Below are 72,089 nucleotides of genomic sequence, written 5' to 3'. Positions count from 1 at the left end.
ATAGCAGGTAGGTCTAAAATAGCGGTTATATTTAAAATAGTGGTTAAGTCTAAAATAGCGGTTAGGTCTAAAATAATGATTGGGTCTAAAATAATGGTTATGTCTAAAATAGCAGTTAAGTCTAAAATATCTGTTAGGTCTAAAATAGTGGTTATGTCTAAAAAAGCAGTTATGTCTAAAATAGCGGTTAGGTTCAAAATAGCGGTTAGGTCTGAAGTAGTGGTGAGGTCTAAAGTAGTGGTTAAGCCTAAAATAGCGCATAGGTCTAAATTAGCGTTTATGTGTAAAACAACTGTTATGTCTAAAATAGTGGTTAATTCTAAATTTGCAGTTAGGTCTAATATAGCGGGTAAGTCTAAAATAGTGCTTAGGTCTGAAATAGCGGTTATGTCTAAAATAACGGTTAGGTCTAAAATAGCAGTTGCATCGATAATAATGTTTATGTCTAAAATAGCGGTTTAGTCTAAAATAACGTTTAGTTTTTAGGTAGCGGTTAGGTCTAATATAGCAGGTAGGTCCAAAATAGCGGTTATATTTAAAATAGTGGTTAAGTCTAAAATAATGATTAGGTCTAAAATAATGGTTATGTCTAAAATAGCAGTTAAGTCTAAAATATCGGTTAGGTCTAAAATAGTGGTTATGTCTAAAATAGCAGTAATGTCTAAAATAGCGGTTAGGTTCAAAATAGCGGTTAGGTCTAAAGTAGTGGTGAGGTCTAAAGTAGTGGTTAAGGCTAAAATAGCGCATAGGTCTAAATTAGCGTTTATGTGTAAACAAATTTTTATGTCTAAAATATTGGTTAATTCTAAATTTGCAGTTAGGTCTAAAATAACGGTTATGTCTAAAATTGCAGTTAAGTCTACAATAGTGGTTATGTCTAAAATAACGGTTATGTCTGAAATAACGGTAAGGTCTAAAATAGTGGTTAGGTCTAAAATAGCAGTTGCATCCATAATAATGGTTATATCTAAAATAACGGTTAGGTCTAAAATAGCAGTTGCATCCATAATAATGGTTATGTCTAAAATAGCGGTTTAGTCTAAAATAACGTTTAGTTTTTAGGTAGCGGTTAGGTCTAATATAGCGGGTAAGTCTAAAATAGTGGTTAGGTCTAAAATAGCAGATATGTCTAAAATAGCAGTTATATTTAAAATAGTGGTTAAATCTAAAATAATGATTAGGTCTAAAATAATGGTTATGTCTAAAATAGCAGTTAAGTCTAAAATATTGGTTGGGTCTAAAATAGTGGTTATGTCTAAAATAATGATTAGGTCTAAAATAACAGTTATGTCTAAAATAGCATTTAAGTCTAAAATATCGGTTAGGTCTAAAATAGTGGTTATGTCTAAAATAATGATTAGGTCTAAAATAACGGTTATGTCTAAAATAGCATTTAAGTCTAAAATATCGGTTAGGTCTAAAATAGTGGTTATGTCTTAAATAGTAGTAATGTCTAAAATAGCAGTTAGGTCCAAAATAACGGTTTGGTCTAAAGTAGTGGTGAGGTCTAAAGTCGTGGTTAAGCCTAAAATAGCGCATATGTCTAGATTAGCGTTTATGTCTAAATCAACTGTTATGTCTAAAATATTGGTTAATTCTAAATTTGCAGTTAGGTCTAAAATAACGGTTTTGTCTAAAATAGCAGTTAAGTCTACAATATTGGTTAGGTCTAAAATAGGGGTTATTCCCAAAATAATGGTTAAGTTTTAAATAGCGATTAGGTCTAAAATAGTGGTTACGTCTAAAATAATGGTTACTTCTACAATAGCGGTTAAGTCTAAAATAGCATTTAAGTCTAAAATAACGGTTATGTCTACAATAGCGGTTAAGTCTAAAATAGGGGTTAGGTGTAAAATAAGAGTAAGAGTGTCTTGCCCTACACCAGCTCGCTCACTTCCAGTCCCCGCATCATGTGACCTGCTGGGTATGTCAGGCTGAGAAATAACAGAGCAGCCATGAGATAAGATATGATGAGATATGATATGATTAGTTATGATGAGATAAGCTATGATAAGATATGATATGACAAGATATGATATGATGAGAGAAGTTAGGATAAGACAATATTTGATATGATGAGATATGATGTGATTAGATAAGATATGATATGATGAGATATGATGAGATATGATATGATAAGTTATAAGATATGATTTGATGAGATATGATAAGGTAAGCTAAGATAAGATAAGATAAGCTAAAATATGATATGATTAACTATGATAAGATCAGTTATGATAAGATATGATAAGATAAGTTATGATATGATAAGATATAATATGATGAGATATGATGTGATTAGTTATGATAAGATAAGATAAGGTATGAATTGTTACTTGTATTATTATTACTGCATGGTCATTGTTACCATCCTATTTAGTAGTATTAGTCATTGTTACTACCAGAATTAGTACTATTAGTCCTTGTTACTAAAACATTTACTAGTATTAGTCATTGCTACTACAGCATTTACTAGTATTAGTCATTGTTACTACCACAATTAGTACTATTAGTCATTGTTACTACAGCATTTACTAGTATTAGTCATTGTCGCTACCACATTTACTAGTATTAGTCATTGTTGCTACCACATTTACTAGTATTAGTCATTGTTGCTTCCACATTTACTAGTATTAGTCATTGTTGCTACCACATTTACTAGTATTAGTCATTGTTACTACCACAATTTGTACTATTAGTCCTTGTTACTAAAACATGAAGTAATATTAGTCATTGCTACTACAGCATTTACTAGTATTAGTCATTGTTACTACCACAATTAGTACTATTAGTCATTGTTACTACAGCATTTACTAGTATTAGTCATTGTAACTACCTCATTTACTATTATTAGTCATTGTTACTACAGCATTTACCAATATTAGTCATTGTAACTACCACATTTACTAGTATTAGTCATTGTTACTACCACATTTACTAGTATTAGTCATTGTTACTACCACAATTAGTACTATATGTAGTAATATATAATATTTAAAATATGTTATAATATATACTATTCACAATATATAATGATATATAAAATAATAATATATGATATTCCAAATAAGTTATAATATATTTCAATTTTCCTGAGGGAACTCTGCTGAAGGAATCAATAAATAATAATATTTCTATCTATTTATATCATATTTACAATATGTAATAATAGATAATATTCAAAATATGTAATAACATATAATATTCACAATACATGATACTATATAATGTTCACAAAATTTAATAGTATATTATATTTACAATATGTAATAATACTCACAATATGTACAATCTATAATATTTACAACTAAGTCATTACTTTTGCATTATTTTCATTAGGGAGAATCATATCTTATCTTATAATATCTTATCTTACCTTATCTCATCATATCATATCTGATCATATCATATCTTATTTATCAAATCTCATCATATCTTATCATAGCTTATCTTATCATAACTACTCATATAATATCTCATCATATATATCATATATCTTATCTTATCATAACTTATCTTATCACATCTAATACTACTAAATGTGGTATTAACACTGACTAATAGTACTAAATGTGGTAGTAGCGATGACTACTACTACTAAATTTGGTAGTAACAAGGACTAATAGTACTAAATGTGGTAGTAGCGATGACTAATACTACTAAATTTGGTATTAACAACGACTAATAGTACTAAATGTGGTACAACCAATGACTAATAGTACAAAATGTGGCAGTACCAATGACTAATAGTACAATGTGTGGTATTACCAATGACTAATACTACTAAATGTGGTAGTACCAATGACTAATAGTACACAATGTGGTAGTACCAATGACTAATAGTACAACGTGTGGTATTACCAATGACTAATACTACTAAATGTGGTAGTACCAATGACTAATACTACTACATGTGGCAGTAGCGATGACTAATAGTACAACATTTGGTAGCAACAATGACTTATACTACTAAATGTGGTAGTACCAATGACTAATACTACTACATGTGGTAGTAGCAATGACTAATAGTACAACATGTGGGAGTACCAATGACTAATAGTACAAAACGTGGTAGCACCAATGACTAATATTATTAAATGTGGTTGTGACTATGACTAATAGTACAAAATGTGGTAGTAACAATGACTAATACTACTTAATGTGGTAGTTACAATGACTAATAGTACAACATGTGGTTGTACCAATGACTAATACTACTAAATGTGGTATTAACAATGACTAATAGTACTAAATGTGGTGGTACCAATGACTAATATTAGTAAATGTGGTAGTGACAATGACTAATAGTACAAAATGTGGTAGTAAAAATGACTTATATTACTAAATGTGGTAGTAACAATGACAAATAGTACAACATGTGGTAGTACCAATGACTAATACTACTACATGTAGTATTAACAATCACTAATAGTACTAAATGTGGTGGTACCAATGACTAATATTAGTAAATGTGGTAGTGACAATGACAAATAGTACAACATGTAGTAGTTACAATATATAATACTACTAAATGTGGTAGTACCAATGACTAATACTACTACATGTGGTGGTTCAAATCACTAACAGTACAACATGTGGTAGTACCAATGACTAATACTACTAAATGTGGTATTACCAATAACGTATAGTGCAAAATGTGGTACGAGCAATGACTAATATTACAAAATGTGGTAGTACCAATGACTAATACTGCTAAATATGGTAGTAACAATGACTAATAGTACAAAATGTGGTAGTACCAATAACTAATACTACTAAATGTGGTATTTACAATGACTAATAGTATCACATGTGGTGGTACCAATGACTAATATTAGTAAATGTGGTAGTAATAATTACTTATATTACTAAATGTGGTAGTAACTGACAAAAAGTACAAAATGTGGTAGTACCAATGACTAACACCAATGACTAACACTACGTAATGTGGTAGTAACACTGACTAATAGTACAAAACGTGGTAGTAGCGTTGACTAATATTACAAAATGTGGTAGTGACAATGACTAATACTACTAAATGTGGTAGTGACAATGACTAATAGTACAACATTTGGCAGTAACAATGACTAATAGTACAAAATGTGGCAATACCAATGACTAATAATACAACATGTGGTAGTACCAATGACTAATACAACTAAATGTGGTAGTGACAATGACTAATAGTACAACATTTGGTAGTAACAATGACTAATAGTACAAAATGTGGTATTACCAATGACTAATAGTACAACAAGTGGTAGTACCAATGACTAATACAACTAAATGTGGTAATGCCAATGACTAATAGTACAACATCTGGTAGTACCAATGACTAATACAACTAAATGTGGTAGTACCAATGACTAATAGTACATTATGTGGTAGTACCAATGACTATTACAACTAAATGTGGTAGTACGAATGACTAATAGTGCAAAATGTGTTAGTAGCGTTGACTAATACTACTAAACGTGGTAGTACTGATGACTAATAGTACAAAACGTGGTAGTAGCACTGATTAATAGTACAAAACGTGTTAGTAACAATGACTAATAGTACAAAAGGTCGTAGTAGCGATGACTAATAGTACAAAAGGTGGTAGTAGCGATGACTAATAGTACAAAAGGTGGTAGTAGCGATGACTAATAGTACAAAAGGTGGTAGTAGCGATGACTAATAGTACAAAAGGTGGTAGTAGCGATGACTAATAGTACAAAAGGTGGTAGTAGCGATGACTAATAGTACAAAATGTGGTAGTAGCGATGACTAATAGTACAAAAGGTGGTAGTAGCGTTGACTAATAGTACAAAAGGTGGTAGTAGCGATGACTAATAGTACAAGATGTGGTAGTAGCGATGACTAATAGTACAAGATGTGGTAGTAGCATTGACTAATAGTACAAGATGTGGTAATAGCGTTGACTAATAGTACAAAAGGTGATAGTAGCGATGACTAATAGTACAAAAGGTGGTAGTAGAGTTGACTAATAGTACAAAAGGTGGTAGCAGCGTTGACTAATAGTACAAAAGGTGGTAGTAGCGTTGACTAATACTACTAAATGTAGTAGTAGCGATGACTAATACTACTTAACGTGGTAGTAGAGTTGACTAATAGTACAAAAGGTGGTAGTAGCGTTGACTAATAGTACAAAAGGTGGTAGTAGCGATGACTAATAGTACAAAAGGTGGTAGCGGCGTTGACTAATAGTACAAAAGGTGGTAGTAGCGTTGACTAATAGTACAAAAGGTGGTAGCGGCGTTGACTAATAGTACAAAAGGTGGTAGTAGCGTTGACTAATAGTACAAAAGGTGGTAGTAGCGATGACTAATAGTACAAAAGGTGGTAGTAGCGATGACTAATAGTACAAAAGGTGGTAGTAGCGTTGAAGCGGCGTGCGAGAGAACAATAGCGTGTCATTGAGCTGTGTTTCCCGCACATGTGCAGAAGGCTCCCAGGAGCAGTTTGCATTATTCATGGTTGAGGTCCAGGCGGCGCTGAGAGGCTGCAGGGGTGAAGAATGAAAAGTGTAAAAAAGGAAAAGAAGAAGAAAAAGTAAAAGTGGTTGGCGGGGCAGAGACTCTGCTTTATGCAAAGTGTGCCAGGCCTTGGGAGCGTGCCAGTCGAGGGGCCCGTGCATGACGGGGGCCCCGCGTGGGGTGTCAGCCTGTCAGTTAGGCCTAACGCCGCTCTCGGGAGGCACCTGGGGCCGAGCCGTGCCGCACCCCCTCACCAACTCACCAACTCACCCACTCACCCCCTCACCCTCTCACCCACTCATCCCGCGCTGGCGGCCGAGTGGTGACAACGGCGCTCCGCAGAGAGAGGAAGTGTCATGGCGGGCGTGCGCGGCGCTGACAGATGACTGCCGACACGCCGCTTGAGAGCCAAACACTGCCCCCCCTGCCCACCCCACCCCCCTCTCTCTGCCGCCGCCACCACACACTCGGCGGCGGCGGCGTTGGCGTCTCTGACAAGAAGTCAGAGGCGTGAATAAGAAGAGGATGCAAATGCTCTGGCGGGAGGAAACACGCTCGCCTTTTTGTTTTTTTTGGAAGCCTGCCGGGGGGAGCAGAGGTCACGGGGGGGGTCAGTGTTTCCACTCGCTTCCACCCGGCCGTGGAAACTCAACACGCCGCGCACCCGGGTGGAGGAGTGGAGGAGTGGAGGGTGTGGTGAGGCGGAGGCGGAGCCGGGCTTACGGGGGCACGCTCAAGTCCAGCAGTGACAAGGTGTCCACTTGGAGCGCTGGTGTGGAACTCTGACACACCCTTGCTGATTCTGGGGGGGGGAAGGGGGGTGTTTACCTTGGCAAGGAGAAGGAGCGCCACCCTTTGTGGGGAATCACATCAGTGTGTGTGTGTGTGTGTGTTCTCACCTGATATGTGTGTGTTCTCACCTGATGTGTGTGTGTAAGTGTGTTATCATCTGATGTGTGTGTGTGTTCTCACCTGATGTGTGTGTGTGTTTTCACCTGATGTGTGTGTGTAAGTGTGTTATCATCTGATGTGTGTGTGTGTGTTCTCAACTGATGTGTGTGTGTGTTTTCACCTGATGTGTGTGTGTAAGTGTGTTATCATCTGATGTGTGTGTGTGTGTTCTCACCTGATGTGTGAGTGTGTGTTTTCACCTGATGTGTGTGTGAGTTCTCACCTGATGTGTGTGTGTGTGTTTTCACCTGATGTGTGTGTGTGTTCTCACCTGATGTGTGTGTGTTTGTGTGTGCGTGTGTTCTCACCTGATGTGTGTGTGTGTGTGTGTTCTCACCTGATGCGTGTGTGTGTGTGTTCTTTCCTGATTTGTTTGTGTTCTCACCTGATGTGTGTGTTCTTACCTGATGTGTTTGTGTGAGTGTGTTCTCACCTGATGTCTGTGTGTGTGTGTTCTCACCTGATGTGTGTGTTCTTACCTGATGTGTTTGTGTGAGTGTGTTCTCACCTGATGTCTGTGTGTGTGTGTTCTCACCTGATGTGTGTGTGTGTGCGTGTTCTCACCGGATGTGTGTGTGTTCTCAACTGATGTGTGTGTGTGTGTGTGTGTTCTCAACTGATGTGTGTGTTTGTTCTCACCTGATGTGTGTGTTCTCACCTGATGTCTGTGTGTGTGTTCTCACCGGATGTGTGTGTGTTCTCACCTGATGCGTGTGTGTGTGTTCTTTCCCGATGTGTGTGTGTGTGTTCTCACCTGATGCGTGTGTGTGTGTTCTTTCCCGATGTGTGTGTGTGTTCTCACCTGATGTGTGTGTTCTTACCTGGTGTGTTTGTGTGAGTGTATTCTCACCTGATGTCTGTGTGTGTGTGTTCTCACCTCGTGTGTGTGTGTGTTCTCACCTGATGCGTGTGTGTGTTCTCACCTGATGTGTGTGTTCTTACCTGATGTGTTTGTGTGAGTGTGTTCTCACCTGATGTCTGTGTGTGTGTGTGTTCTCACCTGATGTGTGTTTGTGTGTGTGTGTGTGTGTGTGTGTTCTCACCGGATGTGTGTGTGTGTTCTTTCCTGATGTGTGTGTGTGTTCTCTCCTGATGTGTGTGTGTGTGTTCTCACCTGATGTGTGTGTGTGTGTTCTCACCTGACGTGTTTGTGTGTGTGTTCTCACCTGACTTGTTTGTGTGTGTGTTTTCACCTGATGCATGTGTGTATGTGTTCTCACCTGATGTGTGTGTGTTCTCATCTGATGTGTGTGTCCTCTCAAGACGTGCGTGTTTGTTCTCACCTGATGTGTGTGTGTGTGTGTGTGTTTTCTCACCTGATGTGTGTGTGTGTTCTCTCAAGATGTGCGTGTGTGTGTGTTCTCACCTGATGCGTGTGTGTGTGTGTTCTTTCCTAATGTGTGTGTGTGTGTTCTCCTCTGATGTGTGTGTGTTCTCACCTGATGTGTGTGTGTGTTCTCACCTGACTTGTGTGTGTATGTGTTCTCACCTGACGTGTTTGTGTATGTGTGTGTGTTCTCATCTGATGTGTGTGTGTGTTCTCTCAAAATGTGCGTGTGTGTGTGTGTGTTCTCACCTGATGTGTGTGCGTGTGTGTGTGTTTTGTCACCTGATGTGTGTGTGTGTGTGCGTGTGTGTGTATTCTCACCTGATGTGTGTGTGGTCTCACCTGATGTTTGTTTGTGTGTGTGTGTGTGTGTGTGTTTTCAACTGACTTGTGTGTGTTCTCACCTCATGTGTGTGTGTGTGTGTTCTCACCTGATGTGTGTGTGTTCTCACCTGATGTGTGTGAGTGTCCGTGTGTGTGCGTGTGTGTTTATGTGTGTATTCTCACCTGATGTGCGTGTGTGTAACTGTATTCTCATCTGATGTTTGTGTGCGTGTGTGTTCTCACACTGTGTGTAAGATTGTGTGTTCTCACACTAATGTATGTGTGTGTGTGTGTGTTTGTGTTTGTGTGTGTGTGTGTGTGTGTGTGTGTGTGTGTGTGTGTGTGTGTGTGTGTGTGTGTGTGTGTGTGTGTGTGTGTGTGTAAGAATGTGTGTTACATCTGGCCAAGGAATCTTTTTCGCAACACAGAGGCATATATATATATTTTTAAACACACACAAATCGAAACAAAGACACACAAATCACAAAAAGGACGGATTCTTTTTTTTTACGACACACAAATTGTTTTAACAAAGAAACACATCAAATAACAGACACACATATTGCAACACAAACATATATATTTTTTTCAAACACACAAACAAATAGTTTTAACAAAGAAACACATCAAAAGCAGAGACACAGATTGCAACACAAACATACCGATTTTTTTTAAACACACATTGTTTTACAAAGAAACACATCGAAACACGGACACACAAATTGCAACACAGACAAGCAGATTTTTTAAACACACACAAATTGTTTTAACAAATTAACACATCGAACTCAGACACAGATCACAACACGCACAAACAGATATAGTTTTTAAACAAACACACACAAAAATTGTTTTAACAAAGAAACACATCGAATTACAGACACACAAATCGCAACACAGAGAGGCAGATGTTTAAAAAAATACACACATACAAATTATTTTGACAAAGAAACACACCAAAACATAGACACACAAATAACAACATGGACAGACATTTTTTTCAAATCACAGAAACACAGATCACACAAGCACAGTTTTTTTTCAAACACACACACACAAATTGTTTCAAGAAATAAACACACCAAAACACAGACACACAAATCGCAACACGGACAGACAGATTGTTTTTTTCAAACACACACACACACACACACAAATTGTTGTAACAAAGAAATGCATCAAATCACAGACACACAGATCGCAACACAAACATAAAGATTTACATCCACACAAACTATGTGTAATCAGATCTGTATGTTCTCACTTGATGTGTGTTTGTGTGTGTAAGAATGTGTATTAAATTTGACCAAGGAAAGCGGAAATTACACAAAATCTTTTTAAACACACACAATGAACACACCAAAACACAGACACACAAATTGCAAAACGGACAGACATATATATTTTTTTACAACACACACAAATTGTTTTGACAAAGAAACACATCAAATATCAGACGCACATATAGCAACACAAACATATAGATTTTGTTTTAAACAGACAAACATTGTTTTAACAAAAAAAACACATCAAAACACAGACACACAAAGCGCAACACAGACAGACAGATTTTTTAAACACACACAAAAATTGTTTTAAGAAAGAAACTCATCGAAACACAGACACACAGATCCCAACACAAACATATAGAGTTTTCTTTTAAACACACAAACTATTTTAACAAAGAAACACATCAAAACACACACACACACAGATCACAACACAAACATATCGATTTTTTTTTTCAAACACACACATTGTTTTTACAAAGAAACGAATCGTATCACAGACACACAAATCCACCACGGACAGACGGATTCAGTTTTTAAACAAAAAAACACACAAATTGTTTTAACAAAGAAACACATCGAAATATAGACACACAAATCACAACATGGAGGGACAGATTTTTTTTAATAAACACACAAATTGTTTAAACAAAGAAAAACATCAAAACACAGACACACAGATCACAACACAAACATATAAATTTTTCTTTTAAACACAAATTATTTTAACAAAGAAACACATCAAAACAAAGACACACAAATCACAACACAAACAGGCAGATTTTTTTAAACACAGACACAAATTGTTTTAACAAAGAAAGACATCAAAACACAGACACAGAACGCAACACAAACAAATAGATTTTTCTTTTTAACACAAATTATTTTAACAAAGTAACACATCAAAACAGACACACAAATCGCAACAAGGACACGTAGATTTTTTTAAACAGAAAAATTATTTTAACAAAGAAACACATCTTAACACAGACACACAGATTGCAGCACAAACATATAGATTTTATTGTTAAACACACATTATTTTGGCAAAGAAACACATCAAAACACAGACACACAAATCACAACACAGACAGGCAGATTTTTTAAAACACACACACAAATTGTTTTAACAAAGTAACACATCAAAACACAGACACAGATCACAACACAAACATAGATTTTTCTTTAAAAAACACACACATTATTTTAACAAAGAAACATATCGAATCACAGACACACAAATCACAACACGGATAGACATATATATTTTCTTTAAACACGCAAATTGTTTTAACAAATAAACAAATCGAAACACAGATATACAAATCACAAAAACGACAGATTATTTTTTTTATAACACACACACAAATTGTTTTAACAAATAAACACGTCAAATCACAGACACACAAATCACAACACAAACATATAGATTTTTCTTTTAAACACACATTATTTCAACAAAGAAAGACATCGTAACACAGACACACAGATTGCAGCACAAACATATAGCTTTTATTTTCAAACGCACAAATTGTTTAAAAAAATAAACAAATCGAAACAGACATACAAATCACAAAACGACAGACACACACAAATTGTTTTGACGAATAAACACGTCAAATCTCAGGCACACAAATCACAACACAGACAGACCGATTGTTTTAAACACACACACAAATTGTTTTAACAAAAAAACACATCAAAACACACACACACACATATCACAACACAAACTTTTTTTTCTTTTAAACACAAATTATTTTAACAAAGAAACACATCTTAACACAGACACACAGATCACAACACAAACATATAGATTTTTATTTTAAACACAAATTATTTTAACAAAGAAACACATCTTAACACAGACACACAGATTGCAGCTCAAACATATAGATTTTTCTTTTAAACACACAAATTATTTTAACAAAGAAACACATCGAATCACAGACACACAAATCACAACACGGACAGACATATATATATTTTTTTCAAACACACAAATTGTTTTAACAATTAAACAAATCAAAACACAGACATACAAATCACAAAAACGACAGACTATTTTTTTATAACACACAAATTATCTTAACAAATAAACACGTCAAATCACAGACACACAAATCACAACACGGACGGACCGATTTTTTTAAACACACACAAATTGTTTTAACAAAGAAACACGTCTTAACACAGACACACAGATCACAACACAAACATATAGATTTTTCTTTTAAACACACATTATTTCAACAAAGAAACACATTGTAACACAGACACACAGATTGCAGAACAAACATATAGATTTTATTTTCAAACGCACACATTTTTTAACAAACAAACAAATCGAAACACAGACATACAAATCACAAAGCGACATACACACACAAATTGTTTTGACAAATAAACACGTCAAATCTCAGACACACAAATCACAACACGGACAGACCGATTTTTTTAAACACACAAACAAATTGTTTTAACAAAGAAACACATCTTAACACAGACACACAGATCACAACACAAACATATAGATTTTTATTTTAAACACACAAATTATTTTAACAAAGAAACACATCTTAACACGGACACACAGATTGCAGCACAAACATATAGATTTTTCTTTTAAACACACAAATTATTTTAACAAAGAAACACATCGAATCACAGACACACAAATCACAACACGGACAGACATATATATATTTTTTTCAAACACACAAATTGTTTTAACAATTAAACAAATCAAAACACAGACATACAAATCACAAAAACGACAGACTATTTTTTTATAACACACAAATTATCTTAACAAATAAACACGTCAAATCACAGACACACAAATCACAACACGGACGGACCGATTTTTTTAAACACACACAAATTGTTTTAACAAAGAAACACGTCTTAACACAGACACACAGATCACAACACAAACATATAGATTTTTCTTTTAAACACACATTATTTCAACAAAGAAACACATTGTAACACAGACACACAGATTGCAGAACAAACATATAGATTTTATTTTCAAACGCACACATTTTTTAACAAACAAACAAATCGAAACACAGACATACAAATCACAAAGCGACAGACACACACAAATTGTTTTGACAAATAAACACGTCAAATCTCAGACACACAAATCACAACACGGACAGACCGATTTTTTTAAACACACAAACAAATTGTTTTAACAAAGAAACACATCTTAACACAGACACACAGATCACAACACAAACATATAGATTTTTATTTTAAACACACAAATTATTTTAACAAAGAAACACATCTTAACACGGACACACTGATTGCAGCACAAACATATAGATTTTTCTTTTAAACACACAAATTATTTTAACAAAGAAACACATCGAATCACAGACACACAAATCACAACACGGACAGACATATATATATTTTTTTCAAACACACAAATTGTTTTAACAATTAAACAAATCAAAACACAGACATACAAATCACAAAAACGACAGACTATTTTTTTATAACACACAAATTATTTTAACAAATAAACAGGTCAAATCACAGACACACAAATCACAACACGGACAGACAGATTTCTTTAAACACACACACAAATTGTTTTAACAAAGAAACACATCTTAACACAGAAACACATATCACAACACAAACATAGATTTTTCTTTTAGACACACAAATTATTTTAACAAAGAAACACATCTTAACACAGACACACATATCACAACACAAACATATAGATTTTTCTTTTAAACACACAAATTATTTTAACAAAGAAACACATTTTAACACAGACACACTGATTTTATTTTCAAACGCACATTATTTTAACAAAGCAACACATTGAATCACAGACACACAGATCACAACACACACACACACGGATCACATATTAATATACACACATTTCAATCGTTTTTCCACAACAATGTTCCGTAACATTTCACTTCCCAGACAGTGCTGGCATGCAGCCTGCAGGACGGGCAATTATTTCCTCAGAAAAGTCTTGGTGGGAAGATTCCCAAGGAGTTATTATCTCAGCACAGATCAGCGCTTAATTCCCGAGTAGAAGATCAATAGTTCGCCGTATGCAAATAGAAGAAACTATTGCAGGAATATTGGTATTTTTAACCTCCGTCACCTGTGCACGTTGGTGTGTTTGTGTTTTTATATTCTGCATCACACCCGATGTTCTATAATATATAATGCACATGATGTATAATATTATGTGTGGAGGCCATCATCTTGTTACACCTCTAGCATCAAAACTGATTTGACGCCATTATGATGTGCATATATTTGAAATGACCGTCAGTCTTGAAGTATAGAAAGTAATTCCAGGGTTGAAATCTGCACTTTTGAGTTTGTTACGAGTTATGCGGTAATCTAGGTCACAGCAGCTCGGACCAGGAACAACAGAAAGTGGGCGGGGCTTATTTTCAGAAAAGCCAGCCCCAAACTCATGTGTCGGAAAGAGATGCGGAAGAACATTCGTACAACAAATGTCTGCGTAAAAGTGATAATAGATCATATTGTAGATGTTTAATACACTTTGCATTCATGTTGGGCCGTTTGTTACATTTTTGTTGTGTTTTTCTCGATTGTAAAATATGTCGAGGAGCAGCTCTGATGTTCATATGTTGTTAATATTCACTGTTTCATTGTTCATAGTTAATATTGTAAATTCCACCTTTAAACAAAAACAATGTTTATAAATTGTTAATATTCACTGTTTTATTGTTCATAGTTAATATTGTAAATTCCACCTTTAAACAAAAACAATGTTTATAAATTGTTAATATTCACTGTTTTATTGTTCATAATTAATATTGTAAAGTCCACCTTTAAAAAAAAACATTGTTTACAAATTGTTGATATTCACTATTTTATTGTTCATAGTTAATATTGTAAATTTCACCTTTAAAACATTTTTTTATAAATTGTTAATATTCACTGTTTTATTGTTCATAGGTAATATTGTAAAATCCATCTAAAAAAAAACATTGTTTAAAAATTGTTAATATTCAGTGTTTTAATGTTCATAGTTAATATTGTAAATTCCATCTTTGAAAAAAAACAATGTTTATAAATTGTTAATATTCATTGTTTTATTGTTCAGAGTTAATATTGTAAATTCCACCTTAAAAAAAAACATTGTTTACAAATTGTTAATATTCAGTGTTTCAATGTTCATAGTTAATATTGTAAATTCCATATTTGAAAAAAAACAATGTTTATAAATTGTTAATATTCACTGTTTTATTGTTCATAGTTAATATTGTAAATTCCACCTAAAAAAAACATTGTTTACAAATTGTTAATATTCAGTGTTTTAATGTTCATAGTTAATATTGTAAATTCCATCTTTGAAAAAAAATAATGTTTATAAATTGTTAATATTCACAGTTTTATTGTTCATAGTTAATATTGTAAATTCTACCTTAAAAAAACATTGTTTACAAATTGTTAATATTCAGTGTTTTAATGTTCATAGTTAATATTGTAAATTCCACCTTTAAATTTTTTTTTTTATAAATTGTTAATATTCACTGTTTTATTGTTCATAGGTAATATTGTAAATTCCACCTAAAAAAAAACATTGTTTACAAATTGTTAATATTCAGTGTTTTAATGTTCATAGTTAATATTGTAAATTCCACCTTTATTTATTTTTTTTATAAATTGTTAATATTCAGTGTTTTAATGTTCATAGTTAATATTGTAAATTCCATCTTTGAAAAAAAACAATGTTTATAAATTTTTAATATTCACTGTTTTATTGTTCATATTTAATATTGTAAATTCCACCTAAAAAAAACATTATTTACAAATTGTTAATGTTCAGTGTTTTAATGTTCATAGTTAATATTGTAAATTCCACCTTTAAATTTTTTTTTTTATAAATTGCTAATATTCACTGTTTTATTGTTCATAGGTAATATTGTAAATTCCACCTAAAAAAAACATTGTTTACAAATTGTTAATATTCAGTGTCTTAATGTTCATAGTTAATATTGTAAATTCCACATTTAATTTTTTTTTTATAAATTGTTAATATTCAGTGTTTTAATGTTCATAGTTAATATTGTAAATTCCATCTTTGAAAAAAAACAATGTTTATAAATTGTTAATATTCACTGTTTTATTGTTCAAAGTTAATATTGTAAATTCCACCTTAAAAAAAGACATTGTTTACAAATTGTTAATATTCAGTGTTTTAATGTTCATAGTTAATATTGTAAATTGCACCTTTAAAAAAAAAAACAATGTTTATAAATTGTTAATATTCACTGTTTTATTTTTCATAGTTAATATTGTAAATTTAATCTTAAAAAAAATACATTGTTTACAAATTGTTAATATTCAGTGTTTTAATGTTTATAGTTAATATTGTAAATTCCACCTTAAAAAAAAACCAACAATGTTTATAAATTGTTAATATTCACTGTTTTATTGTTCATAGTGAATATTGTAAATTCCACCTTTAAAAAAACAAAACAATGGTGGTGACTTGTCCAGGGTGTACTCCGCCTTCTGCCCAATTGTAGCTGAGATAGACACCAGCGCCCTCCGGGACCCCAAAAGCTAATCAGCGGTAAAAAAATGGATGGATGGATGGGTTTATAAATTGTTAGCATTCACTGTTTTATTGTTTGTAGTTAATATTGTAAATTCCACCTTTAAAAAACAACAACAATGTTTATAAATTGGTAATATTCAATGTTTTATTGTTCATATTTAATATTGTAAATCCCACATAATATAGAAGCGATGTTACTATGTTGTTAATATTTGTTCATAATTAATTGTGTAAATACTATGTAAAAGTGGAACAATTTCCATATGTTGTTATTTTTAATGTTTTATTGTTCATAGTTAATAGTGAATTATATTTTATATTGTAAATCCCATGTAAAAGAAGAGCAATGTTCATATGTTGTTGGTATTCAGTGTTTTATTTTTCATAGTTAACATTGTAAATCACACGTAAAATAGGAGCGATGTTCATGTGTGGTTGATATTCAGTGTTTTACTGTTCGTAATTAATATTGTAAATCCCACGTAAAAGAGAAGCGATGTTCATATTTTAATAATATTCAGATTTTTATTGTTCATGATTAATTGTGTAAATACCATGTAAAAGAGGAACAATGTTCATATGTTGTTATTTTTAATGTTTTCTTGTTCATAGTTAATATTGTAAATCCCATGTAAAAGAAGAGCGAAATTCATATGTTGTTAATATTTACTGTTTTATTGTTTATAGTTAATATTGTAAACATCATGAAAAGAGGCGCAATGTTCATATGTTGTTAATATTCAGTGTTTTATTGTTCCTAGTTAATATTGTAAATCCCACTTAAAATAGGAACAATGTTCATATGTTTTTTAATATTCACTATTTTATTGTTCATAGTTAATATTGTAGAACCCATTTACTTTATTTTAATGTACATTTTGGGTGTCCTATTCAGTAAAAAAAACTGTAAAATTCCATTCTTTTTTTTTTTAGGTGGTCTGTTTTTAGATTATTTTTTTTTGCACATTGTGACTTTTGGTATTTAGTGTTTATTACCCTTTGCCTTTTTATATTTTGCTTTTATTTTTTATTTTTGTTGTGTTTTGCTTGATTGTATACAATGTCAAAGAGCTGTTCTGAGAAGTAAAATAGGAGCGATGTTTATATGCCGTTAATGTTCAGTGTTTTATTGTTCATAGTTAATATTGTAAATTCCACGTAAAAGAGGAGCCATGATCATTTGTTGTTGATATTCAGTGTTTTATTGTTCATAACTAATTGTGTAAATACCATGTAAATGAGACACAATTTTCATATGTTGTTAATAGTCACTGTTCTATGCCGTGTATAAACATTATTATTTTGTGTTTTATTGTTTATAGTTAATATTGTAAATCCCACCTAAAAGAGGAGTGATGTTCATATGTTGTTAATATCCAGTGTTTTATTGTTCGTAGTTAATATTGTAAATCCCACTTTCTTTATTGTAAATCCCACGTAAAAGAGGAGCGATGTTCATATGTTGTTAATATTCAGTGTTTTATTGTTCATAGTTAATATTGTTAATCCCACGTAAAAGAGGAGCCATATTCATTTGTTGTTAATATTCAGTGTTTTATTGGTCATAATTAATTGTGTAAATACCATGTAAATGAGACACAATTTTCATATGTTGTTAATATTCACTGTTGTATCGTTTATAATTAGTATTGTAAAATATGTCTATCGAGGAGCTGGTCTGAGCAGTACAAGAGGAGCGATGTTCATATGTTGTTAATATTCAGTGTTTTATTGTTCATAGTAAATATTGTGAATCCCACGTAAAAGAGGAGTGATGTTTATTTGTAAGTAATAATCAGTTTTTTATTGTTTATAGTTAATATTGTAAATCCCACGTAAAGGAGGAGCGATGTTCATATGTTGTTAATATTCAGTGTTTTATTGTTCATAGTTAATATTGTAAATCCCACATAAAGGAGGAAGCATGTATAAACATTATTATTTTGTGTTTTATTGTTTATAGTTAATATTGTAAATCCCACTTAAAAGAGGAGCTATATTCATTTGTTGTTGATATTTAGTTTTTTATTGGTCACAATTAATTGTGTAAATACCATGTAAATGAGACACAAGTTTCATATGTTGTTAATATTCAGTGTTCTATTGTTCATAATTAATATTGTAAAAGATGTCTATAGAGGAGCTGGTCTGAGCAGTAAAAGAGGAGCAATGTTCATATGTTGTTAATATTCAGTGTTTTATTGTTCATAGTAAATACTGTGAATCTCACATAAAAGAGGAGTGATGTTTATTTGTAAGTAATAATCAGTGTTTTATTGTTTATAGTTAATATTGTAAATCCCACATAAAAGAGGAGGCATGTATAAACATTATTATTTTGTGTTTTATTGTTTATAGTTAATATTGAAAATCCCACGTAAAAGAGGAGTGATGTTCATATGTTGTTAATATTCAGTGTTTTATTGTTCATAGTTGATATTGTAAATCCCACTTTCTTTATTTTCATGTACATTTCGGGTGTCCCATTCAGTAAAAAACTGTAAAAGTCCATTCCGTTTTTTTCAGGTGGTCTGTTTTTAGAACTCTATTGGACATTGTGACTTTTGGTATTGTTGTTCCTGAAAAAATGGTAGCCAATCAGATTTTAGATTCCCACATCTAAAAGTGTATACATCATTTAAATACACATACACATCGGCCCCCCCCAGACACATTCTTTCTCTCAAGTGGCTCCCAGTTCTACGTCAAGACTTTGGTGACTATCTCTATCTGCACCTAAAAGCCCGACTGAAACAAGCCACGGCATGTGAGGACTATTTCAGAGGAGCAAATGTATTCTATTGTTGGACACGAGTGAAGGCTTCCCTCTGTTCCGGCCTTTTAAGAAAACCCCGTTCAGTTTTTTTCCCGTTTGACTTCCGTCCCTTTGAAGGCGAGTCTCATTCTTCTCCAGATATTTCTAATTGATACTTTGAGAGCTCTCTCCAAGCCTTTCATGCAAACCAGCGCCAGGAACTATGGGGAGGGTCTCACTCCGCCGTTTGACTCTGATTGATTTCTTACTCCCGGAGCCACGGTGCCGGTAACTTGGACCAGCCCTTCATATCCCGGTCTGCCGGGGACCTTTTCGACTTCAGCGACTTTATTACAATGCGGCCGAGAGATTACGATCTCGCATTGACTGAAGATTGCTTCTCTTGTCTCATTTCACCTTCTGTTGGACAAGTGACCCTCCTTTCAGTCTCCGGGACAAAAATGATTCGGAAGGCTCGGGCGGGAAATCCGGTAAACATCCGTTCTTGCCTCCCAACTTTTTGCTTGTTTTCTCGACGCAGAAGTTTGGTATTACTTTCCGGAAATATACCACGGGGAGTTAAGCTCGGGAAGTTTGGAAAATTTGGAACATTTGTTTGACTATTCGAAGTTGGACACCGTCCATTTTATTCTGTAGATTAAGGTACTCCGGTCCCCCGACTTCTGCCCGAATTCAACAACCCCAAAAGGGACAAGCAATAGAAAATGAATGGTTGGAAGATGAAAAACTGGTAATAGACTACTGCAATGCCACACACAGATATATAAATAGTCAGCTAAACAATTGGAGTAGTCTTTAAACATATTTTACTGATTGAGGAATGCACCGTGCAGGGTTGAAATTCAACTGAATTTGCATGAAATCAGGTTGTTTTAGCTAATACCTACCCAGTGGCCTAGTGTGAGTTCAAACCCCGGCCGAGTCATACCAAAGACTATAAAGTCGGGAGCCATTACTTTCCTGCTTGGCACTCACCGTCCATTTTATTCTGAAGATTGAGGTACTCCGGTCCCCCGACTTCTGCCCGAATTCAGCAACCCCAAAAGGGACAAGCAATAGAAAATGAATGGATGGAAGATGAAAGACTGGTAATAGACTACTGCAAGGCCACACACAGATGTATAAATAGTCAGCTAAACAATTGGAGTAGTCTTTAAACATATTTTACTGATTGAGGAATGCACAGGGCAGGGTTGAAATTCAACTGAATTTGCATGAAATCAGGTTGTTTTAGCTAATACCTACCCAGTGGCCTAGTGTGAGTTCAAACCCCGGCCGAGTCATACCAAAGACTATAAAATCGGGAGCCATTACTTTCCTGCTTGGCACTCACCGTCCATTTTATTCTGTAGATTAAAATACTCCCGTCCCCCGACTTCTGCCCGAATTCAGCAACCCCAAAAGGGACAAGCAATAGAAAATGAATGGATGGAAGATGAAAAACTGGTAATAGACTACTGCAATGCCACACACAGATATATAAATAGTCAGCTAAACAATTGGAGTAGTCTTTAAACATATTTTACTGATCGAGGAATGCACAGGGCAGGGTTGAAATTCAACTGAATTTGCATTAAAATCAGGTTGTTTTAGCTAATACCTACCCCGTGGCCTAGTGTGAGTTCAAACCCCGGCCGAGTCATACCAAAGACTATAAAATCGGGAGCCATTACTTTCCTGCTTGGCACTCACCGTCCATTTTATTCTGTACTCCGGTTCCCCGACTTCTGCCCGAATTCAGCAACCCCAAAAGGGACAAGCAATAGAAAATGAATAGATGGAAGATGAAAAACTGGTAATAGACTACTGCAATGCCACACACAGATATATAAATAGTCAGCTAAACAATTGGAGTAGTCTTTAAACATATTTTACTGATTGAGGAATGCACCGTGCAGGGTTGAAATTCAACTGAATTTGCATGAAATCAGGTTGTTTTAGCTAATACCTACCCAGTGGCCTAGTGTGAGTTCAAACCCCGGCCGAGTCATACCAAAGACTATAAAGTCGGGAGCCATTACTTTCCTGCTTGGCACTCACCGTCCATTTTATTCTGGAGATTGAGGTACTCCGGTCCCCCGACTTCTGCCCGAATTCAGCAACCCCAAAAGGGACAAGCAATAGAAAATGAATGGATGGAAGATGAAAAACTGGTAATAGACTACTGCAATGCCACTCACAGATATATAAATAGTCAGCTAAACAATTGGAGTAGTCTTTAAACATATTTTACTGATTGAGGAATGCACAGGGCAGGGTTGAAATTCAACTGAATTTGCATTAAAATCAGGTTGTTTTAGCTAATACCTACCCAGTGGCCTGGTGTGAGTTCAAACCCCGGCCGAGTCATACTAAAGACTATAAAAACGGGAGCCATTACTTTCCTGCTTGGCACTCAGAATCAAAGGTTGGAATTGGGGGTTAAATCATCAAAAATGATTCCCGGGCGTAATTTAACTTACTCTTCACTAGGGTTGCAAAGTGGTGGAAAGTTTCCAGAAACTTTCCGCAAATTTACAACAGGAAGTTAAGCTTGGGAAGTTTGGAAATTTTGACAATTTTTATTGATTATTCAAAGTGTCCGTCTTATTCCGTAGAATAAAGTATTCCGGTCCCGTGCCTTCCGCCCGAATGCAGCTAAGATAGGCTCCAGCGACCCCAAAAGGGACAAGCGGTAGAAAAAGGATGGATGGAAGATGAAAAACTTTTAATAGACTACTGCAATGCCACACACAGATGTATAAATAGTCAGCTAAACAATTGGAGTAGTCTTTAAAGATATTTTACTGATTGAGGAATGCACAGGGCAGGGTTGAAATTCAACTGAATTTGCATGAAATCAGGTTGCTTTAGCTAATACCTACCCAGTGGCCTAGTGGTTAGAGTGTCCGCCCTGAGATGGGTAGGTTGTGAGTTCAAACCCCGGCCGAGTCATACCAAAGACTATAAAATCAGGAGCCATTACTTTCCTGCTTGGAATTCAGAATCAAAGGTTGGAATTGGGGGTTAAAACACCAAAAATGATTCCCGGGCGTAACTTAACTTACTCTTCACTAATGTTTCAAAAGGGTGGAATGTTTCCAGAAACTATGCGAAAATTTACAACGGGAAGTTAAGCTCGGGAAGTTTGGAAATTTCGACAATTTTTATTGATTATTCAAAGTCGGACACTGTCCATCTTATTCCGTAGAATAAGGTACTCCGGTCCCCCGTCTTCGGCCCGAATGCAGCTGAGATAGGGTCCAGCGACCCGATAAGGGACAAGTGGTAGAAAAAGGATGGATGGAAGATGAAAAACTTGTAATAGACTAATGCAATGCCACACACAGATATATAAATAGTCAGCTAAACAATTGGAGTAGTCTTTAAACATATTTTACTGATTGAGGAATGCACGGTGCAGGGTTGAAATTCAACTGAATATGCATGAAATCAGGTTGTTTTAGCTAATACCTACCCAGTGACCTAGTGGTTAGAGTGTCCGCCCTGAGATGGGTAGGTTGTGAGTTCAAACCCCGGCCGAGTCATACCAAAGACTATAAAATCGGGAGCCATTACTTTCCTGCTTGGAACTCAGAATCAATGGTTGAATTGGGGGTTAAAACACCAAAAATGATTCCCGGGCGTAACTTAACTTACTGTTCGCTAGGGTTGCAAAGTGGTGGAAAGTTTCCAGAAACTTTCTGGAAATTTACAAATGGAAGTTAAGCTCGGGAAGTTTGGAAATTATGACAATTTTTATTGATTAATTCTAATTAATTCCAATGAAATACTCCCGGAATTTTGCAACCCTACTGTCAGAATCAAACACTGATGACATCTATTAAACAGACAACGAAGCAAGGAATCAAACATAGAATTCAATTCAGCTCAATTGAGGAGAAACATCTGGGCTGTACTCTTGTACAGTCTCCCACCACGTTCTGATGAAAGATTGTACGCCAGCTCTTTTATTTGGACTTTCCCTGATTACATGACAACAGCTGTTTCTAAAGGGACGGGGGGTCATAAATAGACGTCGCATTTGGTTACAAAACAGGTCAGGTCCTGATTCCTCTCCGCTTTGTAGATCTCGGGTCAAGACTCAATCTTCCATCCTACTCAGTGGATATTTACAAGCCTATTGATTGGTAAGATATTGTGACACCTACTTTTTTGCACATTTCCAACATGGAGGCGGTCTGCGCTCAAAGTACTACCAAAACAATCCGTCGATGGCCGTAAAGTCCGCCTCGGAAACGCAAAGGTTTGCGGCAATAAGGGAGGCTGTGGAGAGACTTTGATCAGCCGTCCTGAAATCACACCCAGAAGGATAAGCTTCTTTTACAGAGCCAAGTCTACGTACTCTAACCAGGAACAGAGAACAAGGAAAAGAGAAAAAAGAAGAAAGCCAAAGAAAAACTCAAAATAAAGAACCTTATTATATATTAGGGCAGGGGTCGGCAACCTAAAATGTTGAAAAACCCATATCGGAACTTAAATACCAAAAATTAATCCATCTGGATCTGCAACAAATTAAAAACCGTATATAAGTCTTACAATGAAGACAACACATCATGTAAGTGTCCATATTAGTTATATTAGCCTACTATCAAAATTACTTTAAAAGTATATCCGGTTATAATGAAGGCAACACATGATGTTAGTGTAGATTAGCTAAAATTACTTAAAACAACTTATTTAAGTTTTATAATGAAGACAACACATGATGTAAGTGTCTATTTTATCTATAATAGCCTACTATTAAAATTACTTCAAAAGTCTCATATAAGGGTTATAATGAAGACAACACATGATGTAAGTGTCTATTTTATCTATAATAGCCTACTATTAAAATTACTTCAAAAGTCTCATATAAGGGTTATAATGAAGACAACACATGATGTAAGTGTCTATATTAGCTACGTTAGCTTACTATTAAAATTACTTCATAAGTCTCATAATGAAGACAATACATGATGGAAGTGTCTTTATTGGTTATATTAGCCTACTATCAAAATGACTTGAAAAGTCTTATATAAGTGTTATAATGAAGACAACACATGATGCAAGTGTCTATATTAGCCTACTATCAAAATCACTTTAAAAGTCTTATATAAGTGTTATAATGAAGACAACACATGACGTAAGTGTTTATATTAGCCTACTATCAAAATGACTTTAGAAGTCTTATATAAGTGTTATAATGAAGAAAACACATGATGTAAGTGTCTATTTTATCTATAATAGCCTACTATTAAAATTACTTCAAAAGTCTCATATAAGGGTTATAATGAAGACAACACATGATGTGTCTATATTAGCTATAATAGCCTACTATCAAAATGACTTAAAACGTCTTATGTAAGTGTTATAATGAAGACAACACGTGATGTAAGTGTCTATATTAGCTATATTAGCCTACTATCAAAATTAGTTTAAATGTCTTATATAAGTGTTATAATGAAGACAACACATGATGTAAGTGTCTGTATTAACTATAATAGCCAACCATCAAAATGACTTAAAACATCTTAGGTAAGTGTTATAATGATAACACATGACATAAGTGTCTATTAACTATATTAGCCTACTATCAAAATGACCTAAAATAGTGTTATAATGATGACACAAAATGTAAGTGTCTATATTAGCTATGCTAGCCTACTATCAAAATGACTTTATAAGTCTCTTAATGAAGACAACACATGATGTAAGTGTCTATATTAGCCTACTATCAAAATGACTTTAAAAGTCTTATATAAGTGTTATAATGAAGACAACATGTGATATAAGTGTCTATATTAGCCTACTATCAAAATGACTTTGAAAGTCTTATATAAGTGTTATAATGAAGACAACACATGATGTAAGTGTCTATTTTAGCTATAATAGCCTACTATCAAAATGACTTTAAAAGTCTTATATAAGTGTTATAATGAAGACAACACGTGATGTAAGTGTCTATAGTAGCTATAATAGCCCACTATCAAAATTACTTTAAAAGTCGTATATAAGTGTTATAATGAAGACAACATGTGATATAAGTGTCTATATTAGCCTACTATCAAAATGATTTTACAAGTCTTATATAAGTGTTATAATGAAGACAACATGTGATATAAGTGTCTATATTAGCCTACTATCAAAATGATTTTACAAGTCTTATATAAGTGTTATAATGAAGACAACACATGATGTAAGTGTCTATAATAGCCTACTATCAAAATGACTTTAAAAGTCTTATATAAGTGTTATAATGAAGACAACACATGATGTAAGTGTCTATAATAGCCTACTATCAAAATGACTTTAAAAGTCTTATATAAGTGTTATAATGAAGACAACACGTGATGTAAGTGTCTATAATAGCCTACTATCAAAATGACTTTAAAAGTCTTATATAAGTGTTATAATGAAGACAACACGTGATGTAAGTGTCTATAGTAGCTATAATAGCCTACTATCAAAATTACTTTAAAAGTCGTATATAAGTGTTATAATGAAGACAACATGTAATATGTGTCTATATTAGCCTACTATCAAAATGACTTTAAAAGTCGTATATAAGTCTCATCATGAAAGCAACACATTTAAGTGTCTATATTCGCTTAAATAGCCTACTATCAAAATGACTTTGTGTCTGATTTTTGTTGACAAACATGTCAATCACCCCCCTCCCACCCGCCACCTTCACCACAGCTTGATTCCCCTTAGGGCCGATGGAGGGCTGAGTAGCGTTTATACAGCAGCTCCCACTCCCCTCTGTTGCAAGTCTGGTTGGGTCTATGCAACTTGTTTATGGCTATGAGTTTTTTTTCCCTTTGCCTCAGTCTGGATCCCCTCCCTGGAGTCCAGCCTTTGATTTAGTATTTTTTTTTTTTATTAAGGGCCGCTGGAAGTTCCGTTTCCCAATAATGTTTGTCTGATCTTGACCGGGATTGTGCTGAAGATCTCAACTCCCCCCTCAGGGATTAATAAAGTACCTCTGATTAACCTTTTCCAGCAACCCCTTGATAGGCGGATTAACCACAAAGGTCTGCAAAAACCATCCAGACCACTTCCAGACCGGTCGTACCAGCATTTTGATGTGGACTTGGCCACGCCGAGGCTGGGACTGGGAGCCTCAGGGGCCTCTTGGCCTGCAGAGTCCTGCTTTAATGAGCATCAGTGAAAGTGAGAAATGACAGCTCACCTCCTGATTTACTGGATTAAAGGCGGAAATGGAGAAGTACACGTTCCCCTCCAGCCACTCCACTTAACTACTACCTCCACACTGGAACCCGCCAAGGTGTGGGGAAACATCCAGGGGCTTCTGCCAAGAACTCCCCTTCATACAATTTTTAGCACCCCTGGTCTTCTGCACATTAACAATCCCACAAGTTTATGACAGACTTTTAAGAAGTTCTAGTGTTGAGGAAAAGATTCATACACAACCAAAAACTGTGGAAACCCACAGTATTCCAATGGAGTTCAGGGTGCACATCGCCTGGGGGATGGGGGGTTGTTGAAAAAAAATAATACTTAATAGTGTGTATCATAGTACTTTGTCGTGTATATTTAAGATCATGTGTATTTAGGATCATAGTACTTTATAGTGTGTATTTAGGATCATAGTACTTGGTAGTGTGTATTTAGGATCATTGAATGTTGTCTGTCTATCTGTGTTGGCCCTGTGATGAGGTAGCCACTTGTCCAGTGTGTACTCTGCCTTCCGCCCGAATGCAGCTGAGATAGGCTCCAGCACCCCCAACAACCCCGAAAAAGACAAGCGGTAGAAAGTGGATGGATGTACTTGGTAGTTGTGTATTCAGACACACTTTAAAGATCCACAAAGGAAATTGTTCCTTTTTTAGGATTTAAAATCATTGTACATTATAGTGTGTATTTAGGAGCATAATACTTGGTAGTGTGTATTTAGTATGATAGTACATTGTAGTGTGTATTTAGAATCATTGTACTTGGTAGGGTGTATTTAGGATCATAGTAATTGTATGTGAATATTTAGGATTATAGTACTTTGTAGTGAATATTTAGGATTATAGTACTTTGTAGTGTATATTTAGGATCATAGTACTTGCTAGTGTGTATTTAGGATCATAGTACTTGGTATTGTGTATTTAGGATCATAGTACTTAGTAGTGTGTATTTAGGATTATAGTACTTTGCAAAGTATATTTAGGATCATAATACTTGGCAGTGTGTATTTAGGATCATAGTACTTTTTGGTGTATATTTAGGATCATAGTACTTGGTAGTGTGTATTTAGGATCATAGTATTTTGTGGTGTATATTTAGGATCATAGTACTTGGTAGTGTGTATTTATTATAATAGTACTTTGTGGTGTATATTTAGGATCATAGTACTTGGTAGTGTGTATGTAGGATCATAACACTTGGGTGTATTTAGGATCATGGTACTTGGTATTGTGTATTAAACATCACAGTACTTTATAGTGTGTATTTAGGGTAATACACTTGGTAGTGTGTATTTAGGATCATATTACTTGGTACTGTGTATTTAGGATCATAGTACTTTACAGTGTATATTTAGGATCATAGTGATTGGTATTTTGCATTTAGGATCATAGTACTTGGTAGTGTATATTTAGGATTATAGTACTTAGTAGTGTGTATTTAGGATCATAGTATTTGGTAGTGTGTATTTAGGATCATGACACTTGGTAGTGTGTATTTAGGATAATAGTACTTGGTACCCTGTATTTAGGATCATAGTACTTTATAATGTGTATTTAAGATCATAGTACTTGGTAGTGTATATTTAGGATCATAGTACTGGGTTGTGTGTATTTAGGACCATAGTACTTTATAGTGTGTATTTGGGATCATAGTACATGGAAGAGTGTATGTTGGATCATAATACGTGGAAGTGTGTATTTTGGATCATAGTACTTGGTAGTGTGTATTTAGGATCATAGTATTTGGTAGTGTGTATTTAGGATCATGACACTTGGTAGTGTGTATTTAGGATAATAGTACTTGGTACCCTGTATTTAGGATCATAGTACTTTATAATGTGTATTTAAGATCATAGTACTTGGCAGTGTGTATTTAGGTGCATAGTTCTTGGTAGTGTATATTTAGGATCATAGTACTTTATAGTGTGTATTTAGGATCATAGTACTTTATAGTGTGTATTTAGGATCATAGTACTTTACAGTGTGTATTTAGGATCATAGTACTTTATAGTGTGTATTTAGGATCAGAGTACTTTAAAGTGTGTATTTTGGATCATAGTACTTTATAGTGTGTATTTAGGATCATAGTACTTTATAGTGTGTATTTAGGGTCAGAGTACTTTAAAATGTGTATTCAGGATCATAGTACTTTGTAGTGTGTATTTAGGATCAGAGTACTTTAAAGTGTGTATTTTGGATCATAGTACTTTATAGTGTGTATTTGTGTTTGTAGTATTAGGTAGTGTGTATTTGCGATAGTAGTACTTAGTAGTGTGTATTTAAGGTCATAGTACTTTATAGTGTGTATTTACGATTGTAGTACTTGGTAGTGTGTATTTAGGATCATAGTACTTTATAGTGTGTATTTAGGATCATAGTTTATAGTGTGTATTTAGGATCATAGTACTTTATAGTGTGTATTTAGGATCATAGTACTTTATAGTGTGTATTCAGGATCATAGTTTATTGTGTGTATTTAGGATCATAGTACTTTATAGTGTGAATTTAGGATCATAGTACTTTATAGTGTGTATTTAGGATCATAGTACTTTATAGTGTGTATTTAGGATCATAGTTTATAGTGTGTATTTACGATTGTAGTACTTGGTAGTGTGTATTTAGGATCATAGTACTTTATAGTGTGTATTTAGGATCATAGTACTTTATAGTGTGTATTTAGGATCATAGTACTTTATAGTGTGTATTTAGGATCATAGTTTATAGTGTGTATTTAGGATCATAGTTTATAGTGTGTATTTAGGATCATAGTACTTGGTAGTCTGTATTTAAGGTCATCATACTTTATAGTGTGTATTTACGATTGTAGTACTTGGCAGTGTGTATTTTGTGTTGTTGTTTTTCTCCCATTGAGTGTTAAATGTTAGCCTGCTAGCTAAGGATTGAGCAACAAGTGGTGCCACACAAAGTGTTTATTGTGTAAGTGTGTGGCCAATATGTGCACTCGCTTATTCGTACTTTATCTTAATTTGTACTTTCTATTTGCGTGTACTTTATCTTTATGCGTACTTTATCTTAATTTGTACTTTATCTTTGTGTATTCACTCACCTAATAAACACACTTACGTATTTACATACTTACACACTTACACACTTACCTAATAAACACACTTACACACTCACCTAATAAACACACTTACCTAATAAACACACTGACACACTTACCAAATAAACACACTCACACACTTACACACTTACCTAATAAACGCACTTACACACTTACCAAATAAACACACATACACACTTACCTAATAAACACACTTACACACCAAATAAACACACGTACACACTTCCCATATATAAACACTCACACACTTACTAATAAACACACTTACACACTCACCTAATAAAAACACTTACCTAATAAACACACGTACACACTTACCTAATAAACACACTTACACACTCACCTAATAAACGCACTTACACAATTACCTATTAAACACACTTACACACTCACCTAATAAACACACTCACACACTTACACTCTTACCTAATAAACACACGTACACACTTACCTAATAAACACACTTACACACTCACCTAATAAACACACATACACACTTACCTACCTAATAAACACACTTACACACTCACCTAATGAAAACACTTACCTAATAAACACACGTACACACTTACCTAATAAACACACTTACACACTCACCTAATAAACACACTTACACAATTACCTATTAAACACACTTACACACTCACCTAATAAACACACTCACACACTTACACTCTTACCTAATAAACACACGTACACACTTACCTAATAAACACACTTACACACTCACCTAATAAACGCACTTACACACTCACCTAATAAACACACATACACACTTACCTACCTAATAAACACACTTACACACTCACATACTTATCTAATAAACCCTCTTACACACTTACCTCATAAACACACTTACACACTCACATACTTACCTAATAAACCCACTTACACACTTACCTCATAAACACACTGACACACTGACTTAATAAACAGACTTACACACTCACCTAATAAACACACGTACACACTTACCTACCTAATAAACACACTCACATACTTACCTAATAAACACACTTACACACTCACCTAATAAACACACATACACACTTGCTTCATAAACACACTTACACACTCACCTCATAAACACACTTACACACTCACCTCATAAACACACTTACACACTCCCCTCATAAACAAACTTAAACACTTACACACTCACCTAATAAACACACTTACACACTCGCTTCATAAACACACACACTCACCTAATAAACACACATACACATTTGCCTCATAAGCACACTTAAACACTTACACACTCACCTAATAAACACACAAACACACTCCCTTCATAAACACACTTACACATTCACCTAATAAACACACATACACACTCGCCTCATAAGCACACTTAAACACTTACCCACTCACCTAATAAACACACTTACACACTCACATAATTAACACACATACACACTCGCTTCATAAACACACTTACACACTCGCCTCATAAGCACACTTAAACACTTACACACTCACCTAATAAACACACTTACACACTCACCTAATAAACACACATACACACTCGCTTCATAAACACACATACACACTCACCTAATAAACACACATTCACACTCGCTTCATAAACACACTTACACACTCACGTAATAAACACACATACACACTCACATAATAAACACACATACACACTCATATAATAAACACACATACACACTCACATAATAAACACACATACACACTCATATAATAAACACACATACACACTCACATAATAAACACACATACACACTCATATAATAAACACACATACACACTCGCTTCATAAACACACTTACACACTCGCTTCATAAACACACATACACACTCACATAATAAACACACATACACACTTACACACTCACTTAATAACACACTTAAACACTCGCTTCATAAACACACTTACACACTCACATAATAAACACACTTACACACTCGCCTCATAAGCACACTTAAACACTTACACACTCACCTAATAAACACACGTACACACTCGCTTCATAAACACACTTACACACTCACATAATAAACACACTTACACACTCGCTTCATAAACACACATACACACTCACATAATAAACACACATACACACTCACATAATAAACACACGTACACACTCGCTTCATAAACACACTTACACACTCGCCTCATAAGCACACTTAAACACTTACACACTCACCTAATAAACACACATTCACACTCGCTTCATAAACACACTTACACACTCACATAATAAACACACATACACACTCACATAATAAACACACATACACACTCGCTTCATAAACACACATACACACTCACATAATAAACACACATACACATTTACACACTCACTTAATAACACACTTAAACACTCACTTCATAAACACACTTAAACACTCACATAATAAACACACATACACTCGCCTCATAAGCACACTTAAACACTTACACACTCACCTAATAAACACACATACACACTCGCTTCATAAACACACATACACACTCACATAATAAACACACTTACACACTCGCTTCATAAACACACATACACACTCACATAATAAACACACACACACACTCACATAATAAACACGCTTACACACTCACATAATAAACACACATACACACTCGCTTCATAAACACACTTACACACTCGCTTCATAAACACACTTACACACTCACATAATAAACACAGATACACACTCGCTTCATAAACACACTTACACAATCACATAATAAACACACATACACACTCGCTTCATAAAGACACTTACACACTCACATAATAAACACACTCACATAATAAACACACTTACACAATCACATAATAAACACACATACACACTCGCTTCATAAAGACACTTACACACTCACATAATAAACACACTCACATAATAAACACACTTACACACTCACATAATAAACACACGTACACACTCGCTTCATAAACACGCATACACATTCAAAAGCACACTTAAACACTTACACACTTATCTAATAAACATTGTGCTGCACACGGTAATGACTCTCATTACACCACCTTTAATTATCACACTACCCCCCCAACCCCCCACCCCCACACACACTACCTCTCCTCCCCCATGTAAAAAAGACCAAGGAACGTCCACACACACATACACACACACACACACACACACACACACACATGAAAATAAACACACACACACACAGAGGAAACAAGAGAACGTGGGCACTTCCTTTCAGCAGCGATGTAATGAACGGAGGACAGTGAAGGGGGCGCTGTAATGAACGGAGGACAGTGAAGGGGTGCTGGAATGAACGGAGGACAGTGAAGGGGGCGCTGTAATGAACGGAGGACAGTGAAGGGGCGGTGTAATGAACGGAGGACAGTGAAGGGGCGCTGGAATGAACAGAGGACAGTGAAGGGTTCACTGTAATGAACGGAGGACAGTGAAGGGGTCGCTCTAATGAACGGAGGACAGTGAAGGGGGCGCTGTAATGAACGGAAGAAGTGGAGGTGGCTCTGTAATGAACGGAGGACATTGAAGTGGCGCTGTAATGAACGGAGGACAGTGAAGGGGGCGCTGTAATGAACGGAGGACAGTGAAGTGGCGCTGTAATGAACGGAGGACAGTGAAGAGGCGGTGTAATGAACGGAGGACAGTGAAGGGGCGCTGGAATGAACGGAGGACAGTGAAGGGGCGCTGGAATGAACGGAGGACAGTGAAGGGGGCGCTGTAATGAACGGAGGACAGTGAAGGGGTGCTGGAATGAACGGAGGACAGTGAAGGGGCACTGTAATGAACATAGGACAGTGAAGCAGCGCTGTAATGAACGGAGGACAGTGAAGTGGTGCTGTAATGAACGGAGGACAGTGAAAGGGGCGCTGTAATGAACGGAGAACAGTGAAGGGGACGGTGTAATGAACATAGGACAGTGAAGGGGGCGCTGTAATGAACGGAGGACAGTGAAGGGGGCGCTGTAATAAACGAAGGACAGTGAAGGGGCACTGTAATGAACGGAGGACAGTGAAGAGGCGGTGTAATGAACGGAGGACAGTGAGGGGGCGCTGGAATGAACGGAGGACAGTGAAGGGGCGCTGGAATGAACGGAGGACAGTGAAGGGAGCGCTGTAATGAACGGAGGACAGTGAAGGGGTGCTGGAATGAACGGAGGACAGTGAAGGGGCACTGTAATGAACATAGGACAGTGAAGCAGCGCTGTAATGAACGGAGGACAGTGAAGTGGTGCTGTAATGAACGGAGGACAGTGAAAGGGGCGCTGTAATGAACGGAGAACAGTGAAGGGGACGGTGTAATGAACATAGGACAGTGAAGGGGGCGCTGTAATGAACGGAGGACAGTGAAGGGGGCGCTGTAATAAACGAAGGACAGTGAAGGGGCACTGTAATGAACGGAGGACAGTGAAGTGGCGCTGTAATGAACGGAGGACAGTGAAAGGGGCTCTGTAATGAACGGAGAACAGTGAAAGGGACGGTGTAATGAACATAGGACAGTGAAGGGGGCGCTGTAATGAACGGAGGACAGTGAAGGGGGCGCTGTAATAAACGAAGGACAGTGAAGGGGCACTGTAATGAACGGAGGACAGTGAAGGGGCGCTGTAATGAACGGAGGACCGTGAACAGGGCGCTGTAATAAACGGAGGACAGTGAAGGGGTCACTGTAATGAACGGAGGACAGTCAAGGGACACTGTAAAGAACGGAGGACAGTGAAGGGGGCGCTGTAATGAACGGAGGACAGTGAAGGGGGCACTGTAATGAACGGAGGACAGTGAAGGGGCGCTGTGATGAACGGAGGACCGTGAACAGGGCGCTGTAATAAACGGAGGACAGTGAAGGGGTCACTGTAATGAACGGAGGACAGTCAAGGGACACTGTAAAGAATGGAGGACAGTGAAGGGGGCGCTGTAATGAACAGAGGACAGTGAAGGGTTCACTGTAATGAACGGAGGACAGTGAAGGGGTCGCTCTAATGAACGGAGGACAGTGAAGGGGGCGCTGTAATGAACGGAAGAAGTGGAGGTGGCGCTGTAATGAACGGAGGACATTGAAGTGGCGCTGTAATGAACGGAGGACAGTGACGCGGGCACTGTAATGAACAGAGGACAGTGAAGGGACGCTGTAATGAACGGAGGGCGGTGAAGGGGGCGCTGTAATGAACGGAGGACAGTGAAGGGGTGGTGGAATGAACGGAGGACAGTGAAACGGCGCTGTAATGAATTGAGGACAGTGAAGGGGGCACTGTAATAAACGGAGGACAGTGAAGGGGCGCTGTAATGAACGGAGGACAGTGAAGGGGCGCTGTAATGAACGGAGGACAGTGAAGTGGCGCTGTAATGAACGGAGGACAGTGAAGGTGGCGCCGTAATGAACGGAGGACAGTGAAGGGGGCGCTGTAATAAACGAAGGACAGTGAAGGGGCACTGTAATGAACGGAGGACAGTGAAGGGGCGCTGTAATGAACGGAGGACCGTGAACAGGGCGCTGTAATAAACGGAGGACAGTGAAGGGGTCACTGTAATGAACGGAGGACAGTCAAGGGACACTGTAAAGAACGGAGGACAGTGAAGGGGGCGCTGTAATGAACGGAGGACAGTGAAGGGGGCACTGTAATGAACGGAGGACAGTGAAGGGGCGCTGTGATGAACGGAGGACCGTGAACAGGGCGCTGTAATAAACGGAGGACAGTGAAGGGGTCACTGTAATGAACGGAGGACAGTCAAGGGACACTGTAAAGAATGGAGGACAGTGAAGGGGGCGCTGTAATGAACAGAGGACAGTGAAGGGTTCACTGTAATGAACGGAGGACAGTGAAGGGGTCGCTCTAATGAACGGAGGACAGTGAAGGGGGCGCTGTAATGAACGGAAGAAGTGGAGGTGGCACTGTAATGAACGGAGGACATTGAAGTGGCGCTGTAATGAACGGAGGACAGTGACGCGGGCACTGTAATGAACAGAGGACAGTGAAGGGACGCTGTAATGAACGGAGGGCGGTGAAGGGGGCGCTGTAATGAACGGAGGACAGTGAAGGGGGCGCTGTAATAAACGAAGGACAGTGAAGGGGCACTGTAATGAACGGAGGACAGTGAAGTGGCGCTGTAATGAACGGAGGACAGTGAAAGGGGCGCTGTAATGAACGGAGAACAGTGAAAGGGACGGTGTAATGAACATAGGACAGTGAAGGGGGCGCTGTAATGAACGGAGGACAGTGAAGGGGGCGCTGTAATAAACGAAGGACAGTGAAGGGGCACTGTAATGAACGGAGGACAGTGAAGGGGCGCTGTAATGAACGGAGGACCGTGAACAGGGCGCTGTAATAAACGGAGGACAGTGAAGGGGTCACTGTAATGAACGGAGGACAGTCAAGGGACACTGTAAAGAACGGAGGACAGTGAAGGGGGCGCTGTAATGAACGGAGGACAGTGAAGGGGGCACTGTAATGAACGGAGGACAGTGAAGGGGCGCTGTGATGAACGGAGGACCGTGAACAGGGCGCTGTAATAAACGGAGGACAGTGAAGGGGTCACTGTAATGAACGGAGGACAGTCAAGGGACACTGTAAAGAATGGAGGACAGTGAAGGGGGCGCTGTAATGAACAGAGGACAGTGAAGGGTTCACTGTAATGAACGGAGGACAGTGAAGGGGTCGCTCTAATGAACGGAGGACAGTGAAGGGGGCGCTGTAATGAACGGAAGAAGTGGAGGTGGCGCTGTAATGAACGGAGGACATTGAAGTGGCGCTGTAATGAACGGAGGACAGTGACGCGGGCACTGTAATGAACAGAGGACAGTGAAGGGACGCTGTAATGAACGGAGGGCGGTGAAGGGGGCGCTGTAATGAACGGAGGACAGTGAAGGGGTGGTGGAATGAACGGAGGACAGTGAAACGGCGCTGTAATGAATTGAGGACAGTGAAGGGGGCACTGTAATAAACGGAGGACAGTGAAGGGGCGCTGTAATGAACGGAGGACAGTGAAGGGGCGCTGTAATGAACGGAGGACAGTGAAGTGGCGCTGTAATGAACGGAGGACAGTGAAGGTGGCGCCGTAATGAACGGAGGACAGTGAAGGGGGCGCTGTAATAAACGAAGGACAGTGAAGGGGCACTGTAATGAACGGAGGACAGTGAAGGGGCGCTGTAATGAACGGAGGACCGTGAACAGGGCGCTGTAATAAACGGAGGACAGTGAAGGGGTCACTGTAATGAACGGAGGACAGTCAAGGGACACTGTAAAGAACGGAGGACAGTGAAGGGGGCGCTGTAATGAACGGAGGACAGTGAAGGGGGCACTGTAATGAACGGAGGACAGTGAAGGGGCGCTGTGATGAACGGAGGACCGTGAACAGGGCGCTGTAATAAACGGAGGACAGTGAAGGGGTCACTGTAATGAACGGAGGACAGTCAAGGGACACTGTAAAGAATGGAGGACAGTGAAGGGGGCGCTGTAATGAACAGAGGACAGTGAAGGGTTCACTGTAATGAACGGAGGACAGTGAAGGGGTCGCTCTAATGAACGGAGGACAGTGAAGGGGGCGCTGTAATGAACGGAAGAAGTGGAGGTGGCGCTGTAATGAACGGAGGACATTGAAGTGGCGCTGTAATGAACGGAGGACAGTGACGCGGGCACTGTAATGAACAGAGGACAGTGAAGGGACGCTGTAATGAACGGAGGGCGGTGAAGGGGGCGCTGTAATGAACGGAGGACAGTGAAGGGGTGGTGGAATGAACGGAGGACAGTGAAACGGCGCCGTAATGAATTGAGGACAGTGAAGGGGGCACTGTAATAAACGGAGGACAGTGAAGGGGCGCTGTAATGAACGGAGGACAGTGAAGGGGCGCTGTAATGAACGGAGGACAGTGAAGTGGCGCTGTAATGAACGGAGGACAGTGAAGGTGTCGCTGTAATGAACGGAGGACAGTGAAGGGGCGCTGTAATGAACGGAGGACAGTGAAGGGGGCGCTGTAATGAACGGAGGACAGTGAAGGGGACGTTGTAATGAACGGAGGACAGTGGAGGGGTCACTGTAATGAACGGAGGACAGTGGAGGGGTCGCTGTAATGGACGGAGGACAGTGAAGGGCTCACTGTAATGAACGGAGGACAGTGAAGGGGCGCTGTAATAAACGGAGGACAGTGAATTGCCGCTATAATGAACGGAAGAAGTGGAGGGGGCGCTGTAATGGACGGAGGACCATGAAAGGGTCACTGTAATGAACGGAGGACAGTGAAGGGGTCAGTGTAATGAACGGAGGACAGTGAAGGGGGCGCTGTAATGAACGGAGGACAGTGACGCGGGCACTGTAATGAACAGAGGACAGTGAAGGGGTCGCTGTAATGAACGGAGGACAAGGACAGTGAAGCAGCACTGTAATGAACGGAGGACAGTGAAGGGGGCGCTGTAATGAATAGAGGGCAGTGAAGCAGCACTGTAATGAACGGAGGACAGTGAAGGGGGCACTGTAGTAAACGGAGGACAGTGAAGGGGCGCTGTAATAAACGGAGGACAGTGAAGGGGCGCTGTAATGAACGGATGACAGTGAAGGGGGCACTGTAATAAACGGAGGACAGTGAAGGGGCGCTGTAATAAACGGAGGGCAGTGAAGCGGGCACTGTAATGAACGGAGGACAGTGAAGGGGGCACTGTAATAAACGGAGGACAGTGAAGGGGCGCTGTAATAAACGGAGGACAGTGAAGGGGGCACTGTAATGAACGGAGGACAGTGAAGTGGCGCTGTAATGAACGGAGGACAGTGAAGGCGCGTAATGAACGTAGGGGAGTGAAGCGGGCACTGTAATGAACGGAGGACCGTGAAGGGGGCGCTGTAATGAACGGAGGAAGTGGAGGGGGCGCTGTAATGAACATAGGACAGTGAAGGGGGCACTGTAATGAACGGAGGACAGTGAAGTGGCGCTGTAATGAACGGAGGACAGTGAAGTGGCACTGTAATGAACAGAGGACAGTGAAGGTGGCGCTGTAATGAACGGAGGAAGTGGAGGGGGCGCTGTAATGAACATAGGACAGTGAAGGGGTCGCTGTAATGAACGGAGGACAGTGAAGGGGTCGCTGTAATGAACGGAGGACAGTGAAGGGGGCGCTGTAATGAACGGAGGACCGTGAAGGGGGCGCTGTAATGAACGGAGGACCGTGAAGGGGGCACTGTAATGAGCGGAGGAAGTGGAGGGGGCGCTGTAATGAACATAGGACAGTGAAGCAGCACTGTAATGAACGGAGGACAGTGAAGGGTGCACTGTAATAAACGGAGGACAGTGAAGGGGCGCTGTAATAAACGGAGGACAGTGAAGGGGGCGCTGTAATGAACGGAGGGCAGTGAAGCAGCACTGTAATGAACGGAGGACAGTGAAGGGGCGCTGTAATGAACGGAGGACAGTGAAGTGGCGCTGTAATGAACGGAGGACAGTGAAGGGGGCGCTCTAATAAACGAAGGACCGTGAAGGGGTCACTGTAATTGACACGGCAGGAAATTGTTTGGCGAGAGCGAGGTCCTCTGGTGTTTGCTTAAAAAAATGACGTCTGGCAGAGTCATGATTGGTGCTTCATGGACGCTGATCAGTGGAGCTGGAATCAAACAGTCCAATATGTCCGTGTCACCACCGTGTCAAACACTCTCCCTCACTTGCAATACGCAGAAAGGCTCCTCCCCTTTTCAGACAAAGGTGTTCTTCTCACCTGGGAGATTAAACATATTTAATGATTTCAATCACTATTGTAAACATAATTATTCTAATCAGTAAGTAATGTAAAAATGTATTTTTTTAATCACTAATGTAAAAATAATTATTTCAATCACTAGTGTAAACAATTATTTCAGTCACTAAAATCTTTAAATATGTATTTGATATAGATATATATATATAGATACTTATTAATGTGGTAATTTGCCAATATAGTACTTATATTATTTATTAATATACCTATATATTATTTATTTATGTATTAATATACCTATATAGTACTTGTTTATGTATTAATATACCTATATAGTTCTTGTACTATTTATTCAATTACATATCATTATAGTATGTTTGCTATTTGGTTATTCAAATATCAATATAGTACTTATACTATTTACTTAATCAAATATCAATATAGTACTTATTTATGTATAATAAATCAATAAAGTACTTATGTTATTTATTTATTAAAATATCAATTTGGTACTTAAACTTCTTCCTTATTACTATATCAATATAGTACTTATTTATTACTTAAAACTTTAATTTGGTTGACAGAGTGAACCCTCTTGCACATGTTCGAAAGCAAACACAGGCGGACATGACAGTCGATCAATAAATATCAATAGTTCATTGTCATTTATATTTTTTGGACAAGCGCTGCAATGTCCTTCCATTTTTTATTTTTTTATTTTTTTCAGCCGTAGTGCCGTCCAGCCGTCCATGGCGATTCTACTTGAATTAACTCTTCATTCATCACTCCGAGCAACGTTTGTAAGTTTTACAATACAACTAAAACAATTCTTACTCACGACAGCTGGAAAAAAATGTATTTGTCAAAACAAAACAAAATACTTAAATATCTGCTGGACTTATGATTTCAGGGCATGTTACCAATCAAATTGCACACCGAACAAATGAGGATATAGATCTTACAGTGTAGATTTACAGCATATTACTGTAAATTCAACATATTTTTAATCATAAAATTCTGTCGATAAAGCTGCAAGTTTTTGAATCTACAGTCGTTGATTTTATGGTGTAATACTGTACATGCAAATAAAGTGAACTGGCAGCTTAGTTGTCGGAGTAAAATAAAAACAATAGTACTGTTTTTTACATTTACACTAATATGTTGCTTGTCCCGCGACCCCAAACGGGACAAGCTGTAGTAAATGGATGGATAAATGGATGTTGTAAAAAAAAAAAAAACACACAGTATATTTCACTGTAAAATTCTGGTGACTGGGATGCCAGTTTTTTTACTGCAAAATCAGTTATTTTACAGTGTATGTAAAAAAATTAATACATTAAGAAAAAATACATATATATATAAATATATATACACAGTATATATATATATATATATATGTGAAAAAAATCTATATGTATATATATATATATACATATATATATAGATATATATATATATATATATATATATATATATATATATGTGAAAAAAATCTATATGTATATATATATATATACATATATATATATATATATCTATATATATGTATATATATATATATATATATATATATATATATATATATAATTTACATGCACTGTGGAAAAATACAGTATTAATTATGTAAAAAATATGTATGTATGTGTATAATGTACACATATATATGATCACAAACGGTAGTTAATGGATGGATAAATGGATGTTATGAAAAAAAAATATAAAAGTTTATTTTACTGTAAAATTCTGGTGATTGAGATGCCAGTTTTTTGTGTATATATATGTATATATATATATGTGTGTATATATATATATATATGTATATATGTGTATATCTATATATATATGTATACATATATATGTATATATATATATATATATATATATATATATATATATATATATATATATATATATATATATATGTCTTATTGTGGCAGTCCGCTCCCTGTATGATCAGTGTCAGAGCTTGGTCCGCATTGCTGGCAGTAAGTCGGACACGTTTCCAGTGAAGGTTGGACTCCGCCAAGGCTGTCCTTTGTCACCGATTCTGTTCATAATTTTTATGGACAGAATTTCTAGGCGCAGTCAAGGCGTTGAGGGGTTCCGGTTTGGTGGCCACGGGATTAGGTCTCTGCTTTTTGCAGATGATGTGGTCCTGATGGCTTCATCTGGCCGGGATCTTCAGCTCTCACTGGATCGGTTCGCAGCCGAGTGTGAAGCGACCGGAATGAGAATCAGCACCTCCAAGTCCGAGTCCATGGTTCTCGCCCGGAAAAGGGTGGAGTGCCATCTCCGGGTTGGGGAGGAGACCCTGCCCCAAGTGGAGGAGTTCAAGTACCTAGGAGTCTTGTTCACGAGTGGTGGAAGAGTGGATCGTGAGATCGACAGGCGGATCGGTGCGGCGTCTTCAGTAATGCGGACGTTGTATCGATCCGTTGTGGTGAAGAAGGAGCTGAGCCGGAAGGCAAAGCTCTCAATTTACCGGTCGATCTACGTTCCCATCCTCACCTATGGTCATGAGCTTTGGGTCATGACCGAAAGGATAAGATCACGGGTACAAGCGGCCGAAATGAGTTTCCTCCGCCGGGTGGCGGGTCTCTCCCTTAGAGATAGGGTGAGAAGCTCTGCCATCCGGGAGGAGCTCAACGTAAAGCCGCTGCTCCTCCACATCGAGAGGAGCCAGATGAGGTGGTTCGGGCATCTGGTCAGGATGCCACCCGAACGCCTCCCTAGGGATGTGTTTAGGGCACGTCCAGCTGGTAGGAGGCCACGGGGAAGACCCAGGACACGTTGGAAAGACTATGTCTCCCGGCTGGCCTGGGAACGCCTCGGGATCCCCCGGGAAGAGCTAGACGAAGTGGCTGGAGATAGGGAAGTCTGGGCTTCCCTGCTTAGGCTGCTGCCCCCGCGACCCGACCTCGGATAAGCGGAAGATGATGCATGGATGGATGGATATATATATATATATATATATATATATATATATATATATATATATATATATAGATATATACACACATATATATATATACAGTGTATACATCTATATATATATATATATATATATATATATATATGTATATATATACATATATATATATATATATATATATATATATATATATATATATATATAACATTTATATATATATTTATATATATATATAACATTTATATATATATATAACATTTACATGCACTGTGAAAAAATACAGTATTAATTATGTAAAAAATATGGATGTATGTGTATAATGTACACATATATATGACCCCAAACGGTAGTTAATGGATGGATGAATGGATGTTGTGAAAAACAGTTTATTTTACTGTAAAATTCTGGTGACTGAGATGCCAGTTTTTTTTTACTGCAAAATCAGTTATTTTACAGTGTATGTAAAAAAATTAATAACAAAAAAAAATATATATATATATATTTATTTTTGTTTTTAATTTTTTTACATACACTGTTAATATTAAAAACTGTGTAAAATATATATATATATATATATATATATATATATATATATATATATATATATATATATATCTATATATATATCAACAACAGTATCATTATTAATAACAATTCCAACATAACAGTGATTAGAAATCCTTCATTGACATTATCATCAAAGAACCTTATAAAAAAATATATAAAAACATTAAAAAAAATTAACAATGTTTTGCACAAAGATAAAATAAGTCTTATTTTAGCCAAATGTAATAGTTTAAATAACAGATGCCACATTCCAATACATGACTCATTATTATCTAAAGTCGTTGAAGATTGAATGACTTTTTATTTCATCCTGGGACACCACGTGCGTCCATGGAATAAGATCTATGGTCCGTCACATTACCACAATGCAAATGTCCATGGTCATTACCTGACGAGCACACTTGGAGAGGAGCACCTCCTTGATGGCCCTAGGGCTGGCCGGCCTCAGCGGCAACTCAACAGGCGCCTGTGCAATTTGTGTGTCCGAGTGTTAATGAAGCCTTTGTGTGTGCGTGTGTGTGTGTGTGCATGTGTGTGTGTGAGAGAAATAAATAGCGTATGAAGAGTGTGAGCTGAGGACAGCTTGACTGCAAGTGGATGATGGCAGGAATGGAAGATGATTCCCGCAAGAAGAAGCTCTTCAGCTCTCTTCAGGACAATTTCTGCTTGGATGCAATTTGGCCGTCAATTTCTCTCCTCCCAGGAAGCGAGTCGGACTTAAAGTGCCGGCAAATAAGTATAATTACTTTTTATTATAACAATCTACAAGGTTAATACGGTTCGCATCCCTTTCTTCCCCTCCATGTATCGGCTTTTTTTGTGTGTTTTTATTCGCTATTTCATGTCAAATAATATTGTTGATGTAGATGATACACATCATATTGTTGATGTAGATGATACACTATATTGTTGATGTAGATGATACACTATATTGTTGATGTAGATGATACAAATCACATTATTGATGTAGATGATACACATCATATTGTTGATGTAGATGATACACATCACATTGTTGATGTAGATGATACACATCATATTGTTGATGTAGATGATACACATCATATTGTTGATGTGGACGATACACATCATATTGTTGATGTAGATGATACACATCGTATTATTGATGTAGATGATACACATCATATTGTTGATGTAGGTGATCCACATCATATTGTTGATGTAGATGATACACATCATATTGTTGATGTAGGTGATACACATCATATTGTTGATGTAGATGATACACATCATAGTGTTGATGTAGATGATACACATCGTATTATTTATGTAGATGATACACATCATATTGTTGATGTAGGTGATCCACATCATATTGTTGATGTAGATGATACACATAATATTGTTGATGTAGGTGATACACATCATATTGTTGATGTAGATGATACACATCATATTGTTGATGTGGATGATACACATCATATTGTTGATGTAGATGATACACATCTTATTGCTGATGTAGGTGATACACATCATATTGTTGATGTAGATGATACACATAATATTGTTGATGTAGATGATACACATAATATTGTTGATGTGGATGATACACATCATATTGTTGATGTAGATGATACAAATCACATTGTTGATGTAGATGATACACATCATATTGTTGATGTAGATGATACACATCATATTGTTGATGTAGATGATACACATCATATTGTTGATGTATATGATACACTATATTGTTGATGTAGATGATACAAATCACATTATTGATGTAGATGATACACATCATATTGTTGATGTAGATGATACACATCACATTGTTGATGTAGATGATACACCTCATATTGTTGATGTAGATGATACACATCATATTGTTGATGTAGATGATACACATTATATTGGTGATGTATATGATACAAATCACATTGTTGATGTAGATGATACACAACATATTGTTGATGTAGATGATACACATCATATTGTTGATGTAGCTGACACACATCATATTGTTGATGTAGATGATACACATCATATTGTTGATGTATATGATACAATTCTTATTGTTGATGTAGATGATACACATAATATTGTTGATGTAGATGATACACATCATATTGTTGATGTAGGTGATCCACATCATATTGTTGATGTAGATGATACACATCATAGTGTTGATGTGGATGATACACATCATATTGTTGATGTAGATGATACAAATCACATTGTTGATGTAGATGATACACATCATATTGTTGATGTAGATGATACACATCATATTGTTGATGTAGATGATACACATCATATTGTTGATGTAGATGATACACTATATTGTTGATGTAGATGATACAAATCACATTATTGATGTAGATGATACACATCATATTGTTGATGTAGATGATACACATCACATTGTTGATGTAGATGATACACATCATATTGTTGATGTAGATGATACACATCATATTGTTGATGTAGATGATACACATTATATTGGTGATGTATATGATACAAATCGCATTGTTGATGTAGATGATACAATTCTTATTGTTGATGTAGCTGACACACATCATATTGTTGATGTAGATGATACACATCATATTGTTGATGTATATGATACAATTCTTATTGTTGATGTAGATGATACACATAATATTGTTGATGTAGATGATACACATCATATTGTTGATGTATATGATACAATTTTTATTGTTGATGTAGATGATACACATCATCGTGTTGATGTAGATGATACACATCATTTTGTTGATGTAGATGATACACATCATAGTGTTGATGTAGATGATACACATCATATTGTTAAAGTGTAGATGATACAAATCATATTGTTGATGTAGATGATACACAAATCACATTGTTGATGTAGATGATACACATCATATTGTTGATGTAGATGATACACATCATATTGTTGATGTGGACGATACACATCATATTGTTGATGTAGATGATAGACATCATATTGTTGATGTAGATGATACACATCATATTGTTGATGTAGGTGATACACATCACATTGTTGATGTAGATGATACACATCATATTGTTGATGTAAAAATAATATTGAGGGCCACTTTAAAATCATTTTTCTGGCCACCTTTGAATGATGTGTCGGTGCACTATAAAATGACATGAAGGGCCATGTTAAAATAATCTGGCTGTCAAACTTAGAATAACACGTTGGGCCACATTAAAATGCTGTAGAGTCCTACATGTGGCCCCCTCAGGGCCTGAGTTTGCCAGCTGCAGGTTTTTGTTTCCACCAAAATATGTCTTGGTGCACATCTGGAGAAGACAAATATGTCTCGGTCCTCCTGCTGCACATCTGGAAAAGACAAATATGTCCTGTTGCACATCTGGAGAAGACACATATGTCTTGGTGCACATCTGGAGAAGACAAATATGTACTGGTGCTCCTGCCGCACATCTGGAGAAGACAAATATGTATTTGTCCTAATGCTGCACATCTGGAGAAGACAAATATGTCTTAGTGCACATCTGGAGAAGACACATATGTCTCGGTCCTCCTGCTGCACATCTGGAGAAGACAAATATGTATTTGTCCTAATGCTGCACATCTGGAGAAGACACATAAGTCTGGTGCACATTTGGAGAAGACAAATATGTCTCGGTCCTACTGCTGCACATCTGGAAAAGACAAATATGTCCTGTTGCACATCTGGAGAAGACACATATGTCTTGGTGCACATCTGGAGAAGACAAATATGTACTGGTGCTCCTGCCGCACATCTGGAGAAGACAAATATGTATTTGTCCTAATGCTGCACATCTGGAGAAGACAAATATGTCTTAGTGCACATCTGGAGAAGACACATATGTCTCGGTCCTCCTGCTGCACATCTGGAGAAGACAAATATGTATTTGTCCTAATGCTGCACATCTGGAGAAGACACATAAGTCTGGTGCACATTTGGAGAAGACAAATATGTCTCAGTCCTCCTGCTGCACATCTGGAGAAGACAAATATGTCTTTGTCCTAATGCTGCACATCTGGAGAAGACACATATGTCTTGGTGCACATCTGGAGAAGACAATATGTCTTCGTCCTCCTGCTGCACATCTGGAGAAGACAAATATGTCTTTGTCCTCCTGCTGCACATCTGGAGAAGACAAATATGTCTTAGTGCACATCTGGAGAAGACACATATGTCTCGGTCCTCCTGCTGCACATCTGGAGAAGACAAATATGTATTTGTCCTAATGCTGCACATCTGGAGAAGACACATAAGTCTGGTGCACATTTGGAGAAGACAAATATGTCTCAGTCCTCCTGCTGCACATCTGGAGAAGACAAATATGTCTTTGTCCTAATGCTGCACATCTGGAGAAGACACATATGTCTTGGTGCACATCTGGAGAAGACAATATGTCTTCGTCCTCCTGCTGCACATCTGGAGAAGACAAATATGTCTTTGTCCTCCTGCTGCACATCTGGAGAAGACAAATATGTCTTAGTGCACATCTGGAGAAGACACATATGTCTCGGTCCTCCTGCTGCACATCTGGAGAAGACAAATATGTATTTGTCCTAAGGCTGCACATCTGGAGAAGACACATAAGTCTGGTGCACATTTGGAGAAGACAAATATGTCTCAGTCCTCCTGCTGCACATCTGGAGAAGACAAATATGTATTTGTCCTAAGGCTGCACATCTGGAGAAGACACATAAGTCTGGTGCACATTTGGAGAAGACAAATATGTCTCAGTCCTCCTGCTGCACATCTGGAGAAGACAAATATGTCTTTGTCCTCCTGCTGCACATCTGGAGAAGACACATATGTCTTGGTGCACATCTGGAGAAGACAAATATGTCTTTGTCCTCCTGCTGCACATCTGGAGAAGACAAATATGTCTTAGTGCACATCTGGAGAAGACACATATGTCTCGGTCCTCCTGCTGCACATCTGGAGAAGACAAATATGTATTTGTCCTAATGCTGCACATCTGGAGAAGACAACTATGTCTTGGTATTTCACTCCTCAATGAAATATTAGTATCTCATGTATCTGTGATGTATTTTACTACATTAGTACTGTACTTGTCAATGAAGTATTAGTATTTGATGTATGTGTAATGTATTGTAGTTCTTTAGTAATTCATTCATCAATGAAGGATTAGTATTTCATGTATTTGTAATATACAGCATTTTATTTATATTTTACTAGTCAATGAAATATTAGTATTTCAAGTATTTGTAATGTATTTTACTTCATCAGTACTCTACTCGTCAATGAAGTATTAGTATTTCATGTATTTGTAACGTATTGTACTTTATTTGTATTCCACCAGTCAATACAATATTAGTATTTCATGTATTTGCAATTTATTGTACTTATTTAGTACTCCAATCATCAATGAAGTATTAGTATTTCAATTTATTGTATTTTTTTAGAATATTTTATTTCACTCGTCAATGAAGTATTAGTATTTCATGTATTTGTAACATATTGTACTTCATTAGTATTTCACTCTTCAATGAAATATTAGTCCTTCATGTATTTGTAATGTATTTGACTTCATTAGTACTCTACTCATCAATGGAATATTAGTATTTAAAATCATCAAAAGGTTCAGAGAATCTGGAGAAATCACTGCACGTAAACGATGATATTACGGACCTTTGATCCCTCAGGCGGTACTGAATCAAAAACCGACATCAGTGTGTAAAGGATATCACCACTTGGGCTATGGAACACTTCATAAAACCACTGTCAGTAACGACAATTGGTCGCTGCATCTGTAAGTGCAAGTTAAAACTCTACTATGCAAAGCCAAAGCCATTTATCAACAACACCCAGGAACGCCGCCGGCTTCTCGAGGCCCGAGCTCATCTAAGATGGACTGATGCAAAGTGGAAAGGTGTTCTGTGGTCTGAGTCCACATTTCAAATTATATTTGGAAACTGTGGACTCGGTGTCCTCCAGAACAAAGAGGAAAATAACCATCCAGATGGGTAACTTACGCATCTTTGAAGGCACTATTAATGCTGAAAGGTCCATACAGGTTTTGGAACAACATATGTTGTCATCATGGACGCCCCTGCTTATTTCAGCAAAACAATGCCAAGCCACGTGTTACAACAGCGTGGTTTCGTAGTAAAAGAGTGGTGATACTTTCCTGGCCCGCCTGTAGTCCAGACCTGTCTCCCATGGAAAATGTGTGGCGCATTATGAAGCGTAAAATACGACAGCGGAGACCCCGGACTGTTGAAGGACTGAATCTCTACATAAAACAAGAACGGGAAAGAATTCCACTTTCAAAGCTTCAACAATTAGTTTCCTCAGTTCCCAAACGTTTATTGAGTGTTGTTAAAAGAAAAGGTGATGTAACACAGTGGTGAACATGCCCTTTCCCAACTACTTTGGCACTTGTTGCAGCCATGAAATTCTAAGTTAATTATTATTTGCAAAAATGAAATAAAGTTTATGAGTTTGAACATCAAATATGTTGTCTTTGTAGCATATTCAACTGAATATGGGTTGAAAAGGATTTACAAATCATTGTATTCTGTTTATATTTACATCTAACACAATTTCCCAACTCATATGGAAACGGGGTTCGTACTTCATTAGTATTTCACTCGTCAATGAAGTATTAGTATTTCATGTATTTGCAACGTATTGTACTTCTATTAGTATTTAACAGATCGCAATATTTGCACTAGCGTATACACATTGCACACTAAAGGATACGACAATGCACAGGAAAGACAAACATGATATCAGATTGCAGTATCGGCACGGGTACGCGGTGGAGCCCGACGGCCGTGGGCAGAAACGTTGCTGAGTGTGTTTCTGAAGAGTCGCTCGCTGGTCCGGGCGAATTCTGATTCTGACAAGCCCGTCTCTTGTGTCTCCTACTTAGGTCTAAAGATGCAGTGGACCCCAGAGCACACACAATGGGCAGAGCAGCACTTTGACATCTCATCCACTACCCGCTCGCCGGCGCACAAAGTCGAGGCCTACCGGGGGCACTTACAGCGGACGTACCAGTATGCGTGGGCAAACGATGATATCTCCGCGCTGACTGCCTCCAATCTGCTGAAGAAGTACGCCGAAAAGTACTCTGGGATCCTGGAAGGCCCAAATGAAAGAGCCCTTCTCTGTTCCTACACCGAAGGCACGACCGGACTCTTGAACGGACGCAAGTCGGAGAATGAGCCCTGGCAGGAGGGGATTTACCCCATGAACTGTGCTCCAGATGTTATATCTGTGAGCAAAGCCGGAATGACAGCTGCCCTACCCCCTACGGATGCGTCAGCTAGCATCGGCAGCTCCCCGGGGGCGCCGAGCAGCTTGTCAGAGCCCAGCTATTCCGGCAGTAACTGCGGGAGCCACACGGCCACGACTCTCCACTCTGGCCTTTCCTCTCAGGAATACAGCGCAAACTACAACGGCTCCTACCTGCATTCTAGCTACAGCGGTCAGACCACCCCGGCCCTCCCTTCCCCGCACCCGTCCCCCTTGCACAGCGCTGGGCTCTTACAGCCTCCTCCCCCCAGCTTAGTACCGAGCTACAATGGCGGGTCTCCAAACCTTCCCAGCTACAATTATCCTCCGACAGGGTACGCCTCTCAGACGGCTGTCGGCCCTGGTTACAGCCCTGGGGGAGCGCCCCCTCCTTCTGCTTATCTGCCTTCTGGTATCGCAGCCCCCACACCGATCCCTCCCTCCACACTGCCTGGCTACACCTACCAGTCCCACAATCACACTTTGAACGGGAGCGCATCCAACTCGTTAAAACGAAAGGCTTTCTACATGAGCGGACACGGGGAAGTGGACTCTAGCTACGCGGAATTCAACTACAACCAGCGCTCCTCTCACAGTCCCATGTACAGACTAGCCGACAGCAGTGTCTCCGACTCGACCAGGGGCAACGGCTTTGACAGAAATGCCGAGGCCTCCTCTTTAGCTTTCAAGACCACCAAACAGACAATACCTTCTGATCAGCAAAGAAAATTCAGCATACACTCAAGCGGGGCGCTAACTCCCCCGTCCTTCGGATCGACCAAAAGCTCTGTGGATGAGACCTACAGTAAGTTCGGATCCCGCATTTTGAGCGAACAAAGCGAAGAGCACAGACAGCACCTGCCTCATTCCCTAACAGGGCCTGATATCGCTACGCCTACCTCGTCCATCCATGCTGCTGAGGAACAACTCAAGAACAGTGATCCCAACCTGGTGGACATGGTGACGACAGAAATCCTTCAGCAGTGCCCTCCAATGGACTGGAGTGACATTGCCGGACTGGATATGGCCAAAGCGGCCATCAAGGAAGAGATATTGTGGCCCATTTTAAGGCCGGACATGTTCAGTGGACTTCACACATTACCTCGTAACCTTCTTTTATTTGGACCTCAGGGATCGGGTAGAACGCTGTTGGCTCGCTGCATGGCCAGCCAGCTGGGGGCCGCCTTCTTGCGGCTCAGCAGCTCGGCTCTGGTGACCAAGTGGTTGGTGGAGGGGGACAAAATCCTCCAGGCTTCTTTCCTCCTGGCCCGCTGTCGCCAGCCGGCGGTCGTGTTCATCAGCGAGGTGGACCTCCTCCTGTCGGCCCAGCTCAGCGAGGACAGCCCAGTGAGTCGACTGAAGGCCGAGCTACTCATGCAACTTGATAGTATTTTGTCCTCTGCTGAGGACCACGTTCTGGTGGTCTGCTCCACCAGTAAGCCAGAAGAGATTCCGGAGTCCCTAAGGAGGTACTTTACCAAGCGATTGCTCATCCCCTTACCCGATGGGACGGCACGACACCAGATAATCAGCCAAGTGCTCTCGCAACACAACTACTGTCTCAGTGACAAGGAGATGTCTTTACTGGTTCAGAGGACAGAGGGCTTTTCAGGGCTGGACGTGGTTCAGCTTTGTCAAGAGGCCGTGGTCGGCGCTCTGCACGGCGTTCCCGCCTCCGACCTGTCAGCCATCCATCCGAGGCAAATGAGGCCGGTCTCCTTTCAAGACTTTGACAATATATTTTGTAAATTCCAGCCCAGCATATCACAAAAAGACCTCGACACGTACACGGAATGGAATAAAATGTTTGGTTGTAATCCGTGAAAGCGTCGAGGCGATGGCGTGATCCGGAACTTGGCTGGAAGAGTCCCAAACAACTCTTGATGTGTTCAAGGGTTTTTGTCACGGACAATTGACCGATTGTCGTTCTGTACACGGTCCGAGTTACCGTCTGTGCTCGCTAAACGACGTGTACAGGCTCCTCCTTTTTGTATATACATATATATATAAATATATATATGACTATACTGTTCTGGTTTAGTTGCTATCAAGTGCCTGAGGTGGTGCTCTTTAAGTTGTCTTTTTTTTGCCTCACAACCTCCATTGTGCTAAAAGTGCGTTGAAAACAAGGAAAACAAGCTTTAAAACGAGACAAAAAAAAAAAAACCCCGCTTTCTCCTTTCCCGTTAGAACAGCAATGTCTGTGGTGTGCTCTCTGTGAACGGTTACTTTCAGCTAACTTAAAACAAATGGCTATGATTTTAGCCGCCATATTTTCTACGTGTAAATGACTCGCTTACGGAAAAAAAAAAAAAAAAGGAAACGTCGGTTGGTCGAGTGAGATACCAGTTGATTTCACCGTTTTCCTGTAGATACGACTCCCGGGGGGAGTTCTTTTTACCGCCTGGCTTCACTTTGCTATGTAATCGTTGTTGGTTGTATTTCAGTGTTTGAGCTACGTGTACAATTACACAATTCAATGTGGATTCTTTTGACTACTCAGGACAGGGAATATGGTTTTTAGGATCGCGGGGTGCATAGCCCGGCTGCCTTTTCAGTTCATAACAAACGTTTACGCTTTGGCTGGAGATGACACAAGAAGGTAGCCTACACATTAGTTGACGTATAAGTATACCCATACGGTGTTTGTGGATGTCCTCGGTCCTCAGGTTCTTCTGTGGATCAGAACTGAACTGTTGAGTTTGACTTGGAATATGTTTCGACTTTCATCTGAGCCAACTTCATCACTTCATGCTCATAGATTTAGATTTAATGAACCAGAGCTGACCTAGTATGGACTAGATGTGACCAATCTAGTCTGAACCAGATATTTAGTTTGGATTAAATCTGACCAATCTAGTCTGGACCAGATCTGACTAATCTAGACTGGATTTAATCTGATATATCTAGTTTGGACCAGATCTGACCAATCTAGTGTGGACCAGATTTGACCAATCTAGTCTGGACCAGATATGACTAATCTAATCTGAACCAGTTATCTTGTCTGGATTAAATCTGACAAATGTCGTCTGGAACAGATCTGACCAGTCTCGTCAGGACCAGATCTGACCAATCTGGACTGGATTCAATCTGACCTATTTAGTCTGGACCAGACCTGACTAATCTAGACTGGATTAAATCTGACATATTTTTGGACCAGATCTGGCCAATCTAGTGTGGACCAGATTTGACCAATATAGTCTGGACCAGATATGACCAATCTAATCCGAACCAGTTATCTAGTCTGGATTAAATCTGACCAATCTCGTCTGGAACAGATCCGACCAGTCTTGTCTGGACCAGATCTGACCAATCTAGCCTGGACCAGATCTGACCAATCTAGACTGGATTCAATCTGACCTATGTAGTCTGGACCAGACTTGACTAATCTAGACTGGATTAAATCTGACATATCTAGTTTGGACCAGATTTGACCAATCTAGTGTGGACCAGAGTTAACCAATCTAGTCTGGACCAGATATGACCAATCTAATCTGAACCAGTTTTCTAGTCTGGATTAAATCTGACCAATGTCCTCTGGAACATATCTGACCAGTCTCATCAGGAACAGATCCGACCAATCTAGCCTGGACCAGATCTGACCAATCTAGACTGGATTCAATCTGGCCTATCTAGTCTGGACCAGACTTGACTAAACTAGACTGGATTAAATCTGACATATCTAGTTTGGACCAGATCTGGCCAATGTAGTGTGGACCAGATTTGACCAATCTAGTCTGGACCAGATATGACCAATCTAATCTGAACCAGTTATCTAGTCTGGATTAAATCTGACCAATCTCTTCTGGAACAGATCTGACCAGTCTCGTCTGGACCAGATTCGACCAATCTAGTCTGGACCAGATTCGACCAATCTAGACTGGATTAAATCTGACCTATCTAGTCTGGACCAGATCTGACCATCCTAATCTAGACTAGATTTATGATATTTTCATCATGGTCTTAGATTGCTCAGATTTATTGGAGTCTGAGATTGGTCTAAATCAGTGAAACTAAATCTGTCAATCTAGTCTCGACTGAATTTATAATATTGTCATCATAGATTTGCATTGGTCGGATCTGGTCTAGACTACATTGAGTAGATGTAGTTTTAGGTAGATTCTGGACCAGATCTGGCCAGTCTAGCCTGTATTAAATCTGAACTATGTAGTCTGGAATAGATCTGACCAATCTAGTCTGGACCAGATCCGACCAATCTGGTCTGGAACATTTCTGACCAATCTAGTCCGGACCAGATCTGACCAATCGAGTCTGGAACATATCTGACCAATGTAGTCTGGTTTGAATCTGACCTATCTAGTCTGGACCAGATCCAACCAATCTAGTCTGGACCGGGTCTGACAAATTTAGTCCAGACTAGATTCATGTTATTTTCATCATAGACTTAGATTGTTCAGATTTAGTGTATTCTGAGATTGGTCTAATATAGTAAAACTAAATCTGTAAATCTAGTAGTCTTGACTAAATTTATAGTATTTTCATCATAGATTTGCATTGGTCAGATTTGGTCTGGACTAGATTGAGCATATATGGTTTTAGCTTGATTTCTGGACCAGATCTGGCCAATCTAGCCTGTATTAAATCTGACCTATGTAGATTTAATTCAGGCCAATCCAGCCTGTATTAAATCTGACCAATTTAGTCTGGATCAGATCCGACCAATCTAGTCTGGAACATAACTGACCAATCTAGTCTGGACCAGATCTGACCAATCTAGTTGGCACCAGATCCGACCAATTTAACCGGGACTAGATTTACAACATTTTCATCATACATTTAGATTGTTCAGATTTAGTGTAGTCCGAGATTGATCTAATATAGTAAAACGAAATCTGTCAATCTAGTCTGGATTAAATTGATAATATTTTCATCATAGACTTAGATTGTTAAATTTAGTCTAGTCTTGGATTAGTCAAATCTAGTCAAAACTAGCTCTGTCAATGGAGTCGGAACTAGACCTGACCAATCTAGTCTGGGCTAGATCTATGATCAGATGTAGTCTTAGCTAAACTGACCTCTTTAGTCTGGAACAGATCTGACCAATCTAAGACTCTACTAAATTTATCAATCTAGTCCGGACCAGATCTGACCAATCTAAGACTCGACTACATTTAACAATCTAGTCTGGACCAGATCTAACCATTCTAGTTGGCACCAGATCCGGCCAATTTAATCGGGACTAGATTTACATTATTTTAATCCTAGATTTAGGTTGTACAGATTTAATATAGTGTGAAATAGGTCTAATATAGTAAAACTAAATCTGTCAATCTAGTCTGGACTAAATGTATAATATTTTCATCATAGACTTAGATTGTTAAATTTAGTCTAGTCTTAGATTGCTCAAATCTAGTCAAAATTAGCTCTGTCAATCTAGTCCAAACTAGACTTGACCAATCTCGTCTGGACTACAGCTATGATATGTCCATCATAGATTTGCATTGGTAATATCCTGTCTAGACTAGATTGATCAGATGTAGTCTTAGCTAAACTGACCTCTTTAGTCTGGAACAGATCTGACCAATCTAAGACTCGACTAAATTTAACAATCTAGTCTGGACCAGATCGGACCAATCTAGTTGGCACCAGATCCGGCCAATTTAATTGGGACTAGATTTACATTATTTTAATCCTAGATTTAGGTTGTACAGATTTAATATAGTGTGAGATTGGTCTAATATAGTAAAACTAAATCTGTCAATCTAGTCTGGACTAAATGTATAATATTTTCATCATAGACTTAGATTGTTAAATTTAGTGTAGTCTTAGATTGCTCAAATCTAGTCAAAATTAGCTCTGTCAATCTAGTCCAAACTAGACCTGACCAATCTCTTATGGACTACCACTATGATATGTTCATCATAGATTCGCATTGGTAATATATTATCTAGACTAGATTGATCAGATGTAGTCTAAGCTAAACTGACCTCTTTAGTCTGGAACAGATCTGACCAATCCAAGACTCGACTAAATTTAAAAATGTAGTCTGGGCCAGATCTGACCAATCTAGTTGGCACCAGATCCAGCCAATTTAATCGGGACTAGATCTACAATATTTTAATCATATATTTAGGTTGTACATATTTAGTGTAGTCTGAGATTGGTTTAATATAGTAAAACTAAATCCGTCAATCTAGTCTGGACTAAATATTTTCATCATGGACTTAGTTGTTAAATTTAGATTGGTCAAATCTAGTCAAAATTAGCTCTGTCAATCTAGTCCGAACTAGATCTGACCAATCTTGTCTGGACTACAGCTATGATATGTTCATCATAGATTTACATTGGTCAGGTCTGGTGCGGACCAGATGGATCAGATGTAGGCTTGGCTAGATCTAGGTCTATGAGCCCAAAGTGATGAAGTGGGAACATCTTCTAAGACTGGAACAGACAAGTTGCGGTCAATTGAAGGTCCTGAGAACACAAATAGAGCCCAACTTCAAGAACCAACAACCTTAGTTTAACCAAATGTTCCCTAAAAGTCTAAATTGGTATCTATCCCAATACAAGAATATGAAAGGGTCTAAAGCCTCGCCCACCTTCCAATAAAGATTCGGGTGACTGAGATTTACATTGGTCAGGTCTGGTCCGGACTAAATGGATCAGATGTAGCCTTGGCTAGATCTAGGTCTATGAGCCCAAAGTGATGAAGTGGGAACATCTTCTAAGACTGGAACAGACCAGTTGCGGTCAATTGAAGGTCCTGAGAACACAAATAGAGCCCAACTTCAAAAACCAACAACCTTTAGAGTTTAACCAAATATTCCCTAAAAGTCTAAATTGGTATCTATTAAAATACAAGAATATGAAAGGGTCAAAAACCTCGCCCACCTTCCAATAAAGATTCGGGTGACTGAGATTTACATTCGTCAGGTCTGGTCCGGACTAGATAGATCAGATGTAGTCTTGGCAAGATCTAGGTCTATTAGCCAAAAGTGATGAAGTGGGAACATCTTCTAAGACTGGAACGGACCAGTTGCGGTCAATTGAAGGTCCTGAGAACACAAATAGAGCCCAACTTCAAAAACCAACAACCTTTAGTTTAACCAAATATTCCCTAAAAGTCTAAATTGGTATCTATCACAATACAAGAATATGAAAGGGTCTAAAGCCCCGCCCACCTTCCAATAAATATTCAGGTGACTGAGATTTACATTGGTCAGGTCTGGTCAGGACCAGATAGGTCAGATGTAGCCTTGGCTAGATCTAGGTCTATGAGCCCAAACTGATGAAGTGGGAACATCTTCTAAGACTGGAACAGACCAGTTACGGTCCATTGAAGGCGACTTTCCCTCACTCGGGTGACCGTCTCCCGGTCTGGACTTCCCCCCCTGAACGCGGAGTAGTTCTCACACAGCCTCAACCTTCTTGTGTCACTTCCAATAACTGCAACCGTCCGAGTCCGACATTACACACCAGACTTCCACCTGAAACTGTACCTGCAAACCGCGTACGGCCGGAATACCTCAGAAAGTGCGACGGTTCCTACAAAGAATGTATCTTCTGAGACCAAAACGTCCTCTGCTTGCTGTTTGTCTGAAATGGATTACGGTATTAAGATGGCAGATTTCCCTTTCAACAGAAAGCTACGCTTTGCGTTCCGTGAATTCTCGCCCGCAGCTAATTCCGTCGTTATTTCCAAAGCGCTATCGCGGTGAAAATCATAGGCCATGATTTCCGTCTCTTAGTTTGAAGGCTCAGCTGTACGTCTCACCGGGAGCGCTGAGCGGAATTCCAAAATAGGTTCGGGGGTTGCGAGAGAGAGAAACGGGAGAGAGGGAAGGGGGGGGAAAAAGGGCCTGGGGCCATTTCATTCCACCCTGCTGCTGTTTTATCATTAATGGAAGCCAAGGATTATAGATCCCCGAGTCGTCTTCTACCTCACTTGGTTCTCTGGCAAAGACAAATATTTGCTTTGTGTGCGCAAAATGCAAAAGCTTTACCATTTGATCGCGACGATACCACGCGGCTGACTCGGTTTTTGTCACAAATGTTTATGGAAGACGCGCCTTGTCTCGGTCTATAACTCGAACATCTGCCCTCCTTTGACTGGAGGGCGAGTGGCAAGATGTGACGGAGTGTTATTTTTACTCCTTTATTTATATCCGCCTGTTGTCATTAGTCGCCGCATGGATCCCAAACAGACAGAGGAGCAAAGAGAAGGTGTGACAAGTGGATTTGAAGGTACCAAGTCCTCAGCACTGCACGATCAGTGCCAGAGCTTGGTTCGCATTGCCGGCAGTAAGTCGAACACATTTCCAGTGAGGGTTGGACTCCGCCAAGGCTGTCCTTTGTCACCGATTCTGTTCATAACTTTTATGGACAGAATTTCTAGGCGCAGTCAAGGCGTTGAGGGGTTCCGGTTTGGTAACCGCAGGATTAGGTCTCTGCTTTTTGCAGATGATGTGGTCCTGATGGCTTCATCTGACCGGGATCTTCAGCTCTCGCTGGATCGGTTCGCAGCCGAGTGTGAAGCGACCGGAATGAGAATCAGCACCTCCATGTCCGAGTCCATGATTCTCGCCCGGAAAAGGGTGGAGTGCCATCTCCGGGTTGGGGAGGAGACCCTGCCCCAAGTGGAGGAGTTCAAGTACCTAGGAGTCTTGTTCACGAGTGAGGGAAGAGTGGATCGTGAGATCGACAGGCGGATCGGTGCGGCGTCTTCAGTAATGCGGACGTTGTACCGATCCGTTGTGGTGAAGAAGGAGCTGAGCCGGAAGGCAAAGCTCTCAATTTACCGGTCGATCTACTTTCCCATCCTCACCTATGGTCATGAGCTTTGGGTCATGACCGAAAGGATAAGATCACAGGTACAAGCGGCCGAAATGAGTTTCCTCCGCCGTGTGGCGGGGCTCTCCCTTAGAGATAGGGTGAGAAGCTCTGCCATCCGGGAGGGACTCAAAGTAAAGCCGCTGCTCCTCCACATGGAGAGGAGCCAGATGAGGTGGTTCGGGCATCTGGTCAGGATGCCACCCGAACGCCTCCCTAGGGAGGTGTTTAGGGCACGTCCAACCGGTAGGAGGCCACGGGGAAGACCCAGGACACGTTGGGAAGACTATGTCTCCCGGCTGGCCTGGGAACGCCTCGGGATCCCCCGGGAAGAGCTAGACGAAGTGGCTGGGGAGAGGGAAGTCTGGGTTTCCCTGCTTAGGCTGTTGCCCCCGCGACCCGACCTCGGATAAGCGGAAGATGATGGATGGATGGATGGAAGTCCTCAGCAACAACTGGAAACAAGGTTTTGAAACGCAGCCCAACTATTTGATCGGAGATTGTTTCTTTTCCCCCGGGATTAGAGTCCTGCTTGATAATACGAGTACCGATCGTGGAGGTGAGTCCTTATTTAAAGGGACAATGCACAGAGACGTGAAGCTAAAGACCGATACACTATATTGCCAAATGTATCTGGGCCACCTCACTCGTGGACAAGACTCCCTGGTACTTCAACTCCTCCACTTGGGGCAGGTCGATCTACGTTCCCATCTTCACCTATGGTCATGAGCTTTGGATTATGACCGAAAGGACCAGACCACGGGTACAAACGGCCAAAATGAGCTTCCTCCGCAAAGTGGCGGGGCTCTCCCTTAGAAGCTCTGTCATCCGGGAGGAACTCAACATCGAGATTAGCCAGATGAGGTGGTTCAGGCATCTGGTCTGGATGCCACCCGAACTCCTCCCTAGGGAGGTGTTTCGGACACGTCCGACCGGTAGGAGGCCACGGGGAAGACCCAGGACACGTTGGGGAAACTATGTCTTCCGACTGGCCTGGGAACGCCTCGGGATCCCCCAGGAAGAGCTGGACGATGTGGTTGGGGAGAGAGAAGTCTGGGCTTCTCTTCTTAAAATGCTGCCTCCGCCACCCGACCTCGGATAAGTGGAAGAAGATGGATGGATGGTATTTGGCCACCCATCCAAAGGATGAGAATCAGGAGTCCTAATCACTTGGCCCAGACACAGGTGTGCCTAGGCATGGAGACTGTTTATACAAACATTTCAATCAATCAATCAGTCAACGTTTACTTATATAGCCCTAAATCACGAGTGTCTCAAAAGCTTGCACAAAAGCCACAACGACATCCAGGGCTCAGAACCCGAATCAGGGCAAGAAAAAAACTCAACCCAATGAGAAACCTGGGTCAAGGGTGCAATGAACGTCGAGTGGATCTAGCATAATATTGTGAGAGTCCAGTCAGTCCATTGTGGATCAAACATAATAGTGTGAGAGTCCAGTCCATAGTGGGACTAACATAATAGTGAGAGTCCAGTCCATAGTTGGGCCAGCAAGAAACCATCCCGAGCGGAGACAGGTCAGCAGCGCAGGGACGTCCCCAACTGATGCCCAGGTGAGCGGTCCACTCCAGGTCCCGACTTTGGACAGCCAGCGCTTCATCCGTGCACCCCTCCACAATGGAGAGGGGGGCAGAGCAGAAAAGAAATGGCAGATCAACTGGTCTGAAAGGGGGATCTATTTAAAGGCTAGAGGATACAAATGAGTTTTAAGATGGGATTTAAATGATGAGAATCAGGTGTTCTATAAAATCAAGCACTTAGGCATGGAGACTGTTTCTACAAACATTTCAATCAATCAATGTTTACTTATTTAGCCCTAAATCCCGAGTGTCTCAAAGGGCTGCACAAGCCATAACGACATCCTCGGTTCAGATCCCACATGAGGGCAAAGAAAAACTCAACCCAATGGGACAATGAGACACCTTGGAGGGGACCGCAGATGTGAGGACCCCCACCCTGGCCGGCCGGTGCAATGGACGTCCAGTGGATCTAGCATAATATTGTGAGAGTCCAGTCCGTAGTGGATCTAACATAATAGTGTGAGAGTCCAGATTATAGTGGATCTAGCATAATATTGTGAGAGTCCAGTCTATAGTGGATCTAGCATAATATTGTTAGAGTCCAGTCCATAGTGGATCTAACATAATAGTGTGAGAGTCCAGTCTATAGTGGATCTAACATAATAGTGTGAGAGTCCAGATTATAGTGGATCTAGCATAATATTGTGAGAGTCCAGTCTATAGTGGATCTAGCATAATATTGTTAGAGTCCAGTCCATAGTGGATCTAACATAATAGTGTGAGTCCAGTCTATAGTGAATCTAACATAATAGTGTGAGAGTCCAGTCCATAGTGGATCTAGCATAATAGTGTGAGAGTCCAGGCCATAGTGGATCGAACATAATAGTGAGAGTCCAGTCCATAGTGGATCTAACATAATATTGGGAGAGTCTAGTCCATAGTGGATCTAACATAATAGTGAGAGTCCAGTCCATAGGGAATCTAACATAATAGTGTGAGAGTCCAGTCTATAGTGGATCTAACATAATAGTGTGAGAGTCCAGTCTGTAGTGGATCCAACATAATATTGTGAGAGTCCAGTCCATTGTGGATCTAACATAATAGTGTGAGAGTCCAGTCCATAGTGGATCTAACATAATAGTGAGAGTCCAGTCCATAGTGGATCTAACATAATAGTGAGAGTCCAGAGACATATGCGTCCCCAACTGATACATCGATGAGTGGTCCACCCTGGGTCCCGACTTTGGACAGCTAGCGCCTCATCTGTGGTCACCGAATCTGTGAACCTTTTTTTGTAATTTTTGAAAGAATGGGCTACCTGTGCCACAAATCCAGTCGTGAAATGTCCTCGCTCCTGAATATTCCAAAGTCAATTTTATTATAAGACAGTGGAAGAGTTTGGGAACAACAGCAACTCAGCCACCAAGTGGTAGGCCACGTAAAACTGACAGAGAGGGGTCGGCGGATGCTGAAAGCGCAAAGTGCAAAGGCTTTTCTGCGCAGTCAGTTGCTCCCTAGGACCTTCCAATCAGCCCACGTACGGTACGCAGAGAGCTTCATGGAATGGCGTTCCATGGCCGAGCAGCTGCATCTAAGCCATCTAAGTCCAATGATGTAAAACACTTCGCACCTGGACTCTAGAGCAGTGGAGACGCCTTTTCTGGACTGATGAGTCCCGCTTTCCCATCTGGCAACCTGATGGACCAGGAGAACGCTACATTTCGGGCCGCATTGTGTAGAGTGTGAAATTTGGTGGAGGAGGAATTATGGTTGGTTTTTCGGGAGTTGTTCACTTAGTTCCAGTGAAAGGAACTCGGAATCTCCCAGGATACCAAAACATTCTGGACAATTCCAAGCGATGGCACTTGAAGTTCATATGTGAGTACGTACTTTTGGCAATATAGTGTATGCTCTGCACCAGATTGTAGATTGCAGTCCCCCATTACTTAAAGGGAATTTACCTGGTTCTTAAGTTGGATCGTTTCAACATTCCAGAGTCTGCAAGTGGCCTCTGGTGTGCTTCAGTTCTCGAGACCGATGCAGAAATGTCTGAAGTCTCTCTTCCTCAACGGCACTCTTTACAAGTCTTTTTACGAGATTTTGGTCCATTCCAATAATTTCAACCCAAAGCAACATAGTTCACCAATCAGACGGCCTTTTGAGTCCTGTATTTGAGACGAACCACTTCATTTGTGTGACCACACCAGGAATTAGACTGGGCGGACTGTGTTTGGGTCGGAAAACCAGTCCTGACTTGTTCATCGGCCGGGTGGGCACCAGGCGTGTGAACTAGGGTTGTCCCGGTACCGGAACCAAAATGTATTACCATACTTTTTTAAATAAAGGGGACCAAAAAAAAATGTCATTATTGGTTTTATTGGAACGAAAAATTTTAGTGTACATGAAACATGTTTTTTATTGTCATTTAGTCCTTAAATAAAATAGTAAACATACTTGACAACTTGTCTTTTAGTAGTAAGTAAACAAACAAAGATTCCTAATTCGTAACATATTATGTCATTTATCTACCTATTATTTTGTCAACATTATTAAGGACAATCTGTAAAAAACGGATTATTAATCTACTTGTTCATTTGCTTATTTTCTCTTTTAACATGTTCTATCTACACCATCACTTATTCGTCTCTTATTCGATACTTTACAGTTGTTTTGGATGATACCACACATTTAGGAATCAATCCGATACCAAGTAGTTACAGGATCATACAATAAAATATAATACCTAATAAACCAATTATGATGTAAAGGGTAGGTGTTGCGCTGCTTTCTGTTTTAACATGTTCTATCTACACTTCTGTTCGAATGTAATAATCACTTATTCGTCGCTTATTTGATACTTTACGTTAGTTGTGGATGATACCAAACATTTAGGTATCGATCCGATACCAAGTAGTTACAGGATCAGACAATAAAATATAATACCTAATAAACCAATTATGATGTAAAGGGTAGGTGTTGCGCTGTTTTCTGTTTTAACATGTTCTATCTACACTTCTGTTCAAATGTAATAATCACTTATTCTTCTCTTCTTTGATACTTTGCATTAGTTTTGGATGATACCACACATTAGTTATTGATCCGATACCAAGTACAAGATCACACAATAAAATATAATACCTAATATACTAACACTTATGTTAAAATGTAATAATCAATTATTCGTCGCTTATTTGATACTTTACGTTATTTTTTGATGATACCACAGATTTAGGTATCGATCCGATACCAAGTAGTTACAGGATCATACAATAAAATATAATACCTAATAAACCAATTATGATGTAAAGGGTAGGTGTCACACTTATTTCTGTTTTAACATGTTCTATCTACACTTCTGTCAAAATTTAATAATCACTTATTCGTCGCTTATTTGATACTTTACGTTAGTTGTGAATGATACCAAACATTTAGGTATCGATCCAATACCAAGTAGTTACAGGATCAGACAATAAAATATAATACCTAATAAATCAATTATGATGTAAAGGGCCTATAGGTGTTGCGCTGTTTTCGGTTTTAACATGTTCTATCTACACTTCTGTTCAAATGTAATAATCACTTATTCGTCGCTTATTTGATACTTTACGTTAGTTGTGGATGATACCAAACATTTAGGTATCGATCCAATACCAAGTAGTTACAGGATCAGACAATAAAATATAATACCTAATAAACCAATTATGATGTAAAGGGTAGGTGTCACGCTTATTTCTGTTTTCACATGTTCTATCTACACTTCTGTTAAAATGTAATAATCACTTATTCTTCTCTTCTTTGATACTTTGCATTAGTTTTGGATGATACGACACATTAGGTATTGATCCGATACCAAGTAGTTACAAGATCACACAATAAAATATAACACCTAATATACTAACACTTATGTTAAAATGTAATAATCAATTATTCGTCGCTTATTTGATACTTTACGTTAGTTTTGGATGATATCACACATTTAGGTATCGATCCGATACCAAGTAGTTACAGGATCATACAATAAAATATACTACCTAATAAACCAATTCTGATGTAAAGGGTAGGTGTCGCGCTTATTTCTCTTTTAACATGCTCTATTTACACCTCTGTTAAAATTTAATAATCACTTATTCGTCGCTTATTTGATACTTTACGTTAGTTGTGGATGATACCAAACATTTAGGATCGTAATAATCAATTATTCGCCGCTTATTTGATACTTTACGTTAGTTTTGGATGATATCACACATTTAGGTATCGATCCGATACCAAGTAGTTACAGGATCATACAATAAAATATAACACCTAATAAACCAATTCTGATGTAAAGGGTAGGTGTCGCGCTTATTTCTCTTTTAACATGCTCTATTTACACCGCTGTTAAAATTTAATAATCACTTATTCGTCGCTTATTTGATACTTTACGTTAGTTGTGGATGATACCAAACATTTAGGTATCAATCCGATACCAAGTAGTTACAGGATCAGACAATAAAATATAATACCTAATAAACCAATTATGATGTAAAGGGTAGGTGTTGCGCCTATTTCTGTTTTAACATGTCCTATCTACACTTCTGTTCAAATGTAATAATCACTTATTCCTCTCTCATTTGATACTTGGCATTAGTTTTGGATGATACCACAAATATAGGTGTCGATTCGATACCATGTAGTTACAGGATCATACAATGGTCATATTCAAAGTCCTCATGGGTCCAGGGACGCATTTCGTGAGTTTATAAACATAATAAAATGTTCCAAAAAATATTTTGTGCCGATCAAAAATATCGATGTAGATACGCTATAATACTTGGTATCATTACAGTGGATGTCAGGTGTAGATCCACCCATGGCGTTTGTTTACATTGTGACACTACACATCCTATGCTTTGTAGTGAAGCATGTTTAGCTATTTCTCGTCTTCCAGTGATAATGCTACTTATAAGAAACTCACTTTATTCGTCCCCATGGAGGCCGGGATTAGTGATTTAGAAGTAGCTAAAACACTTCCGACTGCAGACGGACGTTAGTTGCTCACTAGCTAGCCATGAAGCGTCTGCTTGTAAGTACTCAGTGTGCGTGCGCTGCCGAACATGCTCCCCTGCTGGTAAAACCAGCCGTCCTGCCTGTTAAAAAAATAAAATAAATGGTAAAGCGGTACTTTTCAAACAGAGTAAAGGACCGTTTTTGATTAATTGGTACCACAATACTATACTAGCACCGGCATACCGTACAACCCTAGTGTGAACACGGCCTTAGGACCAAAAAGGGATCTCATTAGTCGGTGGCCAACAGGTGGCGCTCTTCGAAGCTGCAAAGTCTGCAATCGTTGTGTTTCTTGCGCACCAGCGATTTGGAGATTTACATTCTTTAAGAGAAATGGTGTGGAATGTATATTGTGTTAAAGATAATGTTTCAAATGTGCCACTTCAAAGTACCGGTGGACTCCAGTCCTGCACCAAGTCGGGAGGCACGTCTGAAAAAAATCCGGGATCATAGGGGCCACTTTGAAAAGGAAAATAATAGAAACAATGTTACTCTCGGAGTAAAAAGGGGACTTTTTAGAAGGAAATAGTTTCTGTTTATGTGACTGTTTGTTTAAACCATTGAACAAAGCCATAAAAATTAGGTTCCGTCCCGTAACAGCATAGTCTAATATTATTTTTATTTATTTTTTTACCAATATGTCTCTCCAAAAAATGCACAATTTTTCATTTCTTAATGTATTTATTGCTACATATTATTTTAACTTTATTGTTGTAACATTAAAACACATTTTCCCCCTAAATTACAAATGCATATTTTCGAAAGTGAATATTTTTATCTTGTTTTGGCATTTAAATAAATAATATTTGACCTATATTCTTGTAAAATGATTGACTTTGTTCACTTTAAAGTATATTATCATTTGTTTCATTATTTTAATAATCATAACCTCGAGCGCAGAGCTGGGCAAATATTTTGACTTGGGGGGCTCTAAAACCAAAAGTCACAATGTCCTATAAAGTTCTAAAAATAGACTCAAAAAATGAGAATGGAATTTTACAGGTTTTTTTACGAATGGGACGCCAAAAACATTTTCAATATTAACCGATAAAACACTGAATATTAAAAGCATATGTATATATGGATCACAAATTACAGGGAGATAGAACAGGATCAAACATTACAAGGAAACAGAACAGGATCAAACATTACAGGGAGACAGAACAGGATCAACCATTAAAGGGAGACGGAACAGGATCAAACATTAAAGGGAGACTGAACGGGATCAAACATTACAGGGAGACAGAACATGATCCAACATTACAGGGAGGCAGAACAGGATCAAACATTACAGGGAGACACAACAGGATCACACATTACAGGAAGACAGAACAGGATCACAAATTACAGGGAGACAGAACAGGATCAAACATTACAGAGAGACAGAACAGGATCAAATATTACAAGGAGACGGAACAGGATCAAATAATACAGGGAGACAGAACAGGATCCAACATTACAGGGAGACAGAACATGATCCAACATTACAGGGAGGCAGAACAGGATCAAACATTACAGGGAGACACAACAGGATCATACCAACATTACAGGGAGACAGAACACGATCAAAAATTAAAGGGAGACAGAACAGGATCAAACATTACAGGGAAACAGAACAGGATCACACATTACAGAGAAACAGAACAGGATCAAATATTACAAGGAGACGGAACAGGATCAAACATTACAGGGAGACAGAACAGGATCCAACATTACAGGAAGACAGAACATGATCAAACATTAAAGGGAGACAAAACAGGATCAAACATTAAAGGGAGACAGAACAGGATCAAACATTACAAAGAGACAGAACAAGCTCAAACATTAAAGGGAGACACAACAGGATCACACATTATAGGAAGACAGAACAGGATCACAAATTACAGGGAGACAGAACAGGATCAAAAATTACAGGGAGACAGAACAGGATAAAAAAAATACAGGGAGACAGAACAGGATCAAACATTACAAGGAGACAGAACAGAATCAAACATTACAGGGAGACAGAACATGATCAACATTACAGGGAGACAGGACAGGATCAAACATTAAAGGGAGACAGAACAGGATCAAACATTACTAAGAGACAGAACAGGCTCAAACATTACAGGGAGACACAACAGGATCACACATTACAGGAAGACAGAACAGGATCACAAATTACAGGGAGACAGAACAGGATCAAAAATTACAGGGAGACAGAACAGGATAAAAAAAATACAGGGAGACAGAACAGGATCAAACATTACAAGGAGACAGAACAGGATCAAACATTACAAAGAGACATAACATGATCACACTTTACGGGGAGACAGAACAGGATCAAACATTACAGGGAGACAGAACAGGATCAAACATTACAAGGAGACAGAACAGGATCACACATTACAGGGGGACAGAACAGGATCAAACATTACAGGGAAATAGAACTGGATCAACAGGTAAACGTTTGCAGAGCAAAATAATATTCAGTCAAAGGCTAAACTCCAAGGAGGTAATCCAGACTGAGGCCAGTGGGGGAAAAAAACGTATAGCCATAGCACACATAAACAATCCATCCATTTTTCTACCGCGTGTCCCTTTTGGGGTGGCAGAGGGGTGCTGGAGCCTATCTCAGCTGCATTCGGGCAGAAGGCAGGGTCAACACAGCACATTCACACTCACATTCACGCTACTTGATTACTACATAAACAAGTTATATAGAATCAACCAAACTTGCAACAGCTGCTGTTGTATAAGCACTACACGCCATTGGCCCTAAGGGATTGAATCGTCGAGAACGTTGGATGGGAGGGGAGGGGTGTACGTTTGTGTGTGTGTATATATATATATATATATATATATATATATATATATATATATATATATATATATATATATATATATATATATTTTTTTTTTTTTTTTTTCAAGGCTATTGTTTTCCTTTTTAACGAGGCCCTAATACTCTGATTGGCTATTACCGACTGGAATAAACAAGAATGTGACAAAAAGTATAGTAGTCAGTCGTTTAGGACTATGAAATATTGCACTTTTACCGATTGAGGCCAAAGTTAAAACAGCTCGCGTTTCTTTTCCGACGACTCCCTGCGTCTCCGGACTCTGGCTACGGAAACATCCGCGACACCTTCTCCCCGATAAACCAAGTTTGTGACGAGAAAGAAGCCCTAAGTGCCATTAGAAAGCACACGTTTCATGTCTCGGGTTCTTACAAAAGTGGAAATGGGAGAGGTGTTTCAAGGCGTATCCACCGGTCGTTTATTGAATATTTAGTTGAACTGTTGTCAGGTTAAGAAACCTCTCACCCGCTGTCAGTGTTGGAAACATAAACCTGTCCTCCGTTGTCAAGGCGACGCCTGGTTCTGGTCCCGAACAACACTCCAGTCTTTCAGCAGCACATCAAAGGATTTTCTTTTCTTCTTCCTTTCCAAGAGCAGATTTGTAGACTTTGTGGCTTGAGCTGGCGTGTTCTCGATATGCATTTCTACCTCACACGTCGTACTTGTCATGTCTTTTCTTTGCCTTTGTGCCCCCCCCCCTCCCCTCCCCAAAAAAAATAAACCAAGTTGAGAAGTGAAGAAAGACTATTCGGAAGGACAAGTTGAAGGTCATTACGGCAGAGACGAGGATCGGGATCCAAAGTGAAAGTTGTCGCTGTGTGTTTGTGGACTTTTTCTTAGCGTTGTACAGACGAGGCGTTGCACTCACTGTACCTGGTGCAACACTTTGCAGCGTACGGTACATACGGAGCACATCTTTCTACGTCTCGATGTATTGTTGCCATGGTACAGTGACTCTAAATGTATTTTCATTTCCTTGAGACTTTTCGAATAAATAAACATGTCTCATTTTTTGGCCCCTCGACCTCCATTGATTTCATTTCAAAGTGTCCAAAAATAACGGCCGGTTTCTAATAGAATCATATCTTTAATTCAGTTTGTCCATTCAAAAGATTTGTACTTTTTACAGATTTGTATTTAGTACAGATTTATTACTGGAGAGGAGGTTACCTCGGATTCAGGAGGAACAGTGTGGTTTTCGTCCTGGTCGTGGAACTGTGGAACCGCAGGGTTCTTGAGGGTGCATGGGAGTTTGCCCAACCAGTCTACATGTGCTTTGTGGACTTGGAGAACGGGAAGTCCTGTGGGGAGTGCTCAGAGAGTACGGGGTATCGGACTGTCTGTGGTGGTCCAGTCCCTGTACGATCAGTGCCAGAGCTTGGTCCGCATTGCCGGCAGTAAGTCGGACACGTTTTCCAGTGAGGGTTGGACTCCGCCAAGGCTGTCCTTTCTCACCGATTCTGTTTATAACTTTTATGGACCGAATATCTAGGCGCAGTCAAGGCGTTGAGGGGTTCCGGTTTGGTAACCGCGGGATTAGGTCTCTGCTTTTTGCAGATGATGTGGTCCTGATGGCTTCATCTGACCGGGATCTTCAAGCTCTCGCTGGATCTGTTCGCAGCCAAGTGTGAAGCGACCGGAATGAGAATCAGCACTTCCAAGTCCGAGTCCATGGTTCTCGCCCGGAAAAGGGTGGAGTGCCATCTCCGGGTTGGGGAGGAGACCCTGCCCCAAGTGGAGGAGTTCAAGTACCTAGGAGTCTTGTTCACGAGTGGGGGAAGAGTGGATCGTGAGATCGACAGACGGATCGGTGCGGCGTCTTCAGTAATGCGGACGTTGTACCGATCCGTTGTGGTGAAGAAGGAGCTGAGCCGGAAGGCAAAGCTCTCAATTTACCGGTCGATCTATGTTCCCATCCTCACCTATGGTCATGAGCTTTGGGTTATGACCGAAAGGACAAGATCACGGGTACAAGCGGCCCAAATGAGTTTGGGTCTCTCCCTTAGAGATAGGGTGAGAAGCTCTGCCATCCGGGAGGAACTCTAAGTAAAGCCGCTGCTCCTTCACATCGAGAGGAGCCAGATGAGGTGGTTCGGGAATCTGGTCAGGATGCCACCCGAACGCCTCCCTAGGGAGGTGTTTAGGGCACGTCCAACCGGTAGGAGGCCACGGGGAAGACCCAGGACACGTTGGGAAGACTATGTCTCCCGGCTGGCCTGGGAACGCCTCGGGATCCCCCGGGAAGAGCTGGACGAAGTGGCTGGGGAGAGGGAAGTCTGGGTTTCCCTGCTTAGGCTGTTGCCCCCGCGACCCGACCTCGGATAAGCGGAAGAAGACGGATTGATGGATTATTATATGGTTATCAAATACATTTACTCCGTTACATCTACTTGAGTAACTTTTGGGATAAATTGTAGTTTTTATGCAACATACTTTTACTTTTACTTGAGTATATTTATAGAGAAGAAACACTACTTTTACTGCGTTCCATTTATCTACATTAAGCTCGCTACTCGCTACTTTTTTTTTTTTATCGATCTGTTAATGCACGCTTTGTTTGTTTATGCACGCTTTGTTTGTTTTGTTTTTGTCAGACACGCATTCAAAGTAGGAACTACGCATGCCTGCGTTTCACCAATCAAATGCAGTCACTAGTGACGTTGGACCAATCAAACAGAGCCAGATGGTCACGTGACCGTCACACGTAGAACCCGACATGTTGAAAAACTTATTGGGGTGTTACCATTTAGTGGTCAACTGTACGGAATATGTACTGTACTGTGCAATCTAATAATAAAAGTTTCAATCAATCAACCAATCGAAAGTGTAAAGGAAAAAGGGCACTTTTTATTTCAACCGTACTTCCCGTCACAAGCCTAAAGACTGATCGCACAGTTCCTGTCTTCACAATAAAAGCGCCGCTTTCCATCGCGCCCGCGCTAACAAAATAAGAGTCTCCGAAAGCCAGCGCAAACTAGCAAGCTACGGAGTTTGCGGCCAATGTATTTCTGGTAAAGTCTATAAAAACGAATATGAAAGCTGGACAAATAAGATGCCAAAAACCAACGACTTTCATGATGTATTAGACAGGAAGGAGGGAAATTGTTTTCTCCTCCATTTGAAAACGTGGACGTTATCAGCACTATACTGTCTGATTCCAATCAATGCAAGTCATCAGAATCAGGTAATACACCAACTTATATTTTTGTCTTGATTAAAGATAGGAATCTAAATGTTAAACATGCATGTATATTCATTAAAACACCTTTAACATGTCAACAAAAACGGCTAAATAAATAAATATAAATTATATACTGTATATATAAAGGTATGTATATATATATGTATATATATATATATATGAGGTAGATCACCTCGACTTGGTCATTTATTAAATAATTGATTAACGTTGAAAAACTTATTGGGGTGTTACCATTTAGTGGTCAATTGTAGGGAATATGTACTGTACTGTGCAATCTAAT

General features: G+C 38.9%; 1 protein-coding gene across 1 annotated transcript; it reads left to right on the top strand.

Annotated features, from left to right (window-relative positions):
• Positions 1-50,024: 50,024 nt before the first annotated feature.
• Positions 50,025-52,418, top strand: fign (fidgetin). The gene has a single exon (XM_061878867.1). It carries the CDS (start codon positions 50,037-50,039, stop codon positions 52,215-52,217), a length of 2,181 nt encoding a protein of 726 aa, XP_061734851.1. The 5' UTR covers positions 50,025-50,036; the 3' UTR covers positions 52,218-52,418.
• The last annotated feature ends 19,671 nt before the right edge of the window (positions 52,419-72,089 follow it).

Source organism: Nerophis ophidion, linkage group LG19 (assembly GCF_033978795.1).
Source record: "Nerophis ophidion isolate RoL-2023_Sa linkage group LG19, RoL_Noph_v1.0, whole genome shotgun sequence".
NCBI lineage: Eukaryota > Metazoa > Chordata > Actinopteri > Syngnathiformes > Syngnathidae > Nerophis > Nerophis ophidion.
Note: the sequence above shows the minus strand (reverse complement) of the source record. Positions and strands in the feature narration are given on the sequence as shown.

Coding starts and splice junctions, on each gene's coding strand:
- fign (XM_061878867.1), top strand. CDS start 50,037: ATGCAGTGGACCCCAGAGCACACACAATGGGCAGAGCAGCACTTTGAC.